The sequence below is a fragment of the Sorex fumeus genome, unplaced genomic scaffold, assembly GCF_029834395.1.
Source record: "Sorex fumeus unplaced genomic scaffold, SorFum_2.1 ptg000002l, whole genome shotgun sequence".
Lineage (NCBI taxonomy): Eukaryota > Metazoa > Chordata > Mammalia > Eulipotyphla > Soricidae > Sorex > Sorex fumeus.
In genome coordinates this window covers 26,217,039-26,288,516 of record NW_026606059.1, presented here as the reverse complement: position 1 = coordinate 26,288,516, position 71,478 = coordinate 26,217,039, and the positions used below count along the sequence as shown (strand labels likewise).

At 45.1% G+C, this 71,478-nt stretch overlaps 2 protein-coding genes across 2 annotated transcripts; one reads left to right on the top strand and one right to left on the bottom strand.

Moving 5' to 3' along the window:
• Nucleotides 1-18,474: 18,474 nt before the first annotated feature.
• On the bottom strand, nucleotides 18,475-21,475 carry RPL7 (ribosomal protein L7). The gene is made up of 7 exons (XM_056110257.1): nucleotides 21,354-21,475; nucleotides 20,422-20,578; nucleotides 20,084-20,250; nucleotides 19,533-19,670; nucleotides 19,307-19,416; nucleotides 18,808-19,017; nucleotides 18,475-18,536 (listed from the first exon to the last, which is right to left on the bottom strand). The coding sequence occupies exons 1-6, from the start codon at nucleotides 21,365-21,367 to the stop codon at nucleotides 18,809-18,811; spliced, it is 795 nt and encodes a 264-aa protein (XP_055966232.1). The 5' UTR covers nucleotides 21,368-21,475; the 3' UTR covers nucleotides 18,475-18,536; nucleotide 18,808.
• A 1,583-nt stretch (nucleotides 21,476-23,058) lies between these two features.
• RDH10 (retinol dehydrogenase 10) lies at nucleotides 23,059-55,832 on the top strand. The gene is made up of 6 exons (XM_056109559.1): nucleotides 23,059-23,466; nucleotides 25,383-25,618; nucleotides 49,274-49,372; nucleotides 51,184-51,329; nucleotides 54,206-54,337; nucleotides 54,434-55,832. Exons 1-6 carry the CDS (start codon nucleotides 23,178-23,180, stop codon nucleotides 54,555-54,557), a joined length of 1,026 nt encoding a protein of 341 aa, XP_055965534.1. The 5' UTR covers nucleotides 23,059-23,177; the 3' UTR covers nucleotides 54,558-55,832.
• Nucleotides 55,833-71,478: the final 15,646 nt, after the last annotated feature.

Genomic DNA, 71,478 nt, shown 5'->3' with positions numbered 1-71,478 from the left:
CCATGAGTTATCCTTGAGCACAGAGCCAGGAATAAATCTGAGCACAGCTAGGTGTGGCATGCAAAGCAAGCAATTTTACCTTTGAACTCAAACCAAAAATTTTTTTGTTTTATTGAAACTTATTTAGAAAGATGCGGGGGGAGAGAAAGTGGTAAGAGTGTGTTCGAGAGAGAATCCAGGCTTCTCCAGAGTGGAAGTAGGCAAAGGAGCACAGAGGCAAGCAAGGGAGACACGTGTTCAAGTGTGAATAAGGGCTGGAAGTGTAAGCCCAAACCAAAAATTTTATATGAACAAAGGGATAAATGAATTTTATATGAACAAAGGGATAAATGAAAGCTATTGAAAATTTAGTAAAGTATTAACTATTTTCAAGATCAAGTCTATAGATCGTCACTGTCACTGTCACTGTCCTCCCGTTGTTCATCGATTTGCTCGAGTGGGCCCGGTAACGTCTCCATTGGAGACTTTGTTGTTACTGTGTTTGGCATATCGAATACGTCACGGGGAGCTTGCCAGGCTCTGCTGTGCGGGCGAGATACTCTCGGTAGCTTGCTGGGCTCTCTGAGAGGGGCGGAGGAATCGAACTCGGGTTGGCCATGTTGGCTGCGTGCAAGGCAAACGCCCTACCGCTGTGCTATCGCTCTCTTTCTGTTGTCTAAATTGATTTTTGAGACTTAAAAGACTAGTCAACATAAAACATTGAATTGTAGGCCTAGAAAAGACTCAATCCCTAAATTTTAAACATTGAGATTTGAAGGTTAAAAATATTTTGCTTTTAATGTCATACAACAGGTTACAAGAAATATTTATTTTACCAAAAAGATTTTAGAGGAAGGAGGAAATAGGGATAAAAGAAGCAATCAAAGATATATTAAGAAAACAAAAAAACTGGGGCTGGAGAGATACTACAGTAGGCAAAGCACTTGTTTTGCATGCCACCAACCCAGGTTTGATCCCGTGAACCCCTTATGGTTCCCTGAGCACCATCAGGAGAAATCCCTAAGTGCAAAGCCAGGAGTAAGCCCTTTATTTGGTGCTCTCTTCTCTATCTGAGCTTCCTTTTCCCCTAGCACATGTGGCTGGCCTCCAAGTCATGGAGCACAATTCCTGGTACTAATCTCAGCCACTCCTGTTAGTCTCCCATTTTGTTGCTTTATGTTTCCCAGATGAATGCAATCTTTCTGTGTCTATCCCGCTCGAATATCATCACTTAATCACTTAACTTCCCGTTAGTCATTGATTTGCTCGAGCGGGCGCCAGTAACGTCTCCATTTGTCCCTGTCGCGTGCTAGTGTAGCCCAATGGCATCTGTTCGCTCCGGGAACATGAAGGGCCTCAAACCGATTGTTCATGATCTTCACGAAAAAGTCTGACCATCTGGTAGGTGGGCGGCCACGCGGTCTTTTGACATCCCGTGGAATCCAGTCAGTAACAGCTCTAGTCCAGCGGTCGTCTTTAAATCTCATTACGTGACCAGCCCATCTGATTTTCGACACCTTGGCAAATGAGACAGCGTCCCTGATTCTTGATCATCGACGGATGTCAGAACTCCGGATTCTTTCTCTTATTTGAGTGAAACATGATATTCCAAGCATAGCTCTTTCTATTCTTCTTTGGGAGACCTGAATAGCGTTCTCATCTTGTTTGCGTAGGGCCCAGGTCTCTGAGGCATATGTTAATGCAGGAAGAACAGTGGAATCAAAGAGATGTGCCTGGAGCCAGAGGTTCTTCGTCCTCTTAGCTATTTCTTCCACGTTCTTGAAGGCGTTCTAAGCCGCTCTCTTCCTCCTGCGCAGCTCGGGTGCCAGGTCATTTGTCATGTTGACTTCTCGACCTAGGTACACATAGCTGTTGCATTCGGAGATGGTCGTTCTGTTGAGAGCGAATGGGGCATCAGGAACGAGGCTGTTTCTCATAAACATTGTCTTCGTAAGATTCAGCTGTAGTCCTACCTTTCCACACTCACGGTCAAAGTCGGCCAGCATTTGTGCCGCTTGGCTGATATTTGGTGTTATTAAAACAATGTCATCAGCAAAGCGGAGGTGGTGTAGTTGCCGACCATCTATCTTCACTCCCATTCCTTCCCATTCCAGTCATCGCATGATGTTCTCGAGAGTGGCACTGAAGAGTTTCGGTGAAATGGTATCACCCTGCCGCACCCCTCTCTTGACATCAACGATCACTTCTTTGTAGAATGGTGAGATCCTGGTAGTGAATCCGTAATACAACTCACGGAGGATCCTGATGTATTGGCCTTGAATGCCCTCATTGGCTAGGGCTTCAATGACACTACTTCCACTACCCAGCCGTCGCCACACTCCAGGATGCTTTCCGGACCTGCGCGGCCGCAAAGCGGCCGCGCAACACATTATAAGGCACTAAATACCCATCTTCCGGAATTGTTGTACCATATTTGATAGGGTTCAAATATGGTAACACCTACAAGGGTGATTAGAGGTCGCCCCAAAAGCCTCTATCCGTCTCGGAAAGACTGGCAAGCTACCGAGAGTATTCCGTCCGCATGGAAGAGCCTGGCAAGCTATCCGTTGTATATTCGATATGCTAAAACCAGTAACTACAACTGGTCTCATTCACCTGACCCTGAAGGCTTCACCGACATGGCAGCACTGAGAAGGATGAGAAAGGAGAGGCCGACAAAATCTCAAGGCCGACCTAGGCTGCCACAATGAAGGAAGACAAAAATGATCGTCTGTACTTTCAATGCACGTACGCTAGCATCAGATGCATCCATTGAGGACCTGATGGTACAAGTGCGAATGATCAAGTACGACATCATTGGTCTGACCGAGACAAGAAGGCACGAATCTCACCATGCCATTTTCGACACTGGAGAAGAATTGTTCCTCGGAACATGCGATAAAAGAGGTGTTGGAAGCATTGGTGTCCTTGTCAACACAAACTTGGCCAAGAGCATTGATTCATTCGAATGCCTAACAACCCGAATTGGATGTTTACATTTGAATAGATGTGGCTCACTGCCTGCAGTTTCTATCTTAGTTGTCTACGCACCAACATCTCATTATGATGAAAGAGAAATCGAGAAGTTCTACATGGAGCTAGAGAAGTTCTATAAAGAAGACCACACCTTCTACAAGATCATTGTGGGTGATTTTAATGCCAAAATAGGACCGAGAAGATCAGCTGAAGAACTTCACATCGGGACCCATGGCCTAGAATGGAACGAACAGGGTGAGAGACTGTCTGAGTTCATCATGTTGACCAAGACCATTCATGGTAACTCACAGTTCCAGAAGGCAGAATCTAAACGATGGACATGGGAGTCTCCCGGTGGACGATTCCACAACGAAATAGACCACATCATATTCAATCAACGGTTTTGCCTGACTGATATCGCTGTTGTCCCAAAATTTCGAACGGGATCGGACCACCGTCTCCTTCGTGCAAAATTCTACTTCACAGAGCGGGGAGAAAGGGCTGCAAAGTTCAAAAAGAGAACTCCCAGAATGACCACCAACTGGGAACTCTTTGGTACTATTGCAGCAACATGGGAAGATGCCATTGTTGACAACATTGACGAGGAATACGATCGACTGGTTCAGCACCTCCATGAATGTGCGAGGAACGCCAAGAGAGAGATAGCCACAAAAAATCGCCTCTCTTCGAAAACTCTTGAGCTAATTGGCCAGCGTGGTTTGGCGCATGCCTCAGGCAACCGCAAGCTAACGTCCGAGCTCGCAAAGCAGTGCAGAGATGCGATCAAGGAAGACCTCAAAGAGAGAAGAGCAGAAGTACTGGTAGATGCGGCAGAAGCCGGGAAAAGTATTCGTAACGCCCGCCTGTCCTTCGCCAACTACAAGACCAAGATGACTGCCCTCCGACATCCTGATGGATCCATCACATCGAATATCATACTATTTTAATTACTTTCAATTTGTAATATAGTTTGAGGTAGAGCAACATGATGCCATCATATCTCTTTGTTCTCAAGATCTATTTAGTTACTTTGTGGTTCCACATATTTAGCCTATTTTGTTGTTACTCTAAAAATTGTCCCTGAAGAAGCCAGAGAGGCATCTCAGTGAGTTGAGCACATGCTCTGCGTGGAGGAGACTTGATCTCAGGGCCACCTGCGACCCCACCAAGCACCTCATTGGGAAATGCCACTAAGCACCACTAGGTGTGACTCCAAAACAAAAATAATAGCACTGAAATTCTGCTAAGGATGCATTGAGTCCATAGGCTACATACTGCTTTTGTAAGATGTCCAGTATTGATTCTCCCTGTCTATGAACATCTTTCCATCTCTTTGTCCATTATTGATTCTCCCTGTCTGTGAACCTCTTTCCATCTCTTTGTCTTATTCCATATCTTTGAAATGCGTCTTATAATTTTTATTGTATAGGCCTCTTACTGTTTGTCATTCCGAGGTGTTTTATTATTTTCGATATGATCACATCGAAACAAGACAGGATCACTTTGTCTTTTCTTCTTGCTCATTGAATGCATTATTTGATGTAAATCAATTTTTAATCTGTGATGACTACATTATTGCATTATATCTCACAGACTGCATGTGTGGTCTTATGGATTTTCTATATATATGCTTCTATTGGTCTCTGTCTGGGTTTGAGTGATAAATAACATTAATAACTAGTTATTAAATAAGTCTCCTGGATTGTAGTCTCTGAGCCCAGTAGTAATGTGCATTCAAAGCCCAGACTTGAGTCAGTGCAGTCTGATGCTTACCGGCTGACTCCCTCCTATGGTTCAAGTGGATGGCAAGCCTCCTACAGCCTCCTCAAGCCAACGGAGAATATTTGTCTAGTTATCTCTCTGTCAAGGCACTTGTGGCATGTTGTATTTTCAAAGAAGATACTTTTTTTTAATGTTTTAATTGAATCACAGTGATAAACACATTTACAAAGTTGTTCATGATTGGATTTCAGTCATACAATGTTCCAACACCTGCCTCTTCACCAAGGTCCATTTCTCACCACCAATGGTCCATTTCCCTCCCACCCTCTCCCCCATACCCCACCCCCACCTGCCACTACATCTGGCCCTTTTTCTCTTTCTCACCCTCTCCCTCTCCCTCTTTACTCCTCCCTCCCTCCCCGTCTCCCTTCCCTCCCTCCCTCTCTCTCTCCCTCCCTCCCTCCATCCCTCCTTCTCTCTCTCTCTCTCTCTCTCCCTCTCCAAAGCAGATACTTATATATTTATTACTGCCTTCAATGTTAATACTTCATCAAGAAGTGAAGGAATTGAAGTAAGAGAAAGAGAACAAGAGTTAAGGGCAGTGCTTCGCAACTGATCCTAGTTCATATCCCTGACACTGTATATGATCCTCTGAGTGCTACCAGGGGTCAATCCTAAGAACAGAGCTAGAAATATGCCCCTGAGCATTTCAGAGTGTGTCCCACTCCAGCCCCAGCAAAAAAAGAAATGAGGTCTGAGTTCCCCTCCCTGAATCTATTTTTCTCGGTTCACAAAATGCATTTGAAATGGCAATGTGATTTCCAAGGGTAGGTACAGAAGACCGTATGGCTTACATACTCTCTCTCTTGAGACTGACCTATGCCAGCAAGCCGTCTCTTTGGATGCAAAGCCCAGGTGATTGGAGGAGGCTTCCACCAGAAGGTCCCAGCTAACATTTAGGACTACAGTCTAACTACACCACCAGCACCAACCACCAGACATGGGAGTGAATAAGCCTGCTGGTGATTTCAGCTCTTGGTCTTCAAATGTGCCCTTGGAAGCTTCAGACATTGGGAATCAGGACCAAGTTGGCCCTGCTGGGAACTGTCCACATTCCTGACCCTCCAAATCCATGAGCATAATAAATGCTTGTTTGGCAAAAGGAAGTTTGGGAGAAATGTGTGATGCGGTCATTAGCAAGGGAAACAAACCCTCTTTGTGATTTCCAGCTTTTGGCAGATGATCCTCAGCGCTTCTGATGTGAACATGCCTTCAACTCTGGCACCTGGCGAGTCCTTTCTCTGGGGTTCTAGCTCAGATTGGTCACAGAGCCAATCGTTCTCTGCTTTTATGCCCCCCAACAACTGAGATACAAAGAAACACAACAGAGTTCCTTACACATCAGTTCACTGCCTCTTTGCGCAAAACTATGACAAGAAAACTGAGTACCTGGAAAAGAAAACCCTGTAGAGCATATGTACATATGATATAGCTCATTAGAGAGAACATATGTATAAAAGTTCATTCTTCACTCAAAATCAATAATCTGAGGTTTAAATCCCACCAATCAAAATGGCAACATATATATTTTCTTTTATACTAGATGGTGTACAGCGGGTAGGGCATTTGCCTTGCACTTGGCTGGCCCAGGTTTGATTCCTCCGTCCCTCTCAGAGAGCCTGGCAAGATACCGAGAGTATCCCGCCTGCACAGAAGAGACTGGCAAGCTTCCTGTGGCATATTTGATATGCCAAAAACAGTAACAACAGGTCTCACAATGGAGACATTACTTGTGTCCGCTTGAGCAAATAGATGAACAATGAGAGGACAGCGCTACAGTGCAACTAGATGGTGTAAGATGGGTTTTAAGGAAATAGGTATTTTCATAAGGTTTCCATTATGTCAGTATACTTCCAGAGAGCAATCTAATAATCTACATGTCCTTATAATTTTATGTATTTTGAATTAACAATCCACTTCCAAGAATTTATCCAAAAGAAAATAATCAGGGACATATGGATCTATATCTTCAAGTATGTGAAATCCTACATTTTGCATAAAAGAAAAATTTAAAATTTTAAAAATTTAAACATTTTAATAAATTTAAAATTTATTACAAATATCAATTAGTAGATGGTAAGATTATATTTAGCTTAGTTTAAACCAAAACATATATCAAAGGAACATTTTTAAAAAGATGAGTTGCAGATTAATTGAGAAAGCTACTTATCCACAATATTAGTTACTGTGCTAGCACTGAATATATAAAAATGACTCAGAAACAAAAGACATAGTCAACTGTGGGAACAAAGTACATAATTACAACTTATTGTAAAAAATACAAATTATCAAGCACTGCTGGAAAGTTCACTGAGTCTTGGCTAAATATTAGAAGTAGAAGAGCCTGAAAATTTCTTTTGTCAGATGAAGTCATGAAATTTACATACAAGTGGTACGACATGGAAAGTATCATGCTAAGTGAAATGAGTCAGAAAGAGAGGGGCAGACATAGAAAGACTGCATTCTTCTGGGGAAAATAAAATAACAATATAGGAGACTAACACCCAAGAATAGCCAAGATAAATACCAGGAGGTTCACTCCATGGCTTGGAGGCCAGCCGCACATGCTGAGGGAGAAGGCAGATAGATAGAGAAGGGAGCACTAAATAAAGGGTGTTGGGAGGATCCTCCCAGGATGGGAGAAGCATGCTAAAAGCAGACTACAGACCAAACATGATTGCCGCTCAATGCCTCTTTTGTAAACCACAGCACCCAAAAGGGGAGAGAGAACAAAAGGGAATGCCCTGCCACAGGGTGGGACAGGCGGCAGGGTGGGACAGAGGGTATAGGGGGTGGGAGGAATACTGGGATCCGTGGTGGTGGAAAATGGGCACTGGTGGAGGGATGGGTACTCGAACATTGAATAATTGAAACCCAAGCACAAAAATTTGTTTAAGTCTACAACTGTACCTCAAGGTGTTTCACTAATAAAAAATTTTTTTAAAATTTCTTTTGTCTTGGTTTTGGGCAACACCTGGCAGGATTTAAGTGCTACTCATTAATCTATTCAGACATTCTGTCTGAATGCAAGGTTCCATCCCAATGGAAAACAAACAGGACTGTACTACTGTACAAGAAGGGAGACATCCATGACATTGGCAACTATCACCCGATCTGCCTGTTGTCTGTCATCTACAAGCTGTTCACTTGAGTCATCCTGAATAGGATTGCAGAACACTAGATGAAGGACAACCATGCTAGCAAGCTGGGTTCCACAAAGGATTCAGCACCATTGACCATATCCACACGATAACCAAACTCATTGAGGTTTCTCGGGAGTTCAAGATGCCACTCTGTCTAATGTTCATTGATTTAAAGAAGGCCTTTGATTCTGTTGAGACAGTAGCGGTCATAGAAGCCCTAGCCAATCAGGGCATTCAAACTCAATACATCAGGATCCTCCGTGAGCTGTATTACGGATTCACTACCAGGATCTCACCATTCTACAAAGAAGTAATCAATGATGTCAAGAGAGGGGTTCGGCAGGGTGATACCATTTCACCGAAACTCTTCAGTTCCACCCTCGAGAACATCATGCGATGACTGGAATGGGAAGGAATGGGAGTGAAGATAGATGGTCAGCAACTACACCACCTCTGCTTTGCTGATGACATTGTTTTAATAACACCAAACATCAGCCAAGCGGCACAAATGCTGGCCAACTTCGACCATGAGTGTGGAAAGGTCGGACTACAGCTGAATCTTACGAAGACAATGTTTATGAGAAACAACCTCATTCCTGACGCTCCATTCGCTCTCAATGGAACGACCATATCCGAATGCAACAGCTATGTGTACCTAGGTCGAGAAGTCAACATGACAAATGACCTGGCACCCAAGCTGCGCATGAGGAAAAGAATGGCTTGGAACGCCTTCAAGAGCATTGAAGAAATAGCTAGGAGGACGAAAAACCTCCAGCTCCGGGCACATCTCTTTGATTCCACTGTTCTTCCTGCATTAACATATGCCTCAGAGACCGGGGCCTTACGCAAACAGGATGAGAACGCTATTTGGTTCTCCCAGAGAGGAACTGAAAGAGCTGTGCTTGGAGTATCACGATTCACTCAAATGAGAGAAAGAATCCGGAGTTCCGACCTCCGTCGATGATCAGGAATCAGGGACGCTGTCTCGTTTGCCAAGGCCTCAAAAAACAGATGGGCTGGTCACGTAATGAGATTTAGAGATGACTGCTGGACTAGAGCCGTTACCGACTGAATTCCACAGGACATCAAAAGACCGCGTGGCTGCCCACCTACCAGATGGTCAGACTTCTTCATCAAGATCATGAATGATCGGTTTGAGGCTCTTCGTGTTCCTAGAACAAACAGATGCCATTGGGCTACTCTAGCACACAACAGGGACAAATGGAGATGTTACTGGTGCCCGCTCGAGCAAATCTACAATTAACGGGAAGTCAAGTGATTCAAGTGAAATAATTCGTTACTCTATGCTCAAGGATTTTTTTTTTTTTTGCTTTTTTGGGTTACACCCAGCCATGCACAGGGATTACTCCTGGCGGTGCTCAGGGGACCATATGGGATACTGGGAATCAAACTCGGTCAGCCGCGTGCAAGGCAAATGCCTTAACCGCTGTACTATCGCTCCAGCCCCAGGCATCACTCTTGGTGTAGCTCAGGGAACCCTATGTGGGCCCAAGATGAACCAGCGTCAGATGCATGAAAGGTAACCTTACAACCCCTACAGCATCTATCAGGCTTATTGCCTTAGACTTTTTAAATTTAAAAATATTTTAGCTTTTGGGTCACATCTGGAGTAGCTCAGGGGATACTCCTAAATGTATGAGCCCTTTGGGGGTTACTCCTGAGGGAATTGGACCATGGAGTGTCAGGAATGCTAATTCTCTGAACTATTTCCCCAGCCCTGCCCTGCTATAGATTTTGAGATAGAGATTTCAAACTATGTCCTATATGCACTATTAAGCAGAAATTAACTGTGGCAGAGGAGTATGAGTGGCTACTAAAATTCTTGCTTCTCCCAAGAATAGCTTTCCTAAGAGGTGCCTCACACCCCACCCTGCCGTGACTGGAAAGTGAGTGATGTTATGTGTAGTAGTCTCTGCAAGGATTTTTTGAGGGAGGGGCTAGTGAGATAATACAGTGGTTATGGTTTTCAACTCCAACATTCCATATGGTCCCCAAGCATCACCAGGATTGATCTCTGGCTACTCCCAACAGTGCTCAGGCGTTACTCCTGGCTCTGCACTCTACTCAGGAATTACACCTGCAGTGCCCGGGGGGGGGGGGGGGGGGGGGGGGGAGCACATGGGATCCCGGGGATGAACCTGGTTCAGCCTGTTCAAGGCAAGCTCCTGACCCATGCAAGATGAGTGAGTGCCTTACTGCTCAGGGCTCTGCAAGGTACTTTTAAGAAGCAGGCATGCTGGGTTTGGGGATGCGGGGGTGAGTTTGGGGCCACACCCAGCTGTGCTCAGGGCTTACCTCTGGTTCTGCATTCAGGGATCATTCCTGGCAAGATTTGGGTCGACCATATGTAGTGCCAGGGATAGAAACCAGGTCGGCTATGTGCATGGTAAACCCTTACCTGCTGTATTATCTCTCCAGCCCCAGAAGTGAGCATGCTTTCCCCATACTTTCTCCTACCCCTTTTGCTGTCTAGAATTAGGCAACAGTGAGATAATAATAAAAGGTACTGGCTGAGACTTTCCAGGAATTAGAAGAAAGCTGCTCATTGACTAAGAACACTTGCCTTGATATTATTATGTGAAATCCAAGTTCCCTAGTTCAAGAGTGATATCCGAGTTGCAAAGCCAGGAGTAAGCCCTGAGCACCATCAGGTGTGGCCCCAATACCAAAACAAACATAAAAGGACTATTAAATTTTAATGTATGTAAACCTGATTTATAAAATTCATTTTTATAGAACTGCTCTCCTATGTAAAAACTGAGACCAATCTCAAGGAATGCATATGTAAGTTATGATAGAGCTTTACCATGTTATCATTTTCTTTTTTCTTTTTGGGTGACACCCGGTGATGCACATGGGTTACTCCTAGCTCATGCACTCAAGAATTACTCCTGGCGGTGCTCGGGGAACCATATGGGATGCTGGGAATCGAACCCAGGTCGGCCGTGTGCAAGGCAAACGCCCTACCCGCTGTGCTATCACTCCAGGCCCTACCATGTTATCTTAAAATCTCTATTATACATCTGAACTATTCAATGCAGACTTTAAGCTGATACGAATATCTCATATGACATATATGCACATCTGATAAACACTTCTGTGCTAGAGCCCTGGTTGGTTTTTTGTTTTTTTGTTTTCGGCTGGGTGGGAAACAGAATCCAGGGCCTCAAATGCTCCTGGAGCTTTATCCCACGTCTGTGTTGCTGCAATGTGAAGTACAAATGGAATGTAATTTCCAAAATGGACAAACTTTAAAAAAACAAATGTCAGAAGCATTTTTGAAGAAGTGCCTTGGTAATGGAAGTTCATATTCATTATTGGTGATGCAGATAAAAATAAAATTTAAGTGAAGAGTAAGAAGTCTTGTGCTTCAGAGTACAACACTTGAAATTGACTGCAAAATTGTACTTGTCAACAGGAAGGAGCCAGAGTTTTCATGTCCAAGAGTCCAGAAAAGAAAGGGGGTACAGTGAAGCAGTGTAGCACAGACTGCCTGCCTCCGGCAAGTAGCCAGCATTTTTGGAACCTCCTGAAGAAAATCAGTAAGCCCACCATTTACAGTAAACCAGACATGAAGCAAAGTCAAGTTGTCAAGGAAACAGGCGTGCCACCACGTCCTGATTCACGTGGCTGGTGGTACAAGAGAAGAGAGACAGGGGTCGTCTGAAGAAGGAAGGGAAGCACATTCGGCTGGGCCCCTGTTCAGTTTCAATTCCTGGAGGCCAGAGCCTGGGGAGGGCCACGTTCAGAGCACAGTTCTAAGGGGGTGCCTACGTGCGTGTGCCTGCCTGGCCCTGGGGAAAGAGGACAGATCTGGCAGGCAGACCTCTGCGTGGACTTTTTCCCATTCCTCAACCCAAACCCTGTCTGACATCTGTGATGATGAATGATCCATCCATCGGGACATCAGCCTGGCGGGCCACCAAGTCCCTCCACGGTGTGTCAGAAGAATCCTGGTGGGCAGAGGCCAGGCGAGAGTGCTTCATCTCTCCTGGGGAGAGGGTCCGCCCACCACCCCCTCCACTCTGATCCCGCAGGGGTCCCCTATCCCTTTCCACCGCCCCGCACTCACTGTCCCCTCAGATCCACGGAAGGAGGCAGGACTTTCTTCGTGGGCTTGTCGGGTGCCGGTGGCGTCCAGGTCGGAGAGTCCAGCAGCAGGGGCAGCGCAGAGAGAGGCGGGAGCGGGCAGTGCTGCAGCCAGCAGCGGCCCAGCGGCGGGCTGAGCCCCCGGCCCAGGCTGGCCGCGTCTCGGGGCTGGTGGCGGTGGCAGGCCGGGCCGCGCTGGCTCTCGGTGCGGGCATGCTCGGCAGCCGGCAGCCCGGCGATGCTCGGGAGCGCAGCGCGCCCGCAGCCGCCCACAGCGCAGCGCAGCAACCCGGCCTGCTCTGAGAGCCGCTGGGGCATCAGCGCCCTGCAGGGCCGACGCGAGCCGTTGCTAGGCGCCCCGGAACTTCCGCAGCTGGGGGGACCAGGGATCGGGGTGGGCGGGACAGCGGCTGGCGCGCGGAAGGGTGGGGAGGAGAGGAGGAGGATGCTGAGGCATGCTGAGTCGTGCCAGGACCAGTGGAAAACAAAAGCAGAGGCTGGGCAGTGGGGCTGTCCAACACAGCTGAGGTGCACATCTCAGTTGCATTCAAATCACCGATTTAGGACCGGGCTTCCCGGAGAACTAGTCCAATCTTTGGTGACAATAATCCCTGCATCCTCCCTCCCCACTCCAAATTCCAGTCTGCCTCCACTGTCCTGATTCTTGGGCGAAACGTTAGTTGTGTCCTAGTTCAAGAAGGCAGCAAGGAAGGATGGCTAACACCCCACTGGAATGGTGGGACTACATCTAAATCCTGGCCCAAATTATGTTCAGAACATCCGGACCTCCATTTCTTATTCTCCCCCCCCCCCCCCCCCCCCCCCCCCCCGCCCCGTGTGTGTGCGCGCACACCCGGGGTTACTCAGGAACACATGCAATTCCGGGATCAAACTTGGTTGCACCCTGGGCAAGGCAAGCACCCTACCCACCGTACTCTTCTTTGATGTCCGTTCACCCAGCACTGAGGCTGCAAACTCAGACCTGAGTTGCATCAGATCCCACAAAGACCCGCTTTAGTGTTCAGTTAAGTTTGCGACCTACCCTTTGGTGGGATCCTCTGGAACTGAGATACTTGCCTCACCCATCACTTCTGTTCTATGATCCTGATTTAGGGAAAAATGAAACCCTTCAACTGAAAGAATAATAGGGGTATGTGGGAGATCTTCCCACTAAAACCCAACTCCGTAGCTGGGATTCCCCTGGACAAAACAGCTTAGGCTATAGGGCAGCAAAAACGCATCCAGAAAGAAACAACACTCTGATGTCTTTGAGATGTAGAGGCCAACATAGGCAAAAATGAATAGGAAATCGACACTTCATACTTTCAGGGTGCCTGCTGATTGGCTTTGTGAAATACCCCAGCTCTCAATGTGTCCACTGAATTTTGATGTGATTACTTGTCCTTAAATTCTGTGGGGAAAACTCGTGTGCCTCACCTGCAGCACCATAGCCTCAGTGGGAACTGGCCAACCTTGAGGGCCATATAATGACTCTCCTCACTGTACTGTGGTATATCTATTAACTACAGGTTGCACATTAAAAGTCACCACAGAGAGCTTTCAATTATATACTCAAGCCTCGGTTGCAATCAGAAAGGAATCACCTCTACCCCCAATTTGATTATGTAGATTGGTACTCCAGCTCTTTTTTTTTTTTTTGCTTTTTGGGTCACACCTGGCTCTGAAGTCAGGAATCACTCCTGACAGTGCTCAGGGGACCATATTGGATGCTGGGAATCAAACCCGGGTCAGCTGGGTGCAAGGCAAATGCCCTAACCGTTGTGCTATCGCTCCAGCCCCTAGCTCCTAACTCTTAAACTGTGGGTCCTGGCCAATACTGGAACCCCCTAATTTATTACTCAGTATGTGATGATGAATTGTTTATAAAATGGGCGTTTTGCAGTATCCTTTGTACCTCCCACTGACCCATCTCCCAAACTTTGCTGATGCACTCATCATTAGTTGTTCAAATTCTACCACCCTTCGTGAAATACACCAACCCTAACAGCATACATCATCTCTGTATCCTAAAATGGTCTATTTTGGGGCCAGAGCAATAGTACAGGTAGTGCATTTGCCTTGCACGCGGCCAACCTGGGTTCAATTCCCCGCATCTCACCATATGATTCCCCAAGCACTGCCAGGAGTGATTCCTAAGTGCAGAGCCAAGAGTAACCCCTGAGCATTACTGGATGTGACCCCCTCCCCCCAAATAAAAATATTTTAAGATCATCTATTTTTAATTTTCCCTATGCCTGTTTTGTCTTCCAGAATTTATGTATATACGTAACATGCAGCCATGTTCACAAACTTCCATTCCAGCCCCCATTCCTCTCACCTCTCCCTACCACCAAGTACATGCAATAGCAATTAAGATCCAAAACGGTTAAGTGGATAATGCCTGAAAAGACCTGATTGAGGAGCAGGGATGTAACCCAGTGGTGAAATACTTGCCTTGCATATGAGACGGGGTTCAGTCTCTGTGTGGTCCTCAGCACCAGAAATAACCCTGAGCAATGAGTCAAGTAGCCTGGAACAGCCCAAATCTACTGCCCTCCTCAATGAAAGCAAAGGGCATACAATGTGCCAGGCATTGTGTCAGTATTGAGGCTAAAGATGCATAACACATATTAAAAAGTAACAGAAAAAGTACAAACTCAAGACCCTATTTAGAAATTACCACTTTTGAGGAAAAGCTGTATTTGAGAGGCAAAAATCAAACATCCCAAAATGGTCATCCCAATACTCTTTGCTTTGATTTTTCTAAGTTGTAAATGTTACCTCAGATGCTAACTTTGCAGATGTGCTTATTAAATCAAGGTATCCGAGATGAGGATGTTTAACCAGATTACCTAGGTGCCCCAATGTACCCACAAGTGTTCTTATAAAATGGGGGCAAATGGATGAGAGCTATTGCACTTTGAAGATGGAGAAAGGAATATAAAAGGAACTATATCTTCTACTGTAAAGATTCTCCCAGGCAGAAAGGGCTCCTTATACCTTGATTCGGGGCTCCCCAACCACTGGTCCACAAACAGGGACAACCTGCAGGTGTAGAAAGGTTGAAAGCCACTAGACTACCTCCTTGATTATAGAGTAGCTGGTAGAAAAGTGCCAGCCAGGTGGCTGAAGGTTGAATAGTCCTAAATGATTTTGACAAATCTGTTGTCATTTAAATAAACCTCTGAAAAAATAGTAACATAAGAACATTTACAAACCTCTAGTGTTTCTACAGGAATGGGAGGCATTTTAAAGAAAATATATGGTTATAGTATGCTACTGAGTGTACACTGAAAAAAACTCTAGCTAATAAAAGGTGAATTTACAAAAGGTACACATATAAGCAGTATTTTGGCTGGCTTGATAGCACAGGTATCAGGAAAACTGCTAGGACCAAGTTTTCCTGGTCCAGCTTACCAAAAGTAAAAGCTCCAAGCAGCTTTTCCCTGGCCTTGGATGTTCTTGTGGCACTTTTATTTGTATTATGTCCGTCTCAGCAGACTAAAACCATGAAGGCAGTAGTTACATGCACACCTAAGACTAAGTGATCAAGTTTCTAAATAGCATTTACTTAGCCCTTAAGCCAGGACTTCTAAGCAATTCACCACCCCATTCTTCAAGCTTTAAACCTGTGGACCCATACCATCCTTCTATCAGTTCAGACTAGCAGTCACAACCAAGGCAGAACAGTGATTTCAACCTTTTTGCACCCGAGGACTGGGGGTGAAACACAGTGGCTAACACCACCTAAAACATTCAATCTTTTTAAGAGCCCATGCAGTTAAGCATAACTATTATTTTTACTTTGCTGTTACAGTATCATTGGCCAAGACTAAGCAAAGGCTACAGAAGCTCCCAAGCAGCTTGGCTCCAGAACCTGAACACTCTACACCAAAGGAACCCTCAAAGAGAAGCAATTGGGGGCCAGTGAATAGTACAGTCCTGCATGTGGCTGACTGAAATTTGATGCTGCCACTTCATATGGTCCCGAGCCTGCCAGGAGTGATCCTTGAACACAGCCAGGTTAAGTGCTAAAAACCCAAAAGGTGTGGCGCCAAAAGATAAGAAATTATGTGCTAAAGGCAAGTGAAACTAACATAAAAGCTGGATTAGTGGGGCTGGAAGGCTGGAGCAATAGCACAGTGAGCAGGGCGTTTGCCTTGCACACTGCTGACCCAGGTTTGATCTCTCCGTCCCTCTTGGAGAGCCTGGTAAGCTCCCCATGGCATATTCGATATGCCAAAAACAGTAACAAGTCTCACAATGGAGACGTTACTGGTGCCTGCTCAAGCAAACTGATGATCAATGGGAGGACAATGGACTAGAGATAGTACAGCAGGTAGGGAGCCTGCCTTTTAGTCAACCTGGGCTCAATCCCTGGCACTCCACGTGGACCCCCTGACCCCATCTGGAGTGGTATTCGAGCAGAGAACCAGGAGTAAATCATGAGCACCACCAGGTTGCCAAAATACTGGGGGGGAAATGGGGGAAACAACAAAAAACCAAACTGGGTTAGCTAGAAAGGACCTTTCTAAAACCAGTGAGCCTTTCTAATAAAGGGTCCATTATAGAAAATGATATCTTGTGGAGTTCATGTCCAATTCAGTCAGCCTAATCAATGGCTGAATTGCAACACCCCTATATTAAAAAAAAAAACACGAAAATGACGTCTTTTTATTTTACCTTCATTCCAAGATTTGTAGCAGTTCACATTCTTCCTTGTTTGGGGGGCATACCAAGCTATGCCACGTACCAGTTTTGTTCTTAACCATTTTCAACTTCTTAACTCTTCAACTCCCAAATATTTCCTGATTTACTTTTAATCTCCAAAGATCTGTGAAGCCAGTATTCCTTTATGCTCTAAGAACTTGTCACCTGACTTTCGTTCTTTCATGATTCACTCTGCAAACGTCATTTCTGGACTGTGGATCCCATCCGACCATGTTTTCATTCCTGTGCCCCACACCCTTGTCCTAATCGTCTCCACTTAGATCTGTGGCCACCTTGGACCCACATGGCCCCTGGCTGAGAAACACAGAGTTTTTCAGGTATCTTAGACCTGTGCAGTTCCATGCAACTCCAATTTCTTGTGGTACTACTAGGAAACAAATTAGGAGTTTAATTTCCAGAAATGGTGAAACAGTATCTGTAGGGAGTAAAGCCCAATGGTTATTTCATTTACCTTAGTTCTTTTTAGTGCTAGAGAATTTTCTGGTTCCCTGCTGGCTATAAAAGGTGTGGCTGCTAAAGCACAGGGTGCAAACCCAGAGCTTCATCCCTGGCTCTACTTACCTGCCCCACCTCCAATCACTGATGGGGAGTAGTCCCTTTAAGAAGAAAATGCTTAAAACTCTTAGAAAAGCACTTCAGAGTTTTCCTCTGCGGGCAATAGTGATAGTACAGTAGGTATGGTGCTTTCCTTGCACACAGCTGACGGGGATCAACCCCACAGTACCAAATATGGTCCCCTCACCCCCAACTCCACCAGGAGCGATTGATCCTTGAGCAGGGCTAGGAATAAACCCCAAGTAATGCTGGGTGTGGCCCCAAAACAAAGTAACAACATTTTTCTGGAGCAGAGGATGTGGCTAAGTATAGTGCAAGGTGAAGGACCTGCTGTCCATCCAGGCCCTGCCAAAAAATAATGGGAGAGTATAGTATAGCAGTTAAAGCGCTTGCCTTCCACGTGGCAACCTGTGGCCAATCCCCAGCACCACACACCAGGTGTGATCTCTGAGCAGAGCCAGGAGTAAAACCCAGAGAAGCCTAAGCAAGCAACCAAAAACACCTTGCTACTTGGGAGCAAGTTTAAGCAGCACTAATAAAACATGCCACAAGAATGGTAACAGGGAAAGAGTACAATGTTTTGCTCTCAAACACACAACACAAACCCAAAAAGTATCTTCATATATCACTACCCCACATAGGGTACCACTTCTAGTCATCATTGTCCCAAAGTGACAAAGTTGCCTGACTCCCACACCTACGTAGAATAAATTTCCAAATATGTCTGTGTAGTAATTTTCCAAATCAACAGTTATTTTGATGCGATCATGTCAAAACAGCACCCTTTTCACATTGCAGCACACCCAAAGAGGACAGTTAAATGTTTACTTTGACTGTATTTGTGTTAAGGCTTTGTTTTTGGGGCACACACACCCAGCAGTGCCTGTGATCCAGTCCTTGCCTGTATCATGCAAAACATGTACTCAGTCCACTTGCTCTCTAGTTTAGCTCAGAATTTAAATCCCAAAATCTACTCCCAAATGACTACTTATAAATCATGATGCTTTTCTATGCTTTTACTCAGTTTCATTTTTAGAGGCCCGCTTGAGAACTTAACTTTTCTTTTTTGTGCAGAAGTCAGCTTTAAACCCACAAATGTTTTTACAACAGAGAGCAGACCCTTGTTATATTTATAGGCATCAAAACAGGCTGCTGATAAGTTAATCATGTAGAACTGACTTTTAAAAAAGGTCACCAATTCATTTCAATTTGAAAGTAATCGTTTATTAACTGACCAGATTATAAAAATATGGTAGATACCTAAAAGGAAAAAAGAAAAAAAAGAAGAAAAAAAAATCACGTTAAAGTAATCTAACAAATAGAATGAATATCAACAAAATTACAGGACAATACCAATTTAGTTTCCACTCTTATGTAGAAAAGAATGCTCTGCATACTACAAATATCCTCAAGAGTAATCAATCCACCATAATCTGTAAAATGCTAGACATCATTCCCCCCACTAAAATTCACACCAAACCTGTAATGGTAGATGGTCAATATTAAACTTCTGAGGATGTTAGCTGCTCACCTTAGTTCATCCGTCTAATCAGCCGGTTGATCTGGTCTTCTCTATTGCCAGCATCTCCACCTTCTACAAAATGGGTGGTCTTTTTCTTCATCCCACCCCTGGGAGAAGATAATTTGAAGGGCCAGAGGAAGTTGTTTGCCTCTTTGAAGCGCTTTCCAACAGTATAGATCTCATGAATCAGATCCTCCATGCAGACGATGCCATATTTACCTGGACATTTACAGTTTTTTTTTAAATTAATGGCTTTCAAAATTATGAAATCCATGGCACTCAACAAACATTAACAGGGCAGAATCAAAAGTCAACCAAGAATAAAGTTGCAGGGAAAAATAATTTCACTTAAAAATACACAGTTGAAATCAACTAAAATAGCACCTCAGACCTCAGTACTTGCAAAACTACAGCAAGTTTTACAATAGTAACAAATACAAGGTGACAAGATGCCCTTTGTGTGTATTTTCCCCCTAATGCCATAGGGTCAGGCAGAGAGAGCACCTACCCAGAGTTCGCGCGATCAGTGCATTATCCGTTAGTGCAATTCGCTTCTTGTGGATTTTGCCATAACCACGCTTGTAGATCAATTCATTTACTGACTTCAGGTTTGGGTACCTAAAACATGAAAAGCAGACAGAAAAATGAGCAGTGGCTAAGTTTATCACTTACAAAACTCTGAAACTCACTATGCTAACAGCCAATTTGCCAAACAGAAAGCAAGTAAGACATACCCCCATGCAATATAGGGTTCCACGATCCTCAGCATGTTAATCGAAGCCTTGTTGAGTTTAACAAAGGTACCATTGAAGATCTGGCGAAGGCGGAGAAGCTGTAGCACCTTTCGGACCTTGGGGCTCACACCATTGATACTGCAGTGACACAGAATTTAACAGACTTTTACTACAATTCCTATTAGAAAATCATTTGGGGCAACTGAACACCCACCCAAATACACAAAAACAACTAATGCTAAATCATTTATGCTACCTCCATTTTCTTTCCAACTTCAACCTGTAACTTGTTAAGCTACATGTAACTTTCTCTACCTGCCACACCCTACATGTGTGTGCATGCGGGGTGCCTGAGCATCACCCAGGGAGGGAATCAGGGCTTACTCCTGATGGGGCACGAAGGATCATACAGGGGTGCTGGGGATTGAACCTGGCCGTTACTATCTTTTTGGCTCATATTCTAGTTCTTAACTAGCCCCACCCACTCCCCAGCCTCGCTGGATGGCTATGCCTTCCCTCCAATATCAAAATGCAGCAGAAAATGAACTCACCCTCTGATTCTGATGACAAAGGCCAATTTGGGTTCCGCAGGGACGTAGAAGTTGCCAGCTTTCCTCGCCATCCTAGCCATGCGAATCTCCGTCCTGTACATCTGCCTATACTCCTTGTGATAATGCTTAGCTTTCTCATAGATCAGCTTCCTCCTCGCCTTTCGAAGCTGCAAGACAGTCCCCTCGTAAGTTTTGGCTGCTGCCAATCAGCAGTACCAAACCCATCGCCGGAGTACAGGAAGGAGGTCGTAACATCCATCTCACCTCCTTGCCCACCCCCCAGCCCTTCTCTCCCTCCAGACTTAAGGCCACTGGCGGGGACAGGGGAAGAGAATTACCATCTTTTGAGCAAACTTCTTTCGCAGGCGCTTGATCTTCAGCTCTGCAAAATTCTTTCGCTTTTTCTTCAGGGTTTCTGGCACATCAGGAAGCTTCTTTTTCTTCGCTCCAGCGGCAGCTGCTGCCGGCTTAGCAGGGACCTTCTTTTTCTTCTCTCTACCATTTGCAAACAGAAACATTAAGGGCTCAAAGCGCGGCATCACCCCCACGCTCCATGCCTCGCGGGGCACTCTTGCTCAAGAACGCAGTCCTGGTCCCAGACCCACTTGAACCTTCTCGGCTGCCCTCCTGTGCTGATTTTCTGGTTATTCTAGGCCAGCGCCTTTCACCTTTAGCACAGACCCCTTTAAAAGGGCAACCTCATCACTCACCATCGACAACTCCAATCAGCCACGGCCTCCCCGACGGAAATACCCAGAGCAGGTAACCGAGTATACGGTTAAGAGACGAGACTGTGGCCGCAGAACATCACCCCCGAGTCTTAAATGTGCCCCGAGCTGAGCAAGACTCAGAATCTAAAACATGGCATCCTCCGCTACCGCCCAGGTTCAAACCTCAGGCCCCGCATGCTGAGAGCAAAGGCCCGACCGAAAGCGCCGCCGGAATCTTAACGCCACCCGCCAGGAACCCAGTTCATTCAAAAAAAAGTTCTGCTTCTTCGGATACCGGGTCCAGATCGCCACCCAAGCTGCCGATTTCGCACGCCTGATTCGGCCATCAACCCTCGTATCTGTCCAGCCCAAACCTCCACGCAAGACAAGCCCGCCTCCATTATTATCCTAGAGCGGCCACGAAATGTCATAGAGCGTCACAAACACACGAGTTCAAGGGGGAAAGATACTGGCAACGGTTGGCTTGGGGGGAAACGGGACCCAGGGTCTCCGCTTTCGGGGATGGAGGAGGATTCTGGAGGAGCCGAAGAGCCACTTACTCTGCGCCTTCCATGGTTCCAGTCGGAAAAGAGGAAGCCGGCGCATGCGCGCTGCCCACTTAAAGACGTCGAGCGCGAAGCCCCACGAGTCATAGGTGTCCCCGGAGAAGCCGGAAAAGAATCCAGAACTCAGGACTCGCCCTCCCCGGGGCAAAGTTAGGCGCCGCCCGATTCCGCCCTTTCACGATTCAGTTTCAGGTAAAATTCATAGAGCGGGGGCAAGAAAAATGCCTTTCTCGACGAGCTTCCGGGAGCAATAAATAAAAACCAGAGCCCCCGACTGACACCTTGACTACTCGGGGTCCTAGTTGCACAGGCTCGCATTGACAGGGAAGGGCTGGGCTGGCGCCCCGTCAGGCACTCAGCTGACACGCCCACTCCTACCCCGGAGCGAACTACAAGTCCCGGCATGCTCCACTCCGGCTCCACTCGCGCTCCGGCGCCCCCGGGACTGCGGCAGTAGCCCCCGAGGCGACACCTGAATTCAGCCCCTGGATTTCCCCCGGGCGGAGACGCCCCCATCGCTCGCCAGGCCCGGCTTCTCGGGCGAACTTTTCCGCCTCTGCCACCCGCTTCGTGGCTGCCGAGGTCCCTCCACCCCCCCTCATCCCCGGGCCGCGCCGCCGAGGCCCGCCCCCCTCCCGTTTCCCCCCCCCGCCCCAGGGCTGTCCTCCGCGACGCCTGATCGCCGCGCGGGCGAGCTGGAGTTTCCCCGCAGTGACCCAAGTGACGGGACGGGGACGAGCGGCCGGTGGAGGATGTCCGGCGCGCCGGCGGCCGGCCGAGGGGCCCGGCGGGCGGGAGGGCGGGCGGCCGGGACGGTCCACGGCAGGGGGGCGTGGAGGCGCCGAGGGAGGCGCGATGCGGGCCGGAGAGCGCGGCCACGGCCATGTGAGCGGGGGCTGCCCGGCGGCGGCGGCGGCGGCGGCTGGGCGGACGGCGGGCGGGCGGGGGGCTGGGCCGGGGGCGGGGTGCGCCCGGGGGCGGGGAAGGCCGCGCGGAGGGAGGGCCGATGCCGCCGCCGCCGCTGCCGCCGCCGCCGCCGCCGCGGGCTCTCCCCGGCCGCCGCTTATATAGCGCGGAGCGTGGCAAGGCGCTCCAGAGGCGGCCGAGAGCGCTCCCGACACTCGCCGGCGGCGCGGCGCTGCGGAGCCCCGGGGCGCGAGTGACAAGGCGCGGGGACCGCCGGGCCCAGCGGGCCGGGGAGGGGGGAGAACACGAGACCGCGGGGGGCGGGGGGAAGCTGCCAAGCCGTTGAAGCAGCGCTCGCCTGGACGGGGCGAGTGCCACCCCACCCCCCCACCTTCCCGGCTCTCCCGCGGGCCCGCAACTCCCCCCACCCACCCACCCACCCACCCTCTTAGCAACTTGGGTCAAGTTGACAAGTCCCGCGGGCGCCGGCCGGTCCGCGCCGTCCGGGCAGCGCCCGAGCCCCGGGGGGGACAGAGGGAGCCGCGGGGACGCTCGGGCGGCGGCTTGGCTTGGCCATGAGGGCAGCGCGCGCCGCCTGAGTCGCGGCTGTCACCGCCGCGGTAGCGGGGACCCGGCCGTCCACCGGGCGGGGCGGGCGGCCGCCGGCTGGAGGCGCGGAGGCGGGTCGGCGGAGTCCCCCATCCAGGACCACCAGCCGCGAGCGGCAGCGCGCACTCCAGCCCGGCGGGCGCGGGGCGCTGCCTCCCTCCTACCCCCCCCCCCCCCCCTTGCTTGGCAGGTCCCGGCCGCTGTGACACGCGCCCCGGGGGGCCGGGTGCGGGGCGGCCCGGCGGGGCGGGACGCGGACGCGGCGGCGGCGGGCTCGCGCGGCGGGGCCCCCGGGCGGTCGCGATGAACATCGTGGTGGAGTTCTTCGTGGTCACTTTCAAAGTGCTCTGGGCGTTCGTGCTGGCGGCCGCGCGCTGGCTGGTGCGGCCCAAGGAGAAGAGCGTGGCGGGCCAGGTGTGCCTGATCACGGGCGCCGGCAGCGGCCTGGGCCGCCTCTTCGCGCTGGAGTTCGCCCGGCGCCGCGCGCTGCTGGTGCTCTGGGACATCAACACCCAGAGTAACGAGGAGACGGCGGGCATGGTGCGCCACATCTACCGCGACCTGGAGGCGGCCGACGCCGCGGCGCTGCAAGGTAACTTGGAACCTGAGCCCACCCCCGTCCTCCCCGCGCCCCCCGGCAGTGTGGGATCGAGTCGCGCCCCGGCCCCGAGCCCTTCCCCGCCGGGACCCCGCCACCCCAGCGGGGTGTCCTGCCCGGCTTGGGAAGAAGCGGTCACACCCCTTCCCCTTTGGTCTCCCGAGAGAGGGATGTTGCCCCCTTTAAAAAAAAAAAGGCACCCGATCGCTTGCTCCTTCCTCTGTCCAAAGAGAGAGGGTGCGGGATCCCGTCCCGGCAGAGCTCCGGGGCTGGGGTCGGGGGTGGGCGGACGGACGGACTGACCGCCGTCGGGGTTCCTGAGCCCACCCACCCTTTCGGAAATTGGAAGGACCGCGGAAACTTGCAGCCGCCGCCGGCTGGAATGCGAAAGAAGCCGCTCGCGCTGGCCCTGGGAAACTCGAAAGCCTCGGGGAAGTGGCTCTCCAGGCTCAATGGACAGGCGCGCGTCCGCGGTCCTCGGGCGGGCAGAACCGCTTAGACTAGAGCGCATTGATGATTTCACTATAACTTCAGCCGCGGGGAAATCGTTACATTGTTTCAGCAGAGAGATAAGTGCCTTAAGTTCTGTGCGCCCAGCTGATTGATTGATTGAAGGGAAAGTGCTCGAAGGATTGGGACCTTTTTTCTTTTCTTTTTTTTTTTGGATTGGAATCTTTTTTTAAGGGTCCCGCGCTCCCAAAGAAATCGACAAGAAATTGATTAATAGGAATCTAAGGTTTGATTTTTTTAAAGACAGGGTGCGAAGCTGGCCATAAATATTGGCTGAAGAAATTTAATAATAGCTCTTGGTTTCTTGGCAAGATTAACTCGGGCACCACCCTGACCCAATATGGATCATTTGCCACTAGAATTATTGGCAACAGCCTTTTAGGTCAGAAAAATCAAAGGTCAAAAACGTTACACTTTAGATAATGACGTGGGGGACTGGCAAAGAAGGATTGTTCTGCTCTTGAGCCAAAACCTGTAGCACTGTAGCACTGTCCTCCCGTTGTTCACCAATTTGCTTGAGCGGGCACCAGTAACGGCTCCATTGTGAGACTTGTTACTGTTTTTGGCATATCGAATACACCATGGGGAGCTTGCCAGGCTCTACACTTGATGCGGGCAGGATACTCTCGGTAGCTTGCCGGGCTCTCAGAGAGGCAGGGAGGAATCGAACTCCTGTAAGCCCTGTGCAAGGCGAACTGTGCTACTGCTCCAGCCCAAACCTAAATGATACTTTTTCTCAGGAAAGAGAATTTGGGTTTTAAATAGACTTCTTACTAGTAAAATTGCATATTTACCGTGCTTGATTTTTGTGTGACAGTGCATCGTAGTGTTGTTCAGCCATTCCAGTTAGAACAAACCAAGTGGCTGCTACCTTTTTTTTTTCTTTCCCGTGAGAAGCTTCGTGCTCATTTCTTGACTTTGGATGAATTTAGATGATTATTAATTACAGTTTTGATTTGTGAGCCTTAAGGTGAGTTTTCCATTTTGAGAGTATGCATACTTCAGAGTAAAAGCTGTTTTGGCCCCTTTCCCCCTTGAAAAAGAGGAGTGTGTAATGGATGTGTTGGGAGGAGGGGATATTGCTCTCTGGGCTGTGATCACTACTTTCCAGGTGTCTTTAGCTCCAGAGAGCTGATCCCAGGAGGTCTTGGGCTTGTCACAATTACATGATTTTCCCCTAAGCAAAGTTATCCAGTAAATTGCTGTAATTCCCAAAGACACTTTTTGGGGAGGAAGGCAGCTGTAAGTTCAGTCATTGGCAAGCCTTGCACTGTTAGAAATTTGAAGCTCACTGTAGTATTTTTGTTTTGTGTGATCTTTGTCCTACTGATTGCCATGTGACTCACATTTTGCATCCCCTCCCCCTTTTCTCTTTCTTTCTAACTTCTTCCGGACTTCAGCTGGAAACGGTGAAGAAGAGATTCTGCCGCCCTGTAACTTGCAGGTCTTTACCTATACCTGTGATGTGGGAAAGAGGGAGAATGTCTACCTGACTGCTGAGAGGGTCCGCAAGGAGGTCGGCGAGGTCTCAGTCCTGGTCAATAATGCTGGTGTGGTCTCTGGGCATCACCTTCTGGAATGTCCTGATGAGCTCATTGAGAGAACCATGATGGTCAATTGCCACGCACACTTCTGGGTAAATATAAACATCCTTTTTTTTTTATGACTGGGCCCTCCTTGGTGAGAGGGTTGGGAACAGAGGGAGACTTCAGTACCAGCCTTAAGGCACCTGTACTCTTTTACCACAAAAGCTGCCTTCTCATTCTACTGAGAAGTGTCCGCCTGCGCCCCCCACCACCACCCCCCACGAGAATTAGAGTTTAAGCCAGTTCCGATTAAATACTTGTTTTCTTTCTTTCCCCTAATTCAGTATTTTTTGCGAGGGTAAAGACTGAACTAGTTTGAAAGATTGCCATAGAAATAACAGGAGGGAGCATAAAATCCTGGGTTTGTTTATTTTACTTTCTGTTGAATTTGTAAAACATTGGTTGTTCTTATGAATTCCTAAAGTCAGAGTTTAGACTTCCAAATCATTGCTCAGCCACATTTTAGAAAGTGCCAGAGATTCTGAGATCAGCATTTGTGGTCCACTGGGAGTAGTCAGGCCACCCTGGCAGTCACTTAAACTCCATTGACTATCCACAAGGTCTGTGGAATTATCCAATTTTAACACATCTTTGCACTCAGCTTAAAACAGAGGTTCCCAAATTTAGTCTGTTTCCCCCCTTTCCAGGAAAAAAAAAGAGTGATTCAATTCTTCCCCCAGGAATCTACCTCTTTAAGCAAACAGAAGGCACCCTCCCCCCAATTATATTAAACCTACCCCCCTCCCCCAACCTTGTTCCAGGTGCCCTTCTCTTTCCATCGCAGATAGCATTGCCCTCTTTGGAAAATACTGGCTTAGAAAATGCCCGTTGGGACCAGGGATGTGGCTTAGTGGTAGAATGTGTATACCCTATATGTGTGAGACCTTGGGTTTAAGTCCCAGCATTGCCAGAAGAAAAAAAAAAAAAAAGGAAGCCTCCTTCATGAGGATAGGCATCTCTCTGAGAGGCTCCCCATCATTCTATGGGACCTGGGGATCTGTGAGGCTTAGTGAGCCAGGTATTTCAACCATAGCAGCTTCTAGCCATCAGACCTGGTCATCATCTAAGAATAAAGGGGGTTGGGTGTTGCAAGCAGGCATTTACTTTGGGGGCAAAAGTCATAGCAATTTCTTCACTGAACATATCTTTAGTAATGGTTGATGTGACTTTCTCCCATGTCACTCAACTTCTGACCTACTTTATACTTTTCTTACTCCATGGTACTCTCCCTTTGTTTTTATCAACAGGTAGGATCCCATAAAGAAAGGGTTAGGAGTAGAATTTGACTTTTTTTTTCCCCTCCAGAGGCAGATTAGCCTTTTTAGAAAATCCAACAAAGGACTGTTTCTTCTTTTTGTTTCTGGTCACACCTGGCAGTACTCAGGGTTTACTCCTCACTTTGCACTCAGGGATCACTCCTGGCAGGGCTTAGTGGATCATTTGGGGTGTCAGGATTGAACCTGGGTTGGCCATGTGTGAGATAAGTGCCATACCCACTGTATTATCCAGCCCTAGGACTGTTTCTTTTAAATAAATCACATTAATAAATTGCAATCTGTAGCACTGTAGCACTGTTCTCCCATTGTTCATTGATTTGCTCAAGCGGGCACCAGTAATGTCTCCATTGTGAGACTTGTTGTGACTGTTTTTGGCATATCAAATACGCCACGGGGAGCTTGCCAGGCTCTAGCTTTTGAAATACATATTCACATGTTGCTCTTCTGACATCAAACAGATCTGATCCTAGAAAAAAACTTATTTTAATAAATTTATTTTTAAACATACACTTAATTATTTAAAACTCTCTAGAAATGGGTATTAAAAGGACTCAAGATAGTTCACATCTATATTTTATTTATTTTGGGTTTTCGGGGCCATACCTGTGCTCAGGAGTCACTCTCAGCATGGGCAACCATGTGTGGTGCTGGGGATTGAACCCGGGTCAGCCACACACAAGGCAAGAACCCTATCTTCTGTACTATTGCCCCAGCCCCAACACACTGATATATTAAATGAGAAAGGAAAATACCAAAATATAGTTTGAAGGGAAGTTAAGTGTGTGCAGTATTTGTGTGTAGATGTGTGTTGTGTGCCGTGGGGTTTTAAACCCTTAACTGCTGAGGGTTTCCGAGAACTGGCAGCAAATAAATGAAAGGGGGATGGATCAGGTGAGTAAAGAGTAGTCCAACTAAATAAAGTTGAAGTGCCGCTCATCATCATTCTTGTGTGTTTATAATTCTGAGTTTAAAAAACCCTTCCACGTGGCTTACAGACTATAGCACTGTAGCACTGTCCTCCTTGTTCATTGATTTTGCTCGAGCGGGCACCAGTAACATCTCACAACAAATTGTGAGACTTATTAATGTTTTTGGCACATTGAATACGTCACGGGGAGCTTGCCAGGCTTTGTCGTGTGGGTGAGATACTCTCGGTAGCTTGCCGGGCTCTCCAAGAGGGGTGGAGGAATCAAACCCGGGTCAGCTGCGTGCAAGGCGTATGCCCTACCCGCTGTGCTATCGCTCCAGCCCCTTATAGACTGTGGGACTTCTAAATGGACAAATGGTAAGGATGAAGATGCCATAGAAACTCCAGTTACTAGTCAGCTTTTCATCTCAGATAACACAACCATTGGAAGACTAGTTATAAACTACTTACACCAGGATTATTTTTTTTCCAACAACCTTTGACCTGGAAGATGTACATTTTCCAATCTATAAACTTTTACCCATACAAAATAAGTTTAGCTGTTTTGCCTATTTTCTCTGTATGATTAGAATATGAAAGCAACCAGATTTTTAAGGAACCCTCATATAATTGCATTGTAAGTATAAGAGAGGAGCTTCCTTGGGCATCCTATAAAATGAGAGCAAATTTAGTGTGTTTTAGGCATAGAAAATCGATAGCCTTAACTTTGAAAATGATATAATGTCAATTAATATAATGACATCAAGCTGCTTCCTAACATGAAGGAAATCAGAAATTAAATAGAAAAATTATTCTGGAGCCGGATCTATATGTCAGAGTAGGACATATCACCTTCCTAGGGTCCTTATTTTACTTTGAGATGTTGCTTAACTACACAATTTTAAGGAGTTCTTGGAAGCCTTGACCATAATGATGTCACTTCATATTAAAATATGGGAGGCTCCTGATTTCTCCAGCTGTTTTTCTCTTAAGCATCTAAACTTAAGAATTTATTTTCACTATTGAGTCAGAAAATTCATTTTTGACTTGGAATTCTGACTTTGTGCCGAGACTTAAAAACCTTGAGAAGTTAAGATCTAACACCTAAAATTTATGACACTTAACAATGATTTTTTCTTTTTAACCTTGGTTTTTCCTTTTTTGTGGTAGTAGGGAATGGGGGTTAAGTGATGTCAGAGCCACCAGAATTCAGCTTCCTTTTCAGTAGTCCTCATAGGTGAAAATGTTTCTGGTATCCATTCAAAGATATATTAGCATTAGCATCTGTTTTCTTTCCAGAAAAAATAACTGACGTGTCTTTTTAACTGTATCTGGGTGGAGAGAAGTTCCTCCATACATTTTAACTAGTAGGTCATTTGAGCAAAGACACATTCAATCATTTGAACAGATCATCTTGAGGCAGACTTTTAAGTAGCAGTTTATATCTATTTTCATAAAATAATAAAGAGTGTCTTGGTCCTGACTCAGAGTTAAAGTCAGATGCAGTGAAATAGAAAGCCGTGCAAAAACTGTGAAAGAGCTGTGGGTACTACTTCCAAATCATTCTTCATTCTGTTAGCCCTGCATCCCTCTACTTTATATACCTTTTAAGGCCTCCCTCAAGTTCTTGTGATAACCCTCCTGCTCTGCTCCACCCCTTTTCTGGTATTTTTGCATATTAGGACTGCAAGGATCCTTAGAGACCATTTTGTATGGCTCCTTGCTATCCAGGGCAGCTGCAGTTAAATGCCTTATCCAGGGCTTTTCTTTCAGTTATTTCTTGCAGCATATGTTGTCTTTCTCATCATTGTGGGCATAGTATGTGCTCTTTGACCTAACTTCCTATGCATTGTGCCCTGAAACCTCGAGGTAGATGGCAAGCTATCTGAAGACAGTTTTTTTTTTATATACTCCTACTTGTTTTCCCCTGCTTGCAACAAAAATCTACTCTGAAGATACTCAATTAAGGTTTCATAATAAAGGATAGGTCCGCTAAAGTATTTAAAAGATAAACTATTCAAAGAATACTTATTTCAAAATACTTGAAGCACTATTCAAGTATTTCAAGCCGGGTAAGATTGGTATTTCTTTCTAAATGGGTTGGTGCACATTTGTTATTTTGTATCTGCATTTTCTGCACAATTTTTCCCTTCTCCCTTCTCGACCTGTATACTCTTATATGTAGCACATTATTCATTGGTATTAAGCTAGTAACTTTGTTTTTGTTTTGGGAAGAGCCACACCTGGGGATGCTAGGGGTTTACACCTGGCTCTGCTGTCAAGAATCACTCACTCCTGGCAGTGCTCAGGGGACCATATGAGATGTTAGGGATGGAACCCAGTTTGGACTTGTGCAAGGCAAGCGCCTTACCTTCCCACTGTACTATCTCCCCAGCCCCTAAGTTTGCAAGTTTGAGAAGTCTGATGTAGGTGTGTCAGGTTGGATCAAGCTCAGGTAGAATGTGTGGTAGCCATTCTTTTGGGGGTAGAACGGGGTCAGGATACACCCAGCAGTGCTCCGGTCTCCATGCTTACACATGACCTTTAGCAGTGCTTGAGAGACCATATGTGGTACCTGGGATTGAACTGGGTTTGGCTATCTGCAAGGCAATCACCTTAGTTTCCTACAGCCATTCCTTCCTTCTTAGCCTCATAGTATGTCTATATACTTTGGAAGTTTTGAATTTAATAATACCTGGCAGTCCTGCAGCCCTGCAGTCTGTGAGGTAGTCTCTTACAGTGTTCTATCACCAGCAACTCTCTGGATCACCAGGTGGGAAATGATAGCTTTCAGATGGGCTCTAGGCAGCAAAATCTGCTTTTTAACAGTCAGGGTTAATGGTGGAGAATATGCACAATACAATGTGCTTGTTTTGTTTTGTTTTTTGGTCATACTGCGATGTTCAGGGGTTACTCCTGGCTCGGCGCTCAGATGGTGCTTGAAGAATCATATGGAATGCCAGGGATCGAACCCGGGTCTGCAGAGTGTAAGGCAAACACTCTCCCTGCTGGATTATCGCTCTGGCCCCTACAATGCACTTTAACATTGGGATCACGTACAAGTCATTTTCTTAGGATCTAACTCAGTGAGAAGTAGATAGTTGAAGATACTTCTCTGTTCCCCTTTGAAATATGAAAAGTTGACCACACAGTATGGGCAACTCCATGTCTCCTCCAAAATATTGATAGATTCACCTGTTACTGAATTTGAAAAGGAGTGGAATCTTCTAACAGCAAGGTTTCTCTTATGTGCTTTTCAACCAAGTTGTGTTTTGGTTTTTATATATAAGCAGCAGCATTGATCTCCAATAAACCAAAAAGGAGAAGCAAAAGCATTTAACTCCAGGCCTTTTATGTTCTGAGGAAATTTTGCATGGTAAAGGACTAAATCTGTCAAAGAGCTAGTCAGTAATTTACTTCTATTGATACGGTAGTCAGACAAGATAATTGGTAGTTAATTAATAGACCACTTAACTTAAAAGGTTTCACGGTTTTAAAATACTAATTACTGAATTAGGCATTTATCTATATCTAAATGTCTAAAGTCTATTTAGTTAAAATCCATCCAGGAAAGGTAAAAGCCCACCAGCTAGGTCTGAGTAATGTAGCACTTAAAGACATTAGTGGCATGGCTGTACCTAATATCTCATGAATGGTCGGTAATCATTAATGTTCGAGTTCTTATGAGACTTACTGGTTTTTAACCGTAAATGCTGCATTCCTCTGTTCTCTGATAGAGAAACCTAGTTTTTTTTTTTTCAAAGCCTCTTAGATTCTGAAGTTTTTAGACAAATCATTTTTTTAAAATTTTTATTAGTGAAACACCATGAGGTACAGTTGTAGACTTACAAATTTTTGTGCTTGGGTTTCAGTTATACAATGATTGAGTACCCATCCCTCCACCGGTGCCCATTCCCCACCTCCAATGCTCCCAAGCATCCTTCCACCACCCACCCCCCGCACTCCCCCATCCCAACCCACCCCTGTAGCAGGGCATTCCCTTTTGTCCTCTCTCTCCTTTTGGGTGCTGTGGTTTGCAAAAGATGCATTGAGTGGCTATCATGTTTGGTTTCTATAGACAAATCATTTCTAAGGTATTCATATAAAACAATTTAGATAGTACTTCCTTCTCCATACCATAATAAGAATTATTAGACTACATATTTTGTAATGCTGCTTTCTTGTCAGGATAACTACTGAAAACTTAGAATTCCTGCTTGTTTTTAAAAGTCAATCCTAGAACTGGCTTCTGGCATTATTGTCATGTATAATAGTTAAATGTTTGAGCTTTATAAAGATTTTCATGGTTTTTTCATCACACCTGGCTATACTCGGGGCTTACTCCTAACTCTGCACTCGTGAATCACTCTTGGAGGACTTGGGTACAAATGTTGTGCTGGGGATTGAATCTGGGTCAGCTGCAAGCAAGGCTATTGCCTTACCCATTGTACTATTGCTTCAGCCCCAGGACTTCCATTTTTTGAACAGAATTGGAAATTAACATGGGTTAATAAACTTACCCTATCTTATTGATTTCTGTGGTCACTGATAAAAACTTGAGTGAAACAACTCATTAGATTACAATTGTTTGGATGCCTGAAATTCTATATGTTATATTATTTTGTACATTTTTTTTTCTATCTCAAAATAAGATGCTCACCGAACTTTGTTTCTACAGTTGGTAGTACAGTTAGAGTAAATCTAAATTTACTAACTCTGTTGCTACTAGAAGTTATCTATGAAATGATATATAATATCACTTTACAGCTGATAACAGAGGGAGCCATGCTGATTATTTGTTGTTTAGAAAATATGCCTAAGTAATCAGTGGCACTTGAAGAATTATCAGTGCTCCCTTAATTGCTAAGTCCATTGCAGCTACATCTTTCTAGGGGACTCTGACTCATTTATCTCTTTTTAAAACTCAAGTTCTTTCGAGTTTTATGATAACGTTACCCCTTCTGCTTCTCCTCCTGCCTTCCCAGTCTTCAGAGCCTCCAGCCTCCCAAACGATGCATAGTACTGTGCACTCCTGCCTCCTCTCACTGTGTACCCCTCGCTGGATTTTTAAAACAGTTGCAGTTTTATACACGTACCTTCACTGCTCCATGAAATCCCTCAGAACTGAACTGCTCTTTTTTGAATTCTCTGATGCACCAGACTTCAAAATAGTGGCAGTCTTATCTCTTTCCTCATCCCGCACACTTTTCTTGGGTCACCAAGCTTTGATTGTTGGAACCATGCACCGCGATTGTCGCCTTCACACTCCTCATCCCCCTCATCTGTGTTTCTGTTCCGCTTGTCTCCAAACTTCTTTCCTGCCTTCGCTCTCCAGGCTAGTGTTAGCTCGGTTAAACTTGTTTGTTATGTGCTTTCTTAAAGATTCCTCTGCCTAGAGTAGAATACCTACCCCAAACCCTCATAAGGCCAGATTGTTCATAGCATGAACTGCAGGCTGTATGGCAGTCTAGGTCTCCCGAAACGGATTTCCGCCTGATTTCCACATTCATCCTGCCTAAACTTCACCCAGAGGGGACACCTTGTTGTGACCTAAAGGAGCACGTTCTGTCCTGCCATCTGAGTTTTGTCTCACTGAGAGACAAGTTGAATAGTTCGGATGTATCACTGCCCCTGAGGGGAAAAAAGCACATTCAAAATGTTGATGTAATAGTATCTTTACATATCGAATTCTTATAGAAGAGTCTCAAAGTGCTGGTTCAGGGAATGACTCTTGTTTGGTTGTACGCTATTTATCTCCATTCCTAGAATCAAGGTTGGTATTTGTTCTTTTCTCCCTCATTAGTTCTACGTCCAGGGCTTTGTCCATTATCTGTCCAAGTAGGAATTAATCTATAGAACATGTCAAAGTAGAAGCATTCTTTATCCTGTGCTAATGCTAACACTTATTGAAGAGCTTTTCAGCGGGGCTGAAAGGAGAGTGCCCGGCAGTCCTTAACCATTCACTGCAGGATCCGGTCACCGGGGCCTAGGGAAGAACTACAAGCCCCATGGTTAAATGCTTAACTGCTCACATTCTCTCCACTTATTCTCTGTAAATTTGTTTTTACCTTAATCCTTCTTTTCTTTGGGATCTTTGGCAAATTCTAGTGAATTGACTTCAGTAACTTGAATATATATAAGATCAGCAGTCAGTGAATTTCTTGCAAGCAGTTTAATTGCTTCACTTGGGAGTCAATAATTTTTTAAAGTAGGAAACTCCTTTTTATTTTAAGTTTTTTTTTCTTGAGTTAAGGGGATTAATAGAAGTCATCTAAATTTTTGCTCAAGTTCTTTCAGACACTGATGTTAAGCCTATTTCAATTACATGCAGCTTGCATCCATCTAGTTCAGATGGATAAATGTAAAGATGAAGTATTTGTTTGCTTGCTTGGGAATGCTCAAGGAATGATATAAGTAGCTGCCTTGGGACTATGGTACAGTTTTGACCACAAGACTTGGAAAAATCTATTGGAGCCCGTGTTAAATCCTAAATATCCAGGGTATTTTTAGGATAATCCCGCCCCCCCCCCCCCCAATTGTACTCTACTGAAATTCCACTAGGGGGTGTACTCGCTGGGTGGATCTGTATCTTATTTCCTTCTACACACACAACCAGTATTTTCTAAGATAAAGGGCCTTTTGTAGCTAATCTTTGGAGTATGACAAACTCTGATGGCCTTATGAAATAGGGAACTATTCCCTGTCTCAGCTGAATGGGTTCAGTCCAGTGATTTGAGTCTGTAACTCAGAGGATCAGAGTAAAATGTGTTAATCTCCCTTGGTTTAATTAGTGGTTTCTCATCTCAGAATTTGCTAAGTAGATTAATTAACTGCTTCTTATAGTTTCTATTAACTGACCTAAAAAAATCTCCTTCTCAGACCAAGACTCCCACTAAGCATGGCCAGAAAAAAATTATTAAAAGGATGAAGTCTATTCATTCTTTCTTTGAAAATATCTGCTAGATAGGCCAAACGTATAACTGGTCCCCATAATAGGACAATCTTCAACTACTTTCCTATGACAAATACTGCTGAAATATCTTTGTTAAGAGTCCAGGAGCCGGAGCATGGTCTTCGGACTTGATCATGTTTACCTACCCCAGCAAATTCAGCTGGCCGGTTCATCACCGGATCACTGGCTTTACACGGGCTTACACCACCTCAGCTATGAAAGGGTTGCCTTTCAGCTGAAGGAATGCTAACATCTTTTACTTGATGCTCTTACCCAGCGCGACCCATTCTTGAATTTCTTTTTCCTTTTTCACTTTATTTGTCAATTCTCTTAAAACTCAAGTTCACACCTGTCAGAGACCATTTTCCTAAATGCTCTGAAACTAAAATTAAGTGAGCTGTAGGGGGTGGTTGGGGAGGGGAAGAGAATGGAATATCCTCTCATAATGATCATAAAACTTTCAACACTGCAGCAAATGCTGCTAGAATATTTAACAAGTAAGGGCAATTACTGCTGCAACCTTGAGTGCTGTCAAATTAGCCCAACTGACAAGCCACTTACAATGAATTCACATTTGGAAACAAAACATTACTTGGTCTGTGAAAGTTTCAAAGATCACACAGTGATGTGTGAAAGGTGGCAATGGTGTTAACACTGCCTGACTACTTGGGGGGTTTTTCTTTTGGTTTGGGGAGACCATAGTTTGTCTCGCTTGCTGCTTGCTTACAATGTGAATTTCTTGCCTTTCGTTTAAATAGTTTAATACTGGAATTTGTGAATATTAACATGGTTCAGCTTTTTAGTGTTATTCTAAACAATGAGGCTCAAAATAACACTTCCCAAATCAGTGTAACTGGAAAAATATTTGTGGTGTAACTTATGTAAGCACATGGGTATTTTAAGGACAAGTGAAACTTAAAATTCAAAGCTTGAATTTTCCCACCTGCAAATAGTAATTAACATACTGCCCCCTACTGATTCCTCAATGATTCTTCTTTTTCTTCTTTTTTTTTAAGGGGTTAGTCCTATATAATCTTTTGGGAAAGTGAAACGTATTGTATAATTTTTAAATATTTCTGTACTTCTACTTAAAAAATGGTGTGTTGTGATTTCATCTGTGGAGTATTGTAATTTACATTTATGCTTTTAAATTGTTACTTTCTATTTCTGGTGGAACAGGATTGAAGAAGAGCCTTAGGAAAGAGGTGTTGCTGGAAGGTGTTTTTGTTGTTGCTTCCCGGCATCCCGATAGATTCTGATGAAAGGGTTAGGCAGCTAAAGCCGCGGTTTGGCGATACGTTTTCAAGGCTGCTGCTGGTGGTCAGCTGTGGGTTTCTGCCAGAAGTATGGCTGGGCACTGCTGGGAGGGCAAGGAGGCCTGGAAGCCGTACACAGTAAGAACCAGGAATTGCAGAAACCTGAAGAAACAGCATGGCTAAAAATAGATAGCACTTATATCGAAAACAGTCTATAAATATGTACCTAATGAGCCTTGAATAGAATTACTGTACTTTTATACAGCACTTACATTTTACAAAGCCGTTTCATAAACACTCTTCTCTCATTTGAGCCTCAGAGCAACTCTGAATTAAGTACAGCCATTATCCTCATTTTTATGGATGAAAGGAATAAACCAGAAAGGTTATGAAACTTACCTGAAATCACCGCTGGGTAAGGAAGAAGCGAAGATTGTAGGTTAGAACCTCTACAAGTGCTTATGTGGACTCCATGTTCATAACTCTGAGTAGACTTTCCTGAGTCACTTATGCTTTGCCCTGTGGTATATTGTAAGAATCCACCTTCAAATGTTGTTTTTATTAGCATGCTTATTTTAGCAATGACTGGTTAACCCTAGCTTTATATCCCCAGAAAGATTGTACCATAAACTAGACAAGCATATAAAATTCTTGACTACATTACCAATACCACACTAAAGTTGTATTATCATAACCAGTTCATGTGCTTTCCTGTGCCTTCTCAGTAATTTTTCATAGCCTGTATCTGAGGTAGTCACTTCCTTGAGAATGGTGTAGTCCGTCCTTGCCCACCTAGATTCTCTTCTTAGTTTGCTTGCCACTGTTAACAAACTGGACATCAGTGAGACAATGATAGTTGGAAAGGATCACTCTGGACCAGATCTGAGTGCTTAAAGTAGGTAAAGGGATATACATGATATCGCAAACCAGCAGAAGGGAAACTGGGGACCTTGGTGGTAGGAAATGTGTGGTGGTGAAGGGATGGGTATCAGAACAGTGTATGACTGAATCCCAATCATGAGCACCCTTGTAATTGTGTATCTCATGGTGATTCAATTTTTTAAAAATGGGCATGAAATGTATTGAATAAAAGGGTTTTCTCGGAGCTGGAGCCATAGCATAGTGGGTAGGGCATTTGCCTCGCGCCGACCCTGGAGTTTGATTCCCAGCATCGAATATGGTCCCTTGAGCATCTGGTCCCATGAGCATCGCCTGGGGGTAATTCCTCAGTGCAGAGCCAGGAGTAATCCCTGTGCATTGCCAGGTGTGACCCAAAACAAACAAACCAAAAAAAAGCAAAATAAATAAAAAAATAAAGGTTTTTTTCTGAGGGACTAACTGAAGAAAACTATGACTACTTAGTAAAAATGTCAGTTATCAGTGTAGCTTTTTAGTTTGGTGTTCTATTTGCTTTAAACAAATCTGGAAAATGTAAAATTTTTATTCCTTACATAATAATCTTAGGGACTTAGATTTCCAGATAATTCTAGTCTATGACAATAAATGCTAATCATGAATTTTCAAAATTAGACAGTTATTGTTGGCTGGTGATAATTCAAACTTATGGCTCAAACACCTGATTTTTAAAGGAGCAATTTCCACCCCCCCCCCCCAAGGGGATTTTCTGGTAGGCTTACCAGAAATGTGACAGCTTCAGAAAGGTGAAAGTGGAAAATGCAAAAGGTCTAAAAGGATCTAAATTCCTTGTCTTGAAAGTAAAGCTTTCAAAGCCTCTGGATAGGGGAGAGGATTTTGACATCTTCAGATCTCTTTTTTGAGAGCTTTTCATAATGGGGATGGGGTGGTGCTTCTTAGTCCATCGGGGCTCCTGTAACAGAATATCATAAACTGGACAGCTTATAAACAATAGAAATCCATTTTTCACAGCTCCAAGATCAAGGTGTGGGCAGATTCGGTGTCTGGTGAAGGCCCGTTTCTGGTTCATAGGCAGCTGGCTTTTCTGTAATCTCCCATGGTAGAAGGTGGGGTGAATGTTCTTTCTGCAGCTTCTGTCATAAGGATACTAATCCCATTCATGACAATTTCGGACCCATCTCATCATCCAGTCATATCCCAAGACACCTCCTAATACTCTGACATTGGATATTAGGTTTCAACATAAGGGTTTATGGGGGACACAAACATTGAAATCATAACAGAGTATTTTGTTAGTGATTTAAAAAAATGAATCCAGAGTGAGTATATAGCGTCAGTGTATAAACTCCCATAGTTGTGCGTTCCTGACACTTTTTTTTTAAACCAGGCTTTATCTGATAAACATTGGAGGTGAAAGATACAGGGAGTAGGAAATGGGACTCCCAGCTCTCAATATCATGGTTCAAAGAACTTGGGTGGGATAGAGAGTAGAGAAAATAGTAGTTTCCTATTCTTGTGGTTTTCTAGAAATCGGTCTGAAGCAACTTAAGATTGGAGCAGACATACCCCCAGTGGCACCAGCCTGTCACGCAGCCCTGTCTCCTTCCCAGTCAGCTAGATCGGAATCTGCTTTTCTTTGCTTGTTTGTTTGTTTGTTTGTTTGTTTTGTCAGGGACCAATTCCAGGGGTGCTCAGTGAGCAGTCCTGTCTCTGAGCTCAGGAGTCTCTCCTGGCTGTGCTTGGGGGACCATATGCAGTGCTAGGGATTGAACCAAGTACAAAGCAAGCACATTCACCCACTGGACTATCTATATGACCCCAGAACTGGCTTTTAATCTGATCTTTATACTCATCAAGTTTTAAGGAGGATTTCTTCTCAGTATTCTCTTTCCACTCACCTTTTCTTTCCTTCCTTCCTTCCTTCCTTCCTTCCTTCCTTCCTTCCTTCCTTCCTTCCTTCCTTCCTTCCTTCCTTTTTAATTTGGTTCAGTATCTGAAAAGAGGGGTCCAGGTATTCCTTCAGCTCTCTCTTCCCCTTGGTTTCTATGCCAGGATAGAGTTTCCAAGGAATAATCATCATGCATTTAAGAGCTGTGTTCTTGCTGCCAAGAACCCTAAGAGCTGTTTGAAAATACATTTCAGAAGGCCAGGGGCCTTGTCTGTTGTACACCCTCATTTTCAGCTCCCAGCCCCTCGCATTATTGTTGGCCTTTAGTATTAGGTAACAGGAGAAATGGTATCTCTCTCACAATTGCTGTATCTAAGAGGAGGTTTCTTTCTTAGTTTTCACAATTTAACAATGTTTTGGGTCAGTCATTTAGCCGAAGTTTGTGATACTGTCTGCTAAGCTTTGAACCAGACCAGTATTGGATCAACATTATTGTCATTCACAAACATTTTATTTGGGGCCAGACCCAGAGGAGTTCAGGGCTTGCTTCTGGCTCTGCTCAGTAATCATTCCTAGAGGTTCCTGGTCCATATGTGGGGACAAGATCCTTGGGTCATCTGTCTGCAAGGCAAGTGCCTTATATACTGTACTATATCAATGATCCTACAAATAGTTTTTGATCTAGTAGTGGAGTAGTAATTTGACAGTACTGTCATAAACTAAAGTGGCAGGCTTATTAATCCCAAATTTAAAAAAAGTCTTATTTAAAATTTTCTGTTTTGTTTTTGGACCACAACCAGCAATGCCCAGGGCTTACTCCTGCCCCTGTGCTCAGGAATCCTGGTGGGGCTTGGAGTGCTATCTGTGGTGTCTGGAATTGAACTCTGGTCAGCTGTGTCCATAGCAGACACCTACCTGCTATGGTAGCTCTCTGGCCCCAACCCCAAATTTAAGTGCAGATTTTTTGTTTTTATTCAGCCAGAATGTCTTACAAGCCTAGTAAAAAGAAGTCATTATAATTTGAGAATCAGATCTTAGAAAAAATCCCTGGAACCTGGGACTAGCTAATGTGTATGTTCCTTTTAAAGAGCAGTTCTCCTGGGGGCCATTTCCCTCTTGGGGGCATTTGGCAACATCTGGAAGACATTTTTTGCTTGTCAGAACTGGTGGGATTGTTATTGGCATCTAGGGATAGACGCAGGAGCTGCTGATGAACATCCTACAATGCTCAGGACAGCCCAACACATTACAAAATGACTAAGCCCCTCTGTCAATGGAGCTGAAATGGAGCTAAAACACTGGCGCTTGAACTTGGATATATATTGAAATCACTTGAGAATGTTCTGTGTTGTCCAGTTCTCTCCCTGATGTAATTGGTCTGAGAAGTGACCTGGTCATTGGGAGTGACCCCCTCATTTGGTGATTCTAATACGTAGCAAAACTTGAGAACTGCTGTTTTTAGAAAAAGTGACATCTACATTTGTTAAGTTTAAGAGGCTCACAAAATTGTTGATTATTTTCTTATTTTAGTAGTGCTTAACACATGGGCTGGAGTGATAACCCGGCGGGTAGGACGTTTGCTTTGCATGCAGCTGATCCAGCTTAGTAGATTCCTCCGCCCCTCTCGGAGAGCCCAGCAAGCTACTTAGAGTATCTCGCCCGCATGGCAAAGCCTGGCAAGCTCCCCGTGGCGTATTCGATATGCCAAAAACAGTAACAGCACGTCTCACAATGGAGACGTTCCTGGGCCCGCTCGAGCAAATTGATGAACAACAGGAGAACAGTGCTACAGTGCAATGCTTAACACACAGACTCTTATAGATCTGAGTAGATTTTAAAATATTGATAGTGCATATTTAAGAATAAAATTAGTTTTTGAGTAATAACCTGAATGAATTTCTCTTTAATTTAGGTAAGGATTTTTTACAAAGTATTTACAAAAAGCAAACTAGAGGTATGAAATACAATGGATGATGAGAGGTGGTCACGGGACACTTCCAAGCTGTACTCTTAGAGCAGGGAGCAGAGGAGTTCCGTACTCTCAGATGGCCTGGCTCTCAGCCACTGAGCTTCATGTGCTCATTTTTTGGTTTCGTTTTGGGGCCGTGCCTGATAGTGCTCAGAGTTCACTCCTGGCTCCGTGCTCAGGAGTCACTCCTGGCAGGACTACAAGGAGTTCTGGGGATGGTACCCAGGTAGGCTCTACATGCAAGGTAAGCGCCCTACCCACTATCCTATTGTTCCAGCCATGCATGCGCTCATTTATGTCACTAGAAAGAACGGCACCCTCTGCTCTTAGGAAGATCTGTCACTGCAATGAGACTTGAGATGTGGTTTAAGTTTGGGGCAAAGCAAAGGTATTAACAACCCATTGTTTAGCAGCCCATTTAGCTGCAATTTTGTGGGCTATTTTCATTATTCCATAAAGAGTTATTAAATAGGTGAAGGATCTAAGCCGAAGCTTGAGGGAAACCAGGGAATACACTTTGATATCGAGGACTCAGCCAGGGAGAGGATCAGGAAAAACAGCATATCAGAAACCATATTCAGCATTCAGCATTTTTCTTAATACATTGAGCTACCATGAACTTGGCAAAACCAGAAAAAACAAGGATTGTTTTGCAGATACTTGGCAAAATTTTAATACATGAGGCATGAATTCAAGTTACATTATTTTAAAAGGCACAGCCATGACAACATATAAATGTGTTAATGAGTAGATATTTTTACTGCTCGCCAGATGCTGGCAGCTGCACTAATGGAGTGATACCTTGCTGAGTCATTTACGAGAGTCTTGTGCAAACAATACCTTGGTATTGCGACATGTGTTTTTGAATGTGCAGTAGATATCCAAGAAAGAGTTAATGGATTTAAGAGGCAACATTTTCGATCTAAGAAACATTTGTAATATTTCCTCTTTGTCTCATAAATAAGCTAATCAAAATTTAGAGAGGCTTAATTAACAATGGAGGTTAAGTGATGGGCTATCAGGACTTGGGGTGATTTCTGGATTTCAGAGATCAGTATTTTTTCTAGATAGGTAGAGTGTTAAGTCAACTTATTTATGGTATTTTCACATTGCAAGTCCTGAAATATAAGGAGAGAGCTGGGGGTGTGACTCAGTGGTAGAGGTTTACATGTATGAGACCCTGGGTTCAATTCCCAACACCTCAAAATAAATAGATAAAATGTAATGGAATGTTGATATCTGAGTCACTGCCTCAGGATAGATTCATCCCATGCTTTTTAACAGTGGGAAGGCAAGTTAATGAAGCATTTATTTTTGCTGAATAACTAAAGGTGTCATCATCTAGGTGTTCATTTGAAAGCCTGACACTTTTATTAGCTTCTTGTTGCAGGGAAACTGTAGGAGTGTACTTGAACACGTGTGTTAAGTATTAACTGCTGATGCCTCCAAATGTGAAACTAGCCTCAAAATAATAAAAAGGATAGTAGATGTAACATTGGTATGAATTTGACTATTATGACATACTCTTAACCTCACCCCTACAACTCAAGAGAACATTTTGTCTCAATTTGATAAAGATTTGGTGAACATTTTGTTAAGTCTGAGAAAAGAGTTCCAGGCTTCAATATCTTGGGATTCTGTTGCATAATTCATTAGGAGACCTTTCTGTCTCACAGACATACCCAAATAGAAGAGAAAAAAAGTAAGCTCTTATTGGGCAGAGAGAGAGTAAAGCAGAGTGAGCCTTGCCCAGTCAGTCCCCAGCACCACAGGTCCCCATCACTGCCAGATGTGCCCCCTCCCCCCCCCAAAAAAAAACAAATAGAAGAAAGTGAGAGAGGGAGGGGAAAAGGGGGGTCGGGGAAGCATGAATTTTGGATTTATGCTATCAACAACCACCAAAATACTTTAGCTTACCAGCAAATGCAGATTTAGGTTTGGCTTCTCAACTAGTGATGCAAATTTTTTAAGGAGCACTTTTCTGTGGTCAAAAGGAAATTTCTATAGCTGATAATTTATTAAATAAATACTTTTTAAATCTACAGAACTCAGAGAATTTTCAGTTAGTCATATCTTCTATTCCCAGATTAGCATAGAGATAGCAACATTTTAATCTTTTTAATGTATTGGATTTGGGGGCCACACCAGACTGTGCTCACGAGTCACTCTTGGTGGTGTTCAGGGGATCAAACCCAGGTTGGCTGCATGCAAGACAAGCACTTTATCTGCAGTACCATCTAGCCTCTCAACATTTTTAATCCTTTAACATCCTCACGATGATCTGGTTGACCATTTTAACACAGTTAACCATATTCTCAGTGATTTGAAGAGTTTGTACTTTAGAATCTGTGTTATCCAGGAGCAGTACTTTGTTTCCAGAGAAGAGTGCCACCGGGTGTCATTTTCGCCTTGTAAATAGGCAATTTGTTTTCTGGAGATTCTGATAAAGATAAGTTATTCTGGTAGCAATACAGAAAACATCCAGGGGTAGTGTTTGGCAGCTTGGATGGTTTCTGTAAGGATTGCCACTTACTCTCTCTTCACTGGGATTTCTTTTCATTTGTATTTTTTTTCCAGATTAGAATATATCACTGTCATTTGGAGATTCTGGAGCCTACTCAGAAAATGACTAGGTCTATGAGGATGGTATTAAATGCTTTCCCTGGCATAAGTGAACATTTGCTCTTTAAAAATCAAAATTTATCAAACATTCAACGAGAGATGAAGTTTCAAAATTGTTCTTAAAAAAATAGCTTGTTAATTAGCCAGAAGACTATTGTAAAAATAAAATAAGAGGCCTTTTTCTTCTATGAGAAATGAACTTTTTATTTCCCTTCGTATCCATAACCTGAAATAGCTTACAAATACAGAAAATGTTCTGGGCGTTTTTCACCTACACCTTTAAAATGTTGTTAAACTCGAAATTTCAAAATCAGACCTTTGCCGGTTACCACATTTCTTCACATTTTCTTTTGTTTAACTTTGGGCTAATTTGTTCTGACAGTCCAGCTGCAGGCACTGCATTGCAGTCTGTCATTAAGAGCCCCAAGAATGATCTGGAGGGTTGGGACTGTTAGAAGTTAATTTGGCGTAAACCTAACTTTCAAAGATTCCTTGAGAAATGACATGTCATGTGTACGTCCAGTCACACTCCTGTTTAAGAAGTTCTTGTTTATAGTACAAATATGACCTTTACAGTTATCTTTCAAAGTGCCCGGTGCTTTGAAGAGGAACCCCGAGGAGCTGTGGTGGTATTAGACTTGTGAAGCATGTTTCACAGGAATGTCAGTGTCCATTTGAATGTCCTTTTCCCTCCCCCCCACCCCCTTCCTTTTTAGTCACATTGTAACCTTGTCAGCTGTGGCAGATTCTTTGTGTGTGTGTGTGTGTGTGTGTGTGTGTGTGTGTGTGTGATGTGATCCTGGGGATTAAACCCACAACCTCACACATGCGAGGCAGTACTCTACTGCTGTGTTATATCCCAAGCCCTGGTCCCTTTCAACCCTGTGTTCTCACTGAACATACCAACTAATGCATACCGGTGATTGACTCAGACCCACCGAACCCATCATTTCCTGATGAAAAACTAGCTCCTGTCTTATGTGTCTTCAGTATTTGGATAAGAGGACATAGTGACGAAATGGGGTGCATTTCTCTGACTTAGCATCTAACTGTTCCACCAGCCAACACTTTCTCTAGAGCTCCCTTTACCAGTTGGTAACTCCTGATATAGATCATGCATCTCTAGAGTGGAAATAATGCTTCAGTCATGGTGCTCTGCGAGTCTTCTTAGTTGCCAGTCTCGATAAACCATCATTCACCAATGGCAGCGCATACTTAATTTAGACCAAAACCTTTAGGGCTTGTGCCTCACATTTGCCCTTCATGTTCTTCAAGTGACTCTTTGAGACAAAGTTAGAGATCACAAACCTTAGCTTGAACTGACTGGTGTCATGGCAACTAGTACTTCACCTTTTGCCAGTCCCCATCTCATACATGCTACAATATTTGTGCGCATTAATAATTCATTGCAAAGTGCCAGGTTCCTTTGTGCTGTCAAACTGTGTCAGGGACAGAATATGCTGTGCTATCTCAGATGTCATCTAGCAGACTGTGGAGGACAAGAGTAATTAGAAAACTCATCAGGTTACTTAGGAAATTTTCCTGAAAATGTGAGGCTTTCTAGCCACCCCCTTTGTGCCATTTCCCTTGTAAAGTAAGGAAAAGAATTAGAGTTGACCAAAGTTTATTTGATAAAGTGCCCCAGACATAAGGCAGGAGTTTCGTTGTGGAAATAACACGTGAACACATGTAATTGCTCCCCTCCATTCAGCAAAGGAAATGATTAACAGCTTTAGTGCTGGGTCACGTGAAACAGACTCCCACATGAACCCTGGAAACTCAGGTTTTGAAAGAAACCTGAGTGGCCCTGGCATGCATCCTTTATCTCAGGCATGCCTTTGCCGGCACACAGTAGGTAAGTCCTGGACAAAAGCTTCAGAAGACAAACCTGTCTGCTTCTTCAACCAACTGTGCCTAGCTTATTTCACTTTGCAGTTTCTGCAACAATTTGCTTGTTCTCCACATAGGAGTCGTTATAGTAATTGTAGCATTAGACCTATATTTTCAAAATAAAGACCATTAAGCTTGGTCTAGCATGGTAGGAAATGCTGCGGTTTACAGAAAGCCAAATTTGTCTTTGATTAGGCCAAGAAATAACTTTGAAAACTAAACATTGATCTGCTCTGTGATTTTTAAAAATAAAGAAATAACTCGTCTCTCGTAAAAGAAAGCTTCATATTAAAACCTGTGTCACGTTTACAGCTGCTTAAAATGAAGTGCATTTCCCTGAAAAATAGTTTACACACTATGATTAGACAAAATTTTAGTCACATAGCCATATTTGATTTGTTTCCATCAAATACAAATCCAGCAACTTAGACCTCAAACCATATTAGCTGTTGCAGAGGCAGAAAAGGAAGCAGGGTCTCTGAATCCTGCTATTCAAATGCATAGTTGAGTCCCCTACTTATGAGAAGAGTAAACTGGAGCTGCTGTATATTTGATATTCTGATTTAGCACAGATTAAATGCTGATGAGCATAAATTTTACTTGGATGCAAGAGTGATACCATTTACCTGTCACTGGCCAGATCATAAGATAGGACCTGCGTGTAATCAATATTCAGTAAATAATTGTTGAGTGAATTAAGTTAATGCCAGAAGATTAATTTCATGGATGAAGGAGAGGAAGGACATTATTCAGTGTTAGAACCATGCAACTGATTGAACTTAAAACACAAGAACTTGTTAACCTTCTGTCACCTATTTTTATATAATGTTGGGGCTCTGGATTAGTCATTTAGCACCTGCAGGCCAAAAAATCTCACATGAATATGGGTGAAGTTATTAGAGCCAACTGCTGGCTCAGTATCTGCATATTTCTAGTTCAGAGCCAGATGCCAGCGAGAGTTAAAGTGGACACTGACCTTGGGAATGATCACAGCAAATTTTTCCTGCTTGTTTATATTGTGTGATTCTGCAGTCCATATACTGAACAACTTACTTTAAAAACTTTGAAATAGGACCCTTCCTGCCAAGTCTATCCTTGTTTTCCAAAACTAGGTAAATGTTTTTTACTTATCCAGAAATATCTCTGGATAATGTCAGGAATAAATTATATATATGTGTGTGTGTGTACAATGTGTGTGTATATACACATATATGCATATATAAATATATATAATCTGATAACTAATCATAACTGGATACTTAGAAGAAGATTTATAGATTTGACTATGGATGTGGTTTCTAATGTAGGATAGGATGGGCTTTTTTGAAATGCTACCTTATTGTAGTTCTGTGATAAAATGGCTTTTTACCACTTAATAGAGTCTATGATCAGCCTCTAATGGCCTGAAGTAACAGGCCTTACCATTTTTTTACTATCAAGCATTTTTAGGATTTTTCCTAACCATTCCAAAGAACAAAAATGTGTCTTACAGCTCAAATGTGTCTTACAGCCAGCAGTGCCATGTCCCAGGCCTGGCACGGTATTGTGCTTTCCCCCTAGTATTTGAAAGCATAAGCTATCTTCTAACTTAATCTGGGCTAACAGACAAATAGAAAAAGAATGAAAACCAAGACATCATAAAGCAAAGTTAGTGAGAAAATTCAGAGGCTGGAGTGCATTCTTTGCAAGCAGGAGGCCTACGTTTCTCCCCACCCGCATAAGATCCTCTGAACACCATTGAGCACTGCTGGGTCCAAAACCAAAAAAGCTCATAAATCATATGATTATATGTTACGGTGATGGTACCAATTATTTATGTCTTAAATATCTGCGCACAAAGTCGAGATGAATAGAATAGGACTAGATAAAGCCCTAATACTGTAACTTCCTTCGAAAGAGAATGGGGGGGGGGGGGTTAGAGACATAGTAGAGGGTAAGTCAAGGCACTTGCATAGCTGATCTGATTCCAGTTTGATCTCATAGTGCTACAAACACTGCCAACTGATTACTGCTAGGCATGGCCCCCAAATCAAAAAAAAAAAAAGGAGACTCTGGTATTATAATTAAAATAAAATATTTTAAGAAGCAGAAGGCTACGTATTATGATATAAGTATAATATGATCCTATCACCCTTGAATTATATAGAAGGACATCAGGTGTGTTGTCAGGAAAGAGTTCATGGGGGAACTTGACTGGTGAGAGTGTGACATGTATAACAGCAAGGAAGCCTGGCCAAGTAGGTATGTGTTGGGGGCAGGAATGTTGCGTGATGAACAGGAGTCAGATGGGGGAAGACCTTTAGCTACTTCAGAAAAATTCATGGGGCGGCTAAATGCCTTAGGGATGGGCACATGGAGAACTGAGAGCAATGAAGTGTCTGCTTCAGGTCTTGGACACGAGAAGTTATCATAGCAAACTAGGTATTTCTGCAAAAATTGGGCAAACCCTCAGAGTGAATGCTCTGAGAAGGGAATGCAGCTTTCTCTAAGTCCGCTGTACCGTATTTGGTTTCTTTGTGTGTGTGTGTGTGTGTGTGTGTTTTCCATCTTAAATCATAGGAATTTGTGTTGTCGGTGGAATATAAATCACAGTAGACAGACTGCTCTTTGCTGCTTTCTTTTAAGAAGCAGGTTATAAAACTGTTGGGAGCCTGGTAGAGTAGTTAATGGATCATATTAAGCAATTCCGAGTAATTAAAAAAAATACAGCCTTACGTTTTGTAGGCAGCGAGAGAGCACCAGGGAAGAAAGCGTGACTAAACCATAATGCCCAAAAGTAGAGAGAGAGTGTGGGGCATAACGTCTGCCATAGAGGCAGGGGAGGGTGGGGGAAGGGGGGGTATACTGGGGAGATTGGTGGTGGGGAATGTGCACTGGTGGAGGAATGGGTGTTTGGTCATTGTGTGATCGTAACCCAAACATGAAAGCTTATAACTTTCTCATGGTGATTCAGGAAATAAGAAAGAAAGAAAGAAAGAAAGAAAGAAAGAAAGAAAGAAAGAAAGAAATCAGTGCCACCACCCCTGGGTCCGTTGCCCTGGGACAGCTGCTGTGCATTCTCCTAGAGTGGCACTTCGTGGGGCCTGAGTGTCAGTACAGGAAGTAAGGTGCTGACCTGGGTTGAATCCCCGACATCATCTCAGAACCAGTAGTGAGCCCTAAGCACAGCCGATGTGCCGCTCCTCCAACCCTCCCCCCACCCCTCCCCAGTGAGTGGCACTCACCTGCCCCCATGGGAAAAGCCCCCAGAGCAACCCCACATGGAGCGTGGTCATTCAAATGCTATAAATTCTTACCTATGCTGTGTTAATATTATGACACTGTTTTTATTAAAATGACTGGACTTGGAGCCAGAGAGTTAGCTCCAGGAGTTGGAGCACATGTTTTTTATGCTGTTGACCCCGGTTTGATCCCTCACAGTACACATGGCTCCCTGAGCACAGAGCCAGAACCAGGCCCTGGCTACTGCCTGGTGAGGCCTCAAAACCCATCAGCAAACGAAAAGGACTCTCTAAAATTTTATCCTGTCATCGGTTAATGGCTTAAAATATTTTATCTCTTTATTGTATATGCTGGTACTAAAGCTTTGCCGGAATATTCTTCCTTCATGAGTCTGTTCCGCTTTGGGCCTTGCCAATAGGCAAATATTAATTCAGCACAGCTCTGCATGGTAGTTTGGAGGGCCCACCCAGACCAGGAGATACTGTGCTCAAGAAGATCTCTGACCTGGAGTGGTTTAGATGGGCAGATAACTATCACTTGAGAGGTGATAAAGAGCCCTCCACTAATGGCTTTCCTTTCATCTGGGGCACTGTCCCCACAGGCCCTGCTGTTACAGTCTTGTTTGTCACAGCTTTAATAGGCCTGCCATGCCAATGATACGCTACAAAATTTACCAGACTCTTCATGTTCTCCCACACCCCCATCCCCCCTCCTTTTCTTTTTGATAAATGTAAGGTGTTTTGAAATGAAGCTGGGGAATGTACCATTAGGTAAAAGTTTGTTTTGTAATCTTGGAGTAGGTTTTAGATAAAAGTTCTAACGCTTGATTCTCACTTTTTCTTTCAGACCACTAAGGCTTTTCTTCCTACAATGCTGGAAATTAATCATGGTCATATTGTGACAGTTGCAAGTTCCTTGGGATTGTTCAGTACTGCTGGAGTTGAGGTTTGTTGGATGGGAAGTGTTTTCTTTATTCAGCTGGTTTACCATTTTTGGTTTTTGATTTTCGTTTTGGGGTCTCAACTGGCAGTGCTCGGGGGTTACTCCTGGCTCTGCACTCAGGAATAACTTCTGGCATTGCTCGGGGGACCATATGGGACGCCAGGGATTGAAAGGTAACCCGTGCAAGGCAAACGCCCTACCTGCTGTCCCATTGCTCTGGCCCTGGTTTAACTTTTTACAATGATACCACAGTCCTAAGACTACCTGTTGCCCCTGCATCACAGAATTCCTGGAAGAGTACTCTAAGTTCTGTTTGTGGCATGTTCCACAGTGACACAAGACCAGCTGTTGCAATGCAGCTCCACAGCTTCTGCCTTAAAGAGAGACAAAGCAGCAGCAGAGAGAGAAGTAGGTGGGCCAGGCCTCAGGATGCCCCCTTTTCATTAGCAGTTTTGCTTCATGACAGTAGGGAGGCCAGGGTCAAGAATGAAACCATGGAGGGCAGTGGCAGTGCCACGTTGAACAGATAAATGAGGCCAAAGGTTGACATTCTGTTTTGGTCAGCTTGCCAGAAGTGAGCTATCTTGTATTAGCTCATCAGATGAGATGATTCTGGCAGATGTGAGTGTCATGCACTTAGTAAGTCTGTAGGACTTGGCTTCATCAAGCTCTGTTCTCTGCTGTAGTATATAATATATATGTTCTGTGCTGTTTGTCCTCTGGATACTCATAGTTTAAAGTTAAAGAGCTCTGTCCATGTAAGTGTGCTCTAGGTCACAAAGTAGATGGTATCTACATTTCTATTTCCACATTTAAAATTGGGCAATAGGGAAATTTAAAAAAAATTTTTTTTTTTGATAGCATGGGATTTCAACCCAGGACCTCATACTTGCAAAGCATGTGTTCTCCTGATAAGCTACATCCCCACCTTAAAGAACTTTTTAATATTGTGTGTCCATAGCTTAAGACCAAGTTTAAGTTTGCAAGATAGAATCAATCATTTCATTTTTATTTCACCTGAAAGAGAAAACAGGATCATAACAATGTTTAGCCCAAGTTAAATTCACTTTTGTTCTCCTAGTATTAATTTAAACTAACTGATTTTGAATCTCTCTACTGAACAAGAAAGACCCTTTGTATATTTTCCAGACGCTTCTAAATGATCTATCTTGGGGCCAGAGCAATATACAACAGGTAGAGTGTTTGCCTTGTATGCATCTGACTAGAGCTCAATCATCCCATAAAGTCCCCCAAGCACCACCAGGAGTGATCCCTGGGCACAGAGCCAGGAGTAAGCTCTGAGCACTGCCGGGTATGGTCTACAAACAAACAAAAGCAGAATCTCCCTCCACTTTTAACATCAGCTTGTCAGCTTTCACAGATTCTTTATGATAATTTCCCCAAAGTAATATGGTACTTCATCAAAGTGGCAAAAAATGTTCATCTGTGTCTGCTGTTGCTTTTTTTTTTTTTTGCTTTTTGTGTCACACCTGGCGATGCACAGGGGTTACTCCTGGCTCTGCGTTCAGGAATTACCCCTGGCTGTGCTCAGGGGACCATATGGGATGCTGGGAATTGAACCTGGGTTGGATGTGTGCAAGGCAAACGCCCTACCCACTGTGCTATTGCTCCAGCCCCCGCTGTTGTTTTTGAAATATTTATTCACTAAACCACATCACAGATCTCTCCCCTAAAACTCTCTACTTAGTTCATTTGTTACCTTTTGTATCAATATAGTAGAATTAGGGAAGACTGCATAAACTCAGGGATCTATGCACAAATTTAATATTTCTACTCTCTCTCTCCTAAATCAGGATTACTGTGCCAGTAAATTTGGAGTTGTGGGTTTTCATGAATCTCTGAGTCATGAGTTAAAGGCTGCTGAAAAGGATGGAATCAAGACGACATTGGTGTGCCCTTACCTTGTAGACACGGGCATGTTCCGAGGCTGCCGAATCAGGTCAGTAAGAACCTACCTTCATACTCATAAAAAACTGCTTCCAAAACCATCTTTCTGGTCTGCTCTGAGGATAGAGACCCCACTCCAATTCCTATGAAGTTTATTCTTCTTTCATTATTTCTAAACACCTTTGAAGTGTACTATCCTTTCCTTTATCTTATTACTTTCTATTATATATTTGTATTGGTAAGTGTGAATTTGGTTCTGCTACTAGATAAAGTCATTGTCACAGAAGAGTAACAACTTCCAAAATGACCTTTGAATGGTACATCTTAGGGGCCAGAGGGATAGTACAGTGGGTAAGGCTCTTGCCTTGCCAGTGGCTGATACAGGTTTGATCTCTAGCATTCCATGTGGTCCCTGAGCCCACCAGTATTGTTCCCTGAGTGCAGAACCAGGACTAAGCCCTGAGCACTGGTAGGTGTGGCCCAAAAAACAAAACAAACCAAAAGATTCGTACATCTTAGATTTGGGGACTTCTTTTCTGGATGGAGTGGGAGTAGTTGGTGGCCACATTTGATGGTGCTCAGGAGCTATTCCTGACTCTGAGCTCAGGAGTGACCCCTGGTGGTGCTCAGGGAACCATGTGTGGAGGCCTCGGGCAACATGAAAGGCAAGTACCTTACCCCTTGCGCTATTTCTCTGTCCCCAGAACTTTTTTATTTTTTGTGTAGAGTATATGTAACTAGATTCACTCATGGAGAATGAGAAGCACCATTTAGATTTATAGAAAATGAAACAAAATGAAATAAAATACCCACCCTTGGAAAAGGAGGTATATGGGAATAGAAAAGTCAAGTCTCATCTGAATTGAGCTAAGTTGAGAGGCGACTTGGGAAGACATGCTTGCTTAGAGATCTTTGCTTGGAGGAATTTGAAAGGCAAAGGGGGAGATAACCCCACAGTCCCTTGCTTGGTGAGTACTGTTCTTAACACATCCTAAACCTGACCAAGCTACGGAGTAGGTGGAGAGAGCTTTAAGTCATTCCATCTCAGGCCAGTCTAACTCCAGGGTTGGATCTGAGAACCCTAAGCGGTCGAGCTCTGCCTCTTTTCCTCTCTGTATGTATGTGTGCTTGTGCATATGTGTGTTGGTCTGATTTTTCCCTTTTAAGTATTTTCAGGAGTCACTTCCTAGGGGTCCCAGTTTTCTATTCAACGTCACAGCAGGTATCCCAAGCTGTGGTACTATAATACAGATTGAAATAAATATTGTTACTTGGGGGCTGAAGAGATAGTTCAGTGTGTAGGGCATTTGCCTTGCATGCTACTAGCCTGGGTTCAACCCCTGGTACCCCACATGGTCCCCTGAACCCACCAGGAGTGATCCCTGAGTGCAGAGCCAGGAATAAGCCCTGAGACTCCGGGTGTGCCCCGAAACCCCCCCAAAGAAGATTACTGTTATTTTCATGTGACTTAATTCAGTTGATGGTAGGATGTTTATGTGCATTTTGTTTCAGAAACTCCTAGAGAAAATACTCTTGTGGGACCGGAGTAATAGTAGAATGGGTGAGGTACTCACTTTGCTCAAGACTGATCCCGGTTTGATACTTTGTTTTTGTTTCTGTTTTGTTTCTGTTTTTGTTTTTGTTTTTGTTTTTTTGAGAGGGGTGTGAGGCTTAATCCTTAACACCATGTAGTCCCATGAGTACTACCAGGAGTGATCCCTGAGTGTAGGTCCAGATGTGATCAAAAGCATAACACAACACAACAACAAAAAAGTCTCAACTTTCCCTACGCAGACATCCGAGAGTCAGAAAGGAAATACCAGTGGTTGCACACCACCATTTAATAACAATATCGTTTTGGATTGAGTATTAATTATGCCAAACACCATTTAATGAAAAAAATATATAAGAGGCCAGGAATGAATCTTGGTGGTAGAGCTTATATCTTGAATGTATGAGGCTCAGGGTTCAATCCCTGGCACTACGATGAGTCAAACACTGGCCTCCCATTGTTCATCGATTTGCTCGAGCAGGCCCAGTAACGTCTCCATTTTGAGACTTGTTGTTACTGTGTTTGGCATATCGAATACATCACGGGGAGCTTGCCAGGCTTTGCTGTGCGGGCAAGATACTCTCGGTCGCTTGCCAGGCTCTTCGAGAGGGGTGGAGGAATCGAACCCGGCTCGACTGGGCTGGCTGCACGCAAGGCAAACACCCTACCGCTATGCTATTGCTCCAGCCCTATTATAATAATAATAACAGTAAAATATGAAATACGTGTAAGGCATTTAATTTATTTATTTTGGGGCTTGGGACCATACCCAGTGGTGCTTAGGTCTTACTCCTGACTCTGTGCTCAGGGATCACTCCTGGTGGTGCTTTAGGGACCATGTGGTGCTGGGGATCAAATCGGGGTCGGCTGCCTGCAAGACAAGTGCCTTCTGTTCTGTCTCTTCAGCTATGTTAAAGAATTTTAAAAGCAAACATAATTTTCTCGCTTTACAGAAAAGCAGACCAATCTTTTTATTTATTTATTTATTTATTTTCGGGGGGTGAGGGGGGTCACACCCAGCAATGCTTAGGGGTTACTCTTCGCTCTGCACTCAGGAATCACTCTTGGAAGTACTCAGGGAATCATATGGGACATCCAGGATCGAACCCAGGTGTGTCCCATGCAAGGCAAACTCCCTGCCCACTGTATTATAACTTTGGCCCCAGAACAATCTTTTCAAGCCTGTTTTTCACACTATGCAAATTCAAAGTGTTTATATTAAAATTCGGAAATAATGTAGAAAAGCACAATAAAGAAAACAAACCGAAAACCCTGCCCCTCCAGTTGCATCCTATATAAACAAAAGCTTTTATGGGTATATTCATTTTCCCAACCCTACATTTCTGACTTCACTTTTTGGGGCATACAACTTTCAGGAAAGAGATTGAGCCTTTTCTGCCCCCTCTGAAGCCTGATTACTGTGTGAAGCAAGCCATGAAGGCTATTCTCACTGACCAGCCCATGATCTGTACCCCTCGCCTCATGTACATCGTGACTTTCATGAAGAGGTAAGTTCCTCAGCCTTTGGGTCTTTCCATGGCCACCCCCAGTAACCGTGGGTACACACCTCCCACCCTTGCTGATCACTGGCTTTTCTTTTTCAGTATCCTCCCTTTTGAAGCAGTTGTGTGCATGTATCGGTTCTTGGGAGCGGACAAATGTATGTACCCCTTTATTGCTCAAAGAAAACAAGCCACAAACAATAATGAAGCAAAAAACGGAATCTAAGAATTTTTTTTTTGTCTATGGAATATCACTTCTCTCTGAAGACGATCAAGATGTTTCCTGTCTGATCCACTTCAGCATTATTGACATTCTCTGGATTCTAAATCCATGTTGACCTTTTTTAAAAATCAGCTTTACAAAAAAATAAAATTAAGTGTAAATTAACTAGAGTACTTGGAAAATATAGTCAGCAAGATTAAGCTTAGATTGTTGCCACCACGGAGACCTGTTTTAGGCAGAACCCTAAAACAAGTCAACATTTTAGACAAGCACTGTGTGACATCTCCTGGAGACTAATATTTTTCTTGAATGAGCAGAAAGTCTCGAGATGATAATTCCAGTGTGTTTAGCCTCTGTGTTTTTTCCTAAAATTCCCACAGAGTTTATTCTTGTAATTAAACTCTAGCCAGCTGACACCCTTGCAACTTCAAGGACTGATAGTGCTGTATTTTCTCCTGTTTTCTAAGTTTCAGTTTTGCAAAAGCCTGTGTGGCTTTTTCATGGTGTTTTTGTATGTTTTACTTCTTTTTAAAAAGAATTTTGAAATCTCCATCGATTTAAAATAATGATGTTTGATTGCTACAGGAAAGGTGATCAGGTGTCTTTCTCAAGGTCATAATGACTGAAGTGTTAGCTGACTTTTCGATTTTATCTCTGAAACATTTCCTCAAGTAGCCATTACTCTGAAGACCTAGTAACCCAAAAGCATCTCATATACTTTTCTACCTATGAATCTTGCTGCATATGGAAAGTGTCCTTTCCTCGGGAAGTTACTATGTTTCACTTCTCTGGATGGACTTTTATATAGAGTACATAGCAGCTCTGCAAAGAGACAGTTTCTGAAAAATGGGAACTTGTGTGTTTTAAAAAGTCCCCATTTTGTGCCAACTATGATTAGAGGGGGTGTGGGGTGGGGGGTTGGAATCTTATTCTATCGAGTAAGTATGGAAGGGTGTAAAGATTCCTTTGAAAGTTTTATTCACATTGTAGAACCGCAAATGACATTTTTACAGTATTTTTTTGTAAAGCAAACTATTTTGTGCCTTGAATTTGGTAAATGTGTATTAGTGAAACATTGTAAAAGTGAACTTCTACCTCTGTATCTAAATGTATACCATTCACTTGTAAATTACTATAAACTATTATGTGATTGCTTTTTTTTTTTAGACTGTCTTGTTTCAATAGCAACCAATGTTTAAGGCTATTAAAATAAGCCATCTTTTACTAATTAATTGGGAAATTTTATAAAGGACTGATTAAATTTAAAGAATTAATTTACATACAGCTGACTGTGTGATTATTAGTTATCAGCAATGTTTTAGAAAAAAATCATCTGTTTGTTTTTCCTGTGCCATTTCCCACCTTAGAGGAAGAAAAGTATTTGACTGGGAACAGACATTAAAATTTACGGTGCAGACACACACATTTTTAGTTTTACTATCCCCGTTGATTAAATACATATCAGGGACTTATTATAATCATCAACATGCTGCATGCCTCTTCATTTTCAGTATGGACTTTTAAAGTAGTCCGAATAGTAGGCCTGTTTTCAGAGCTGATCCAGAATCTGTCTCCCAGTGTTCCCCAGGTAAACTCAAACCATCTCAGAGAAATCTTTTCTACTTTTTTTTTCTTTTTGGGTCACACCTGGCAATGCACAGGAGTCACTCCTGGCTCTGCACTCAGGAATTACTCCTGGCGGTGCTCAGGGGACCATATGGGATGCTGGGGATCGAACCTGGGTCAGCTGCATGCAAGGCAAACGTCCTATCCACTGTGCTATATCTCTAGCCCCCGAAATATTTTCTACTTTAAAATCCTTTTCTTGATCTTAAAATTAAGGGGAGTTTTTTTTACACTTAACTTTATTCTCATGTGTTGTGATTTAAGGCTGTTTCCATTTTTATTTCTTCTTGCCCATACAAGGTTGTCCCCCTCTGAATCCAATAAACCTCACTTACTCCTTTAACTTTCTGTAGAAGTCTTCAATCCTCATTCCCAGCCTAGTTTGCTTCTTCGCTGGCTGTCCCTTGAATCTTGTTGAGTTCCCCCTCCTGCTTTGGGCTGTGGAGTTAGGAAGGAGACACAGCTGTGCAGGTTTGCAACTACAGGCTTCTTGGGTGTTGTGTTTTTTTCATCCCAGTATCCTTTTTCTATAATGCTAAATTCATGACAGTGGTGGTTTTTCCTAAACATGAACTCTCTCCCTATCATGCCTTTGTACGTGTGTTAATCACGTAATTGCCAAGTTTACTTTTCTTGCTGATTATCTTTTTTTTTCCCCTTGGGTCACAACCGGTGGTGCACAGGGGTTCCTCCTGGCTCTGCTGGGATCCTGGGAGTTGAACCCGGGTCAGTCGCATGCAAGGCAAACGCTCTGCCCACTGTGCTATTGCTCCAGCCCCTCTTGCTAATCATCTCTATCCCCTACTCATCTTCACTGCGAACTTTGACAGTTTTTTGGTCAGCTGAACCATTCAGGTGAGTGTTCAGGAGACTGGGCTCAAGGCTGACTGACTGACTTGGGAAGCTTGTGTTACCTCACCCCCACCCCTCTCTCCCCTTCCTCCTTCTCCCCACCCCCCACCCCTTAACCAGTTTAATGAGAATCATATTGAATGGGACCCAGAAATCAAAAAGTTTCAAAACTGACAAAGATAAATTCCAACTATTGTTTTCTCCTGGATTTTAAAACCACTTTCCCTCCCTTTTAACCAATTTAATGATAATCATATTGAACAGGACCCAGAAATCAAAAGTTTCAAAACTGACAGAGATAAATTCCAACTATTGTTTTCCTCCTTGATTTTACTAGGTCTGCTCTTTCTGTCACAAAAGATTAGATTAGCTTGATGTGATTGAGCTAAATAAACCCAGTCTCTTTTTTTTTTAAGTATCCTGTTTCCTTGAAAGGCTATAGCTTTCCATCCCCCCACCCCCCAATTTGAAAAATAGTTAAATGCCTTTTTCAGAGTTTTCTTTTCCAACTGGAAATAATTCTAAATTGGTATTGACCTGAATCTTAAGAGATTTGCTCCAATAAAATATAAAATCTGTGGGGGCTATGGCAAGGAGCATGGTTCTTGCCATGCCAAATGCATTGCCCGTCTGTGATCAGAGAAAAGTGGAAAAATCAAGGCTCCGGGCCAGAAGCACCTGGGACTAGGGCTCAGGCCTGGAGTCAGCCTCACCCCCGCAGTTGGTCGGTTCGAGGGCCCAGCCCAGGGACTGGGGCAGCTCACAGTCAACTTAACAGTTTCCGTCCTGGTACTCCAAAGTTCATATGCCCCAAATGAAGCCTCAGTGAATCACATCTCAGCAAGGTCGAGGCCCGAGAGCTGACTGTTGGCAGCTCAACTTTGAAAGCTGGTGATATGCAGCAGATGGGGAGAGAGATGAGAATGGGAGCTCGGGCATTCCAGAGTGTGGGTTATTGGGAGAGACTCCAAGGTGGAAAAAGGAAGATGATGTTGCACCCCAGATGGAACATGTAAGGAGAGTGTCACACACTGGGTGATTCACTTGTTAGAGGAAAAAAAGAAAAAAGCCTTAGGATTGGTTGGTTTGTTTCTGCGGGTTGGTCTATACCCAGCAATGCTCAGGGACTGTTCCTGGCTCAGTGCTTGGGTATCACACCTGGCGGTGCTTGGGTAACAAGGTGATGCCAGGGACTGAACTCAGATCTCCCCTTTGCAAAAGTATGTTCTAGAGAGGCTGGGGCGTTAGCACAGCAGGTAGGGCATTTGCTTTGCACGTGACCAACCCGGGTTCAATTCCCAGCATGCCATATGGTCCCCTGACTACTGCCAGGAGTCATTCCTGAGTGCAGAGCCAGGAGTAACCCCTGTGTATTGCCGGGTGTGACCCAAAAAGAAAAAAAAAGTGGTATGTTCTAGAGCCTTTTGAGCTGTCTTCCCTAGTCCTAGGATTGTTTTGTTTTACTTGTTTTTGTACCACAGCTCGCTGTGCTTAGGGCTTACTCCTGGCTCTGAGTTCCAGGATCGCTCTTGGTAGAGAACAGGAAATCAAACCCTGGTCATTTTCAGTACAAGGCAGATGCCTTGCCTGTTATACTATCTCTACCTTATGCCCCAGGATATATTTAATTTTCTTGGGGGTGGTGGGAAGGGCAGGTATGCCCAAGGCAGTGCCCAGGGGGCCATGCAGCTCAATCCATGAAGCTCTGCCTTCTGCCCTAGGTTTTTATTTATCTTTTTTGTTTTGTTTTATTTTAATTTTTGAAAGCAGGCAAGCAACAGGAGCAGAGCTACAAAGTCAGTATCAGTTAAGCGACCACGAAGAACTTAGAGACCCAGATCATATTGTGGTAGTCTAGCTGGAAGATGATTAGGACAATCCTGTCTGAGAGAATGGGAGTGAGAGGTGGCTTGGGTTGTTGGAAGAGAGAATTCATTTGGGCTTAATTGATTCACAAAAGTTTAACTCAGAAGCTCGGGGAAGGGAAACAGGACTCACTGTGAGTAGGTGACTTTCAAGTGACAGCCTTGGAACCAGCAGTGGGTCTGATTTCAGAAATCTATCCGACGACTGGAGTGATGGTACAGTGGGGAGGGCATTTACCTTGCAAGCCGCTGACCCAGATTTGATCCCCAGCATCCCATATGGTCCCCCAGTTCCACCAGTAGTTCCTGAGCTCAGAGTCAGGAATAATCCCTGAACATTGCTTGGTGTGACCAAAAAAGCCAAACACACACACACACACACACACACACACACACACACACACACGCATATTCAAGATGCCCGGGGACCAACAGGTACACTGGGGACATCTGCAACTGGTTCTCAGGGTTCCAAAGTCCTCTGCATTGAAACTGTGCAGTGCCCAAACCTGGTGGCAAGGAATAAAGAGAATGAAATGGCCCACCTTGGGGAGCCTGTAGGAGCAGCCAAAGAAAAAATTAGAAAGGTGACGTAGGAACAAAGTTAGGACAGGAACTTCCTCCTCCCAAGAAGAACCAGACTAGAAACAATTATCTGCTTTGCCTGGACCTAATCTTCAGTCTGAGTCACACTCAAGAAACCTCAGTCTGGCCCGAGTGAAAGAGTCTGTGTGGTCAGGCCTGGGGCAAAGGCCCAGAAGGTGAAGGGCAGTGCTAACAGATAGCACATGGACACTTGAACTGGACACTGGGGTTTCGAGTAACTGAATCCATTGTTAAAACACCAAAGGAAAATTTCTTCCGAAGAGAAGCCTGGAAACTGTTGTTCTTTGGCAGTGCTGTTTGCTTGGCCTCAGAAGCGCAGCTTGTTTCAAATGAGCAGGCCGTGTGTTCCGTGAGAACCCAGGGGAAAGGCGAAATGTGTTTCCACTATCACCACTCCGACAAATGTCACTTCTATCAGTCTCTGCTCACCACGGAGTCAAAGCCACCATGTGCCAACCACTCAGCCTGCCAGCGCGACCTCTGGGCAGGGGGAGGGCACAGTGCACCCCCTCTCCCCCCTACACACACCCCAACATGGAAAAGTCAGGGCAGTACTGAGTAGAGCTATAATCCCAAATACTATTGCCCTTGCGGGGGGGGGGGGGGGGGTTGGGAGAGCAAGTAGGGGCACACCTAGCGTTGCTCATGTCTTACTCCTGGCTCTGTGCTCAGTGATCACTCTTGGCTGGGCTCTGGGGCCCTATGGGGTGCCGGGGATCACACCTGGGTCTGCCGTATGCAATGCAAGCGCCCTACTCGCTGTATTATTTCTCCACCCCTGAGTCTGTTAACTTCCCAGAGCTCACAGTCCTGACACTACACCAATTACTTCAAAGCTTTTGACACATCTGATTTCAAAGCCCTTGACTGTGTCTCTCTCCAGGAAAGCCCTAGGAAGGTGAGGTCTCTAGAAGTGCTGAATCCTGCTCCCGGGTGATTATTTCTCAGTTAACTGGCTCTACTTCTTGTAGAGAATTTACACAATACCTTCCAGGAGCTGCTCCCAAGCTCTTAAGCTGTGATTGTCACAACTCGTCTTTACCACCACCAGCCAAGAGCCAGAGAATCGATTAGCAAGAAAAACAAAGCATCTTCAGTCCAGATTCAGCGTTTGAGGTTTCCCTGTCAAGGTGATTTAAACCATGCTGCGCGGAGAGCCGTGTTCACAGTGGCCAGGGAAAAAGGCCGCTTTGCCCTGCCGTACAACCTGGGTGGTCCACCTGGCCTGCCCCTGCCCCAGGAGGGGAGCCTGAGCCTAGTGCAGTGTGGGGGCTCCAACGGGCATGGGATGGTGTTGCCATAAGCACCCAGCACAGCCACCAGGCTCCCGTCCAAAGCACAGTCCAGAGCGCTAGCGAGAGCTCGGGGCCTTAGAGCATCCCCCTTGCCAGCGTAAGGCGAAGAGCCCAGTCCCGTGTGACAACATGCCGCCATGGTCCCCAAAGCTCAGCTCTGTGCTTTGAGATCCCTGGCATTGCAGCGATGTCCATCCCCTCCCTGTCAGGCGTATGCCCACCCCGCAACTCAGGAGGGGCACGACCCTGGCAGTCGAGCTCAGAAAAGTTGTACATGGGGTTGGGAGTAGCAACACCCCAGCCCAGCATGGCTGGGTAGAACTGAAACACTGAAGACGCTCAAGCACCGTGGCTGGGAGTGTGGCCGTGAGTGAGCCCACGGGAACGCAATAGTAAGCCTAGCAGGGAGCATTGCAGCTATAGCAAAGCGAATGCAACCGCCCACCGGTGAGCACCATGCCTGAGTAATCAGCTCGGGCAAGCACTGCAAGCTAAAACTGCTAGCAAAACAGCCAAGTAAGTGTGCGACCGCCCCAGCCGTCACAACTGCCACAGAAGGAAGTACAGAGGCACAGAAAGAGCTCCAAGGGGCCGGAATAATATCACAGCGGGTAGGACATTTGCCTTGCACACGGTCAACCCAGGAACAATCCCCGGCATTCCATATGGTCCCCCAACACCACCAGGAGTAATTCCTGAGTGAAGAGCGAGGAGTAACCCCTGAGCATCACTGGGTGTGACCCCAAAAGAAAAAGAGCTCTGTGTTGACCCGGAAACCCCTCCCAGCCCAGAAGGACTTATCCCCTAGGGTCATGTTAGGGTACGATGAATCTCAAGTCCAGTCACTGGCGTTCTTAGAGGACAGACATTTCAGGATTCAGGCACTTGCCGTGCACGCAGCTGACTCCAATTTGATCCCTGGCATCTCCTATGGTTCGATATGGTAGATCTTTGCAGTTGGCGGTTGCGTTCCTGAGCTCTGCCAGGAGTAAGCCCTGAGCACCACCAGGTGTGGTCCCGAAACACATAGTCACATGACAGTGGACAGTGGCGGCTAAGAATGGAGGGGTGTGGTGACAGGCCAAGGAATGCCACACCTGCCTGCAAGGATAGCAGCTAGGGGTAGCACGGGGCAGGTTCCCCCTGCGAGGCTCCCAAAGAAATCAGCTTTCTAGACACTGAGTTTGCCTGTCTCATCTGGGCCCTGGGAGAGCATGAATGCCTGACCTTTTAGTCTCCCCATGTAGGAACGGAACACGTTTGATTCCCTAGTCACGTGGCCCGAGTTCAAATCCAACTCGCTGGACATAAGGTCTGGCACTTTTGTGGGGGTGGATCTCCAAAAAAGGAATTTAAGGGGGCCCCAGAAGTTACTCCTGGTGATAGCTAGCCTGGCTGTGCTGATAGTTGGGTGGTCAGGATGGCCCGCATATGGAGCTGGACCAAACTCAGGCTCCAAAGGCAGGACATGCACTCTGAGGCATCCTGAACATCCTTTGGGTGTTGGCTTTTTTTTTTGTTTTTTGCTTTTTGGGTCACACCCGGCAATGCTCAGGGGTTACTCCTGGCTCTGCACTCAGGAATTACTCCAAGCGGTGCTCAGGGGACCATATGAGATGCTGGAAATCAAACCCGGGTCGGCCACGTGCAAGGCAAACTCTCTACCCGCTAAGCTATCGCTCCAGCCCCAGCTTTTTTGTTTGGATTCTGTGGTGCCAGGGATGGAACCCAGGGCTTTGCGTGGAAAGATCTACCATATCCGTGATTAAACTGGAACATTTTCCTTTTCTTTTTATTTTGAGGGGGTATGGAGGGTCAGGGTTGGGGGCTGGGGGCAACCACACCTGGTAGTATTGGGGTGGGAGTCTACTTTCAGTTCTGTGCTTGAGGGTCACTTCCTGGTTGGTGCTCAGGGGACTTTATGGTACCAGGGATTGAATCTGAGCATTGTCAGGTGTGGCTCCCAAAAGAAGCACTGTAGCACTGTCTTCCTGTTGTTCATCGATTTGCTCGAGCAGGCACCAGTAACGTTTCCACTGTTACTGTTTTTGACATATTGAATACACCACGGGGAGCTTGCCAGGCTCTGCCATGTGGGCGGGATACTCTCCGTAGCTAGCCAGGCTCTCTGAGAGGGACAGAGGAATCAAACCCGGGTTGTCTGCATGCAAGGCAAAAGCCCTACCCGCTGTGCTATTGCTCCAGCCCCATAGAGGAGCCTTTTGGGGTTTAAAAAAAAAAATGGAAAAATTAGAATGAAAACACAAAGCCGGTACTCAGCCTGTTGAGCTATTTCTCTGACCCTGGGAAACCATTCACTTGCGGCGCTTGTAGTGACAGATGAGAGCTCATCCTTTCAAAGAGAAGAACTAAAATGGAGCTGAATATCATTTCTGTCGTCCAAACTACCCTTTATTCTCCTACCCCCTTGGTCTGACTCTGGCGGTAACGTTGTCCGATTCTCCGGGGTCTGCTGCAGGATGCGAAGGGGGGTCTTTGCAATATTCCTGGAAGTGAAGCTACGATGCTTTTCTCACGCCAGCCTTGGGGGCCCCTCCCGCCCAGGCCACTGCGCTCAGCATTCCTGGAGTGGAGGGAGGCCCGCCCGGACCCCGGCCTGCCTGAGAGCCGGGAAATGCAGAACCTGGCTGGGGAGTGCAGAAATGAATCCGGCTGTCAGGAAAGGCGCTCAAGGCAGCACAGGCTGAGGCCCCCCGGGGAGCTTGCCTAACCACAGTTCCTCCAGCTGCTCCAACTTCCTGCCCCACCACCGCCTGGAGCCGGTCCCTACAGACCTTCCCAGTCAGCTGGAAGAGCAGGAACGGTTCTGCTTACCTGCTCTACAGGGCAGGGAAAGGGGAGAGATTGGCGGCCTCGCCTCTCTGGGGCAGAGCTGGAGGGAACAAATTTCACTCGTGCCCTGAGGTTTTAGCTCAGTGAGCCGCAGAATAACAAGTTTGTGTAATTTGGGCATTGCTGGCCTATTCCCAGCGAAGAAATGTCATTTTGAGATGATTTATCTTTGAAAGGGAGAAAGTAGTATTTTATGTGTGTGTTGGGGGGTAGGGGTGTCAAGTAACTTCAAAAATGGATTAAATGTCAGCTGAAGAGGAAGGAATGGGCTATGGTGGACTAGAGAAAAACAGAAAAATGTAGGATTCACCAGACTGTCTCCTAGGTGCCTCGTGATGGGGAGGCTTATAGGTTGCAGTCCATTTCTTTCTTTTTGTTTGTTTATTTTCCCTCCCTTTTCTTTTTTAGTGTTCAAAGGCTACTCCTGGCTCCATGCTCAGGGGTCACTTCTGGTGAACTGTGTGATGTTAAACCTAGACAGACCTGCAAGCACTCAGCCTGATGAGCTACCTCTCTGGCCCTGACATCTGAGGTTATTTCTCGTGGAGTTCAGGGGTGGGGAGTTAGGGGTGCTAGGCTTCACCTAGATCTACTCGGGGGCTCTTCCTAACTCTGAGCTCAGGGAGGCTGCTCCTGGCAGTGCTCGGGAGACCATATGGTGCTGAGGATCAAACCCAGGCCTCCTGCATATGTAACATGTGTCCCATCCTTTGGGCTTTCTCCCTAGTCTTGAAATTAATTTTTTTGTTTGTTTTCTGGGACCACACCTGGGAGTGCTTTGGTCCTGGCTCTGCACTCAGAAATTACTCCTGCTGCTCGGAGGACCATACGGGATGCTGGGGATTGAACCTGGGTCGGTCACATGCAAGGCAAGTGCCTTGCCTGCTCCAGCCCCTTGGAGTCGATTTTTAAATTAGCCTTGGAATTTCCAGGGTCTTGTCATTCATTACATCAAACCTCTTAAATCAGATTCATTTCCATCAAGCGGGTCACACTAGAAATCTGGGGAGATAGAAGATGGAAAAGGAAAGGAGAGAAGAGTTATTTCCAGCTTCAGGTGAGATGTTCATGGCTAGTCCAGAGAATGACTATTTCAAACATGATCTCTAGACGTGGTTAGGGCTCTCCAGTAGTCAAGCTACTGTCGAAAACAGTATGCTGGGTCCTGAAATGTGGCAATTACCACATGATCAAACAATTTCACTTCTGGGCACGTATCCTGGGAAGGTGGCTCAAGTGGTGGTGAACAGCCTGGCATGTGGAGGGTCTGAACTCCAGCACCACTTGGCTCTCTGAGCACTGCAGGAAGCAGCCCTGATAACCCTCCCTAGGACTGACAGGGTGGCCTTGGTGGTCCCCCTGCTGGTCTCAAGCACATTGCCAGACAGAGCACTGACCCTGCAGGCCCCATTCCACCCACTATGGCCTCTGCATCCTGAGTACCACTGAGGGGGCCACCCCCTGCCCCTGCCCCCAAAATAAAGATAGTAAGGGCTGTTATGTGGATTGTTATGATTTAAGAGTATAACAAGGGGCCTGAGAGCTAGTTCCAGAGGTAAGCACTTGTCTTGCATGTGGCTGACCTGGGTTAGAACCCCCAGCATCATATGTGCTCTCTTGAACTTTCAGGGGAGATTCCTGAGCACAGAGTCAGGAGCAAGGCTGAGGGACTGCCAGAAATGACCCTTGAGCACAAAAGCCCTGATTTCATCCCAAAGCCCTGAGCATTCCTGGGTATGGGCTCCCAAAAAAAACAAACAGGCAGAAATATACAAAGCAAAGCTATGGGTCAAGGTATTAGAGCATATGCCAGTCATGTCTGAGCTCTGAGTTCAAGTCCCGTTACCACACGCTCCTCTAGCATCACCAGGCAGGCCTCTCTAAAAACAAATGGGACGATAACAGCAACAACTGAAATACTTGAGTAACGAGGGCTTTTGGAGCCACTATTGAAGAGGAGGCATTTGACCCAGGGTTGCTGATATTATCCTTGCTTATGATGAGAGAAAGGAGGGTGGGAGGGATAGTACAGTGAAGAGACACTGTGACCTGGGTTTGATTCCTGGCACCATGCACGGTCCCCTGAGCACAGCCAGGTGTGGCCCAAAACAGAGAGAGGAGAGAGGGGGGGGGGGGGGAGGGGAGGGGAGGGGAGGGGAGGGGAGGGGAGGGGAGGGGAGGAGAGGAGAGGAGAGGAGAGGAGAGGAGGAGAGGAGAGGAGAGGAGAGGAGAGGAGAGGAGAGGAGAGGAGAGGAGAGGAGAGGAGAGGAGAGAAAAAAGAATCTCACAATACACTGTGAACTGAAGCCACATGTTGGGCACCTGAATACCAAAGGTGACCAGGACACACCTTTTGGCTCAGGGGAAATGTGAACATTGCTCTAAGCACGGTGCAAAGACCATCACCCACATGCCATCTAGGTAACAGGTCGTGCCTGTTCGGGCTCCCTAGGGTTTCTTCTAGGGAGAGACCTAGGTCTCCAGGCCACACCCGACTCAGCCTGTGAGCAGCCCATGAAGAGATTCAGCACTTTCCCAGGTGAGTCCTTGGAACGCTCATGAGACGCCACTTCAAAGAAAACTCCGTGACCTTCTCTCCGTGACTCCATTCACGTGCCTTAGAGCTGAAGGAAGGGGGGGTCCTGTTGTGAGCCATCCCGGGAATGCCTCATAGTTGGATGGGGTGCACCCTTAAACCAAGGTGCACTCTCGGCTCTCCTCCTCCCCCTCGAGTACTTGACACCTGGTAGGTGTTCAGGGCACATGAGCTATTGCTTTGCACACTTGTCTTCCTGCCAAAGCAGAGGAAGGAGCTTACCTGGTTGGCATCAGCTCCCCGAAGGGCCTGCGGTAGACAGGGATGGGCGCCAGCAGGACTCTTCGCAAGAGTTTTAGATGACCAGAAAAGTGATAAGAAACCCCGGAAACCTTGGGCTGCTGGGAAGCCGCGGCTTTGGGACCGAGCTCACTGCAGAGGGTTCAGACAAGCTCAGAGGGGCTTTGGGGAGCTGCAGGCCTGGAGCTGCTAGTCTGAAAAGGGATGCTGGGTTGTCCACATGCGGATACGGTGCTCCCGCTGGGCATGAAAGACCTGCTCTTGGGAGGTTGTTGCTGATATTTCAGGCACATTTTGGTTTTGTAGTCCCCCCCTCCCCCCACCCCTTGTTCATTGTTTTTATTGGCTTTGTTGTTGTTTTGTTTAGTTTTGGCGCCAGACTCGGCAGTTCTTAGGATTTACTCCTGGCTCTATGCTCAGGGATCACTCCTGGCGTGGTGCTCAAGAGGACCCTATGTGGTGCCAGGAATTTAACTGGGATTGGCAGCATGCAAGGCAAGCATCCTACCTGCTGCACCATCCTCTGCCGGGAACTTAGCTTTGTCAGATGAAAAGCTTCTTCCTATCTTTATTTGGTAACTTTGCCTTGTCAGTATTTCACTCATTGAATACGTTCACTTGTCAGTATTTACCAGCTCATTTGTATACATCCCTACCGTTCCATCCCTTCTACTTTGAATCTGACACTCTCCTAGATTCACTAGCTCTCTGGTGATTCTGAGCACCGGTCAGGTCATTTATCTTGGAACTGTAGCTCGCAAGTTCACTCAGCCCCTTTTGCCTTCAATTCCTGTTCCCTCCATGAGGTCCCAAAATTTCAATCCCACCCCCTAGAGTGTGGTGCAGTCTCCTTCCCTTCACTGGACACTTAGCAGCCTGGGGCTCTTGGCCATGTCCCTGCTGAGCAGGCTGGAGTTTACTAACGAGCCGAGGACATGCTTTACAAAGGAATCCAGGTTCAATCCCTGCCACTGCAAGGTCCACACCCAGCACTTTCTTTTAACCATCCCCTAGTATAGTGCCCAAGGTACACCCAGGAGCACTGCCAGATGTAGTCCCCTTAAAATAAAACAAAGTGAACACTACTGATGCAAGCAATTAGACACAGGAAGATTATTTTATTTGTTTTTGTATTTTCTCTGAGTGTGTCACTCCATGCCTATTTACAGAATTCGTGTTGAGAAAATGCTTGTTTTTTTGGACGTTCAGGAGGCTCTAGTGATTCTCAACCAACCACGCTGGTAGGTCTAAGTAAGGGCCCAGGAGTGCAACACTTGTGATTACCCAGGGGGTCTCCAGGGCTGCACATGATGGTGCTCCAGGGGATCATGTGGTTCTGGGACTCAAGCCTGGGTCAGGCACATGCTGAACGTGAGTCCGAATCTCTGTAACATCCTCTGCTCCCCACACTCCCCCCAAACAATTATTTCTTGGGGGTCAGAGGGATCGTTCAGGAGGCTGGAGCATATACTTTGCATGCAGCAGGCCCAGATTCAATCCATGGCCTCACCTATGACCTTAAGAATGAGCCCTACACATTAATCAGTCTCTCAACAAATCTTTATTTCTTCATCTGTAAAATAAGAATAAGAATAAAGGAGGAAGTTGTTGTGAGGATTAAATGAAGCAGGCTTAGACCAATTTAGACTGGCATAAAATCTAAAACAGCAGCTAAATTATTAATAAAAGCTTCTCAGGGTGCTCACAAATAATGCCAACCCCCACACATATCATGCATGGGAGAGAGTCACAAGAAAGACAAAAAGAAAGCTAAGAACCATAAAGACACATGAGAACATGGGAAGTTGCACAATCAAAATCTTGTAATCATTGACCTTTTAAGTCGTTGGGAGAAAAGGTTCCAGAGTACAGATGATGACAAGTGATCATACTGGTTGTTTTTTCTATGCAAGTACATAAAAAAGAAAACTATTCTCCTCTGTAAAAAAAAAGGAAAAAAAAAATAAACCCTGAACACTGATCCAGAAGTAGCCCTTGTGCACCACCAGTGTGGCCCCCAAACAAGCAAAAAGTAGTAAAGGAAAAGAAACCATTTCTCGATAGTACACATGCAGAAAAAAAACAATAGCCCAACTTGAAAGTAACTTAGACATTTCTCCAAAGATCAACAAATAGCCAATAGGCCCATGAAAAGATGTTCATTAGTTAATATAGATATGGAAATCCATGATGAGGTCACAGGTCACAGCCACTAGATGGGAAGTAAACATTTGTAAACTGTGTGTGGGAAGGATGTGGAGGGCAGGGCATTTGTTCATTGCTGCTGGAGACAGCGGAAGCCTGGCAGCTCCTCCAAGTCGCACATACAACTACCTCATTATCGAGCTATTCCACGCCCATAAGCTCCAAAAAGTTCATAGGCACATGAAAAAAGATAGGAAATGGGGTAAAGTGCTTGCTTGCAGGCAGCCAACTCCAACACGTGCTCCCTTGAGCACCCCTGAGAGTGACGCACAAGCACAGAGACAGGAGTAGCCCTGAGTACATCTGGGGTGCCCTGTCGTCCCTTCCCCCCAAAAGAAAGGAAGCAAACTAAGTGAACAACACCAATAATACATGCTGGCATCTTGGATTATTCCATTTATAGGGAATGTCCTAAATAGACAAATCTGTAGAAACAGAAAGTAGATCAGTAGTTGCTTCGGGTAGATGGTGAGGAATGGACAGGGCTTAAGGATTTGGGGTTTTTCTTTAGACTGATGAAAATGTTCAAAAGTTGATGATGGTTGCACAACTGTGAATATATTAAATGCCACTGCACCAGATGCTTTGAATCACATGCAAATGATGTTCAATAAAGCTTTTTTAAAAAACAACGAATGAACATATTTAATAAACTTCATATCCAAGGGTTCACATTCCTTTCCATGAATATTCATCCACTATCCCAAAGGTCCACAAATGCCAACATTTAAAATGTGCTGAGAGCCCATCTGAATTCCACAAGCCGAGAAGCTGGCATATTTGAGGAAGTTCTTGGGCCAAGGAGGGAGACAAAAGATGCCAACCAGATGCCCTTCTCTCATATGGCACCAGAGTTATTTTTACATTAAGATAAAGGAGAAGTGATAGAAACTCTAACACCACCACTTTCTTCCTTTGACCAAGAAACAAAACGGGAAAGGTGCTGGTCGAGCAGGACGGGGGCTGATCCATGGGCACTCAAGGGGTGCTGGTTCCTCGGCTCCCAGAAGGGCAGTGTCCCCAGGAAACAGGAAGTCGTGTTTAGAGTTCTGACTTTTAGAGGGGGAATCGAGTCACCATGACTCTAAATGTGAGCACAGGGCCTAGAACTTTCTAAGCTCCTTCCACAGCTTGGTACAGATCTCCAACAGAACATAGTGTCGGAGCTAATGGGGTCAGAGCCACGTGCAGCTGCTGCTCTGAAGGGGTTTCACTGAGACTGTGCCACGACCACAGCTATTTAGTACTTCCAGTTCATGTTCTTTAAGATGCTTCTTTCTTTCTTTCTTTCTTTCTTTCTTTCTTTCTTTCTTTCTTTCTTTCTTTCTTTTTTCTCTTCCTTCCTCCCTCCCTCCCTCCCTCTCTCCCTCCCTCCCTTCCTTCCTTCCTTCCTCCCTCCCTTCCTTCCTTCCTTCCTTCCTTCCTTCCTTCCTTCCTTCCTTCCTTTCTCTATTTCTCTCTTTTGTTTTTGAGTCACACTGGTCTGTGCTTGGGGATGACTTTTGACCCTGTACTCAGGGGCCTATATGTGGTGCTGGTGATCAAACTGGGCTAGCCACAAGCAGGGAAACTACCTTACCGCTCCAATCCAAATAAAAGTCTTAAGTGCAGCTCAGTTTTGTGATCCCAAAGTTAAGAGAAATTTGTATTCTAGAGCGCTTTTGAAGTCCTCAAGTCTCCTTGAAGATAAAGCACGTTTGCAGGAAACACCTTTGCCTAAAATGAACAAAGCCTTAGGAAAGCCTATGGTTAGAAATCTGATGAGCGATCATGATGATACAATTTATAAGAAAATTAAGTTATTTATGTAACAACATTTCAGGGTCATATTCCATAAAACCACATTATGGCAAGACAGAGACTTCTGGGAATGTTCTACGTCTAGAACACCTCAACTAATAACCATACAAATACAAATATTTTGTGCTGCTATTAACAAGCTTTCCATGTCACTTAAGATACCATGAATTTGCTGCTGGACCCCACACCAGGCTGTTTCATTCGGGGCACCCCTGGGGGAGGTGGGTGAGGCCCCTCCCTGAATAAAAGGACTGAGACCGGCACTGAAAACCTCCAGAACTCAACCACCGCCATGCTCACAGCCTTTCTCCACTTGCTCAGATGGGCCTCACCCATGAGTGAACCTATTCCTGAACATCTCATACTTCATACCACTCATACCCCAAGAGAGTAGCACATCACATTTGATGGGGTTTAAAGTAGAAGGCAGTGTTCTTAAAATAAAAGAGGACGCGAGGAAATGGAAAAATATCACCTGCTCATGGATCGGGAGAATTAATATTGTCAAAATGGCAATACTTCCCAAAGCACTGTACAAATTAAATGTGATCCCTATTAGGATACCCATGACATTCTTCAAAGAAATGGAGCAAACAGTTCTGAAATTTATATGGAACAATAAGACCCCTCAAATAGCTAAAGCAGTTATTGGGAAAAAGAAAATGGGAGAAATTAACCTCCCGAACCTCAAACTCTACTACAAAGCAGTAATAATTAAAACAGCATGGTACTGGAACAAAGGCAGAGCTGCAGACCTATGGAACAGGGTTGAATATACTGACTTCTCCCCTCAAACATATGATCATCTAATCTTTGATAAAAGGGCAAGAAATGCAAAGTGGAGTAAGGAAAGCCTTTTTAACAAATGGTTCTGGTAAAACTGGATGACTACATGCAAAAAACTGGGCTTAGATCTCTACCTAACACCATGTACAAAAGTAAGATCAAAATGGAACAAAGACCTCAACATCAGACCAGAATCCATA

What these genes read in the sequence shown, in the direction of transcription:
- RPL7 (XM_056110257.1), bottom strand. An exon ending in AGAAGTTTGCTCAAAAGATG is followed by an intron (nt 20,251 to 20,421) that starts GTAATTCTCTTC and finishes ACTGTCTTGCAG; the next exon opens with CTTCGAAAGGCGAGGAGGAA. An exon ending in ACTGATCGCGCGAACTCTGG is followed by an intron (nt 19,018 to 19,306) that starts GTAGGTGCTCTC and finishes GTAAATGTCCAG; the next exon opens with GTAAATATGGCATCGTCTGC.
- RDH10 (XM_056109559.1), top strand. Translation starts at nt 23,178, where the DNA reads ATGAACATCGTGGTGGAGTTCTTCGTGGTCACTTTCAAAGTGCTCTGG. An exon ending in CGACGCCGCGGCGCTGCAAG is followed by an intron (nt 23,467 to 25,382) that starts GTAACTTGGAAC and finishes TCCGGACTTCAG; the next exon opens with CTGGAAACGGTGAAGAAGAG. An exon ending in ATTGCCACGCACACTTCTGG is followed by an intron (nt 25,619 to 49,273) that starts GTAAATATAAAC and finishes TTTTTCTTTCAG; the next exon opens with ACCACTAAGGCTTTTCTTCC.